Below are 64,837 nucleotides of genomic sequence, written 5' to 3' on the forward strand. Positions count from 1 at the left end.
CTTTCTACCTCCAGGGCTTTGTGGTACAAACAAGAAGTTAGTGTCAAGTGAGCCCGAAACTGAGAAACGCAAGAAACATGAGAAAAAGTTACAAGTGTTACTTTCATCCAATCACAGATTGTTTTATTTTAACCTAATAGCGTCCATGTTTACATTTGCCGGTACCTGACCCTATATTTCCCCACGCCCTCTACCGGGGAAAATGGGTCAGGGAACCAGATTAATTCTTTATGCTCTCATGTACCGGTATGTGGGCAAGAAGATAATGATGACAACAACAACTGCACCCTTCCCCATTGATGGAACAGCAAGACAAGTCATTATTGGCAGTATCGCCAGAAAGACTTAAAGGTATACAGTCACCTGCAATCTAATTATGCCCGTATATGGTCAAAGGGGCGTTCCTTTGTATTCAAAATGCCCATGTGAAGGCGCTGTTTTTAAAAAGCGGCCACCCGCTTAAAATCTGTGATTGGTTAGATTTTCTCTTTCCATGGTAACTGTGGCAAAATTGGAACAGGTGACAGTATACCTTTAAAGAAACAACGCAGTCAGATATTTTTTGACCAAACACTACATAGTAGTGTTTGTAGTAGAGTTCCCCTGCCCTGAAAAAAAATTCCTCTCAAAATTTTGTCATTCCATTTCCCCTGCAGACATGAAGCTACACTACAGTGTGATGAAAAAACCTGTCAATTTCCCACTGCCCAGTGAAAAAATTTCCCCTGAAAATTAACATTCCCATGCAGACAAATACTGCAGTGGCCTTCTATTTGGTTTCAATCCCGCGATACATACAGTGAGATGTGGGGTCGATCGCGATAGGCTAAGTAGTCTGGGTAACCTTTAAAAGGTATAAGTACTTGCCCTGTGTCCCCATCCCCTGAAACACCATGGCTCGACTTCCCCTGTCGCTGTTTTAAAAGTAGCTTCCCCTCTCCTCATTTTTTGCCAAGCCCCTGTCCCCACGACAATCAACCAATATCTGCCCTGCCCAACAAAAAAACTAAAATTTGCTCCCCTGCCACCTAAAATAAGTCATCGTTGATGACACAGTCCCCACTTGTTAATGGGTACTTTGATTACATGTCCTCAGAGAGGATAGAGTCCTCTTCATTAATTAGGTCTGTGATAAAATACTTTGATACAGATGGCACTCAATGGCCAAGAATGAGTTCTATGGTGATGAAAACATAAAACCAAAGTAGGCCACCATCCTAAAGTTCATAAAATGAGTCTACTAGAATTAATCAACAGGATGTTGCAAAACATTTTTGCATACAATCCTAACACTTAACAGATTATCACTTGTACCATATTTCATAAAGTTTGATGCAGTATTTACAACACTATGAGATCAACATCTGTATCAAGTTTCATCACATTTGACGTTGTATTAATTTGTGGCTATATCACCCTAATTAGGAAAGTTCATTACTTATGCAATTACAAATTAATTAAATGACACTGATAAATGTCTCTTTCAATGTTAAAGCAATGTGAGCTTAACATCTGTACAAAGTTTCATGAATTTGATGCAGTATTTCTTGACATATCAGCCTATTACGAAACTTCAATAATTGACATGTTTCTACATGACGTGAAAAAATTGAGGAGCATATGTATGAAATAGGTCAATGTCCTTGTACCAACTTTGAATGATACTGGTGGCAATATGTCTGAGTTATGGCTCTGTACATAAGAAAATTGTAACAAATTCACCGCCATGCAGCGATATTTGATCTTACTGTTTAAAAAATCAACAAGTATATGTACGACATAAGTCAATATACATGTACCAACTTTGAATAAGATCAGTTGAGACTTGCCAGAGTTATGGCTCTCGACATGAAACAACCATAACAAAATTGCTACCATGTGGCCATATTGGACCATCTCGTGAAACCAATTGACATACATATGTATAAATAAGTCAATGTCCTTGTACCAACTTTGAATAAATTTGCTTGATACATGTCTGAGTTATGGTTCCTGACATGAAAAAATCTGAAAAAATGCCCACACGGCGGCCATATTGGATTGTATCACAAAACAAATCAATGTGCATATGTATGACATAGGTCGATGTCCCTGTACTAAGTTTAAATAAAATCGGTGAATAAAATCAGTTGAGAAGTGCCCAAGTTTTGGCTAAGGACACGAAAAAGTGCCATGCAGCCATATTGGATCATATCATGAAACAAATTGACGTACATATGTATGACATAAGTCAATGTCCTTGTACCAACTTGAATAAAATCGGTTGAGATATGCCTGACTTATGGCTCTGTACATGAAAAAATCGTTAGAAAATGGCTGCCTGGCGGCCATATTGGATTGTATCACAAAACAAATTGACGTGCATATCTATGACATTGTTCAATGTCCTTGTACCAACTTTGAATAAAATCGGTTGAGATATGCCTGACTTATGGCTCTGTACATGAAAAAATCATTACAAAATGGCCGCCTGGCGGCCATATTGGATCGTATCACAAAACAAATTGACGTGCATATCTATGACATTGGTCAATGTCCTTGTACCAACTTTGAATAAAATCGGTTGAGATATGCCTGACTTATGGCTCTGTACATGAAAAATCGTTACAAAATGGCCGCCTGGCGGCCATATTGGATCGTATCACAAAACAAATTGACTTACATATCTATGACATTGGTCAATGTCCTTGTACTAACTTTGAATACAAATCGGTTGAAACGTGTCTGAGTTATGGCTCTGTACATGAAAAAATGTTACAAAATGGCCGCCTGGTGGCCATATTGGATTGTATCACAAAACAAATTGACGTGCATATCTATGACATTAGTCAATGTCCTTGTACAAACTTTGAATAAAATCGGTTGAAACATGTCTGAGTTATGGCTCTGTACATGAAAACATCGTAATAAAATGGCTGCCTGGCGGCCATATTGGATCGTATCACAAAACAATTGACGTGCATCTGTATGACATATGAAGTAATTCTTGTACCAAATTTGAATGAAATCGCTCCTTGCATCTCTGAGATATCTGCTGCGTGAACGGACGGACGCACGCACGGACACGACCAAACCTATAAGTCCCCCGGACGGTGTCCGTGGGGACTAATAAATCCCCTGCCCAAGCAAAATTAAAATTTCCCCTCCTCTCAAAAATTGCTCCCGGAATAGCTATTTTGATGAATAGCTCTGTTGGCTGCACTTGACTACAGGAAAACATATCATCTGTGTAAATTAAAGGGACAAAGTCGGCCATTTTTTCGTGAATTTTGTTTGATACGAGATACTACTGATATTGTTTGACATGTTGAAAGATACTGAATTAATGGGTGACCATTCATATATTCGACCTCCGTTTTAGACACAATACATGAAACCATCACAAAAATGAATTAATGGTCATGACGATTAACTCATTTTTGCCATGGTTTCATTTAAGGTAGAACGCACCTCAGGGACAGACATTCGGACTCTCAAACTTTTACAAATCTCTTCTGATACACCACATGTGGGGGTTCATTTTAAAGCTCTTGGTAAAAGAAAACTTTTCACCAGCTTAGTTTTTCAAAATTTGAAAATTTTTATTTTTCTCCCTAGAGTTAACACAGGGATGGCAACCATTTTGAATTTCTAATATCGGTAAATCTTGAGGAATTTGTTTCTCTAGTACCAAAATTTGCATGGTGACTCCCTATTTTTATTCCTGATTTTGAAAGAGAATGATTGAAAGATTCCTTGAGGAAAGTTAAAGCAAAAGTTTAAGCCTTTCACTTTCGAGGTGCATACTACCTTAATTTGTCTAAAATCGGGATTGAATATATGCATGGTCACCCATTCATTCACCATCTTTCAACATGTCAAACAATATAAGTAGTATTTCGTATCAAACAAAATTCATGAAAAATGGGCGACTCTCTCCCTTTAAGATTCCACAGAGCATTTCTTGACATTGGCAGACTTTTTACAGCCGCATTAGTGATGCATCAAATTATTTTAATTTCAATGCGTCAAGCGGGTTTGCCCTGCATCATGACGCATCATCAAATCAGCTTAGCAGCCACAGTGACCCTAAAGGTGGAGCTGCATGTTGCCAACAGATTTTTCAGAGCAATATTTCTCATCAAAGATGACAAGGAAACCCCTTTACACTATATATTTTCAAAAAACAGAGACTCTACAGTTTAGTATCGTAGCAGTAGATTTCTCAAAGGACGATGTGGATGTATATTTGGGGTAAAAAAACCTAAACTTTGGTATTAATGACACTCAATAAAAGTGATCAAAATCATGATTAGTAAATTTAAAAGGCCTCTTAGTCAAAATGTAAGAACTGTGTTGCCAAACAAAATACTCATTTTTTATCATAGCAGTTGAAGAACATAATGTGAAAATTTCAGAAAATTTGACCAACCAAAGTAGACTCAAATTCTTTGTAAATTTTGAAATAGGAAGAAAAAAGAAGTCAGAAACTCGAGTGATTTGCATACATTTGCATAAATTAACACTTCCTTATCACGCAACTTATGACTGCTTGACAAGCTAAAAGGTGAACCCAACCAATATTTTAATCTTGGGTCGACAAACTCATTAAAATTGAATGAATATTTGCAAAAAAGTAAATTTTGAGCAAAATAGGCTGTGTTGGTTGTAGCGCCTCTTTAAAACATTTTACAGCTTGTGCCTGATAGAAACTTTAGATCCTACAAAGATCCTACACAGAGCATTAATGACCTTAGATGTATGTTTCATATGGGGAACCAATAGAGATCCTTGAACTAGCATAGGGTTTATATTTTTGCATCCAACTATGGTTTTTATTTTGTACACGTCCTTAGGTGATCTTGGCATTTTAAACTAAGTTACCAGCAAACGTGCCTTGGCACATGCTTAGTTAATTGGCTTTCCATGTGTATGTGTCCTGATGTGATTTTTAAGAGTTTTGTTCTTTGCAAAATCCTTGCCACACACTTTGCAAAAAAATTGTTTTTCATTTGTATGAATCCTCATGTGAGCGTTAAGACTAGCTTTCGTTGTAACACTCTTTCCACACATCTTGCAGATAAATGGCTTTTCATTTGTATGTGTCCTAATGTGACGTTTACAGCTTGTTGTTGTTGTAAAACCCTTGCCACACACTTTGCAGACAAATGGCTTTTCTTTTGTGTGAATCCTGGTGTGAACTGTAAGATGTGATATCTGTGCAAAAGCCTTGCAACACACTTTGCAGACAAACGGCTTTTCCTTTGTATGTACTCTAATGTGAATTTTGAGAAGTCCACTCTTTTGAAAACACTTGCCACACACTTTGCAAACAAATGGCTTTTCATTTGTATGTGTCCCCATGTGTTGTCTGAGATATCTTCTACATGTAAACCCCTTACCACACACTTTGCAGACGAATGACCTTTCATTTGTATGTTTTGTCATATGACATTTGAGAGTTCTATTTTCTTTGAAACTCTTGCCACACACTTTGCAAACAAATGGCTTTTCATTTGTATGTGTCCCCATGTGTTGTCTGAGATATCCTCTACATTTAAACCCCTTACCACACACTTTGCAGACAAATGGCCTTTCATTTGCATGTATCGTCATATGATCTTTGAGCGTTCCATTATGTGCAAAACCCTTGCCACACACTTTGCAAACAAATGGTTTTTCATTTGTATGTGTCCTCATGTGATCTTTTAAAGTTCCACTACATGTAAAACCCTTGCCACACACTTTGCAAACAAATGGCTTTTCATTTGTGTGTGACCTGATGTGACGTTTCAAAGTTCCTTTGAATGCAAAAGTATTGCCACACACTTGGCAAACAATGGCTTTTCATTTGTATGTGTCTCATGTGATTTTTAAAGTTCCATTCCATGTAAAATCCTTGCCACACACTTTGCAGACAAATGGTTTTTCGTTTGTATGTGACCTGATGTGCTTTTTTAAAGTTTCATTCCTTGCAAAAGCACTGCCACACACTTTGCAAACAAATGGCTTTTCATTTGTACCGGTATGTGTCCCTACGTGAACTTTTAAAGTTGCATTCCATGTAAAACCTTTGCCACACACTTTGCAGACAAACGGTTTTTCACTTGTATGTGTCCTCATGTGACCTTTTAAAGTTCCATTCTGTGTAAAACCCTTGCCACACACTTTGCAGACAAACAGTTTTCATTTGTATGAATCCTGATGTGAGCTTTAAGATTTCCATTCTGTGTAAAACCCTTGCCACACACCTTGCAGACAAATCGCTGTTTATCTGTATGTGTCCTGATGTGATTTTTGAGATCTCCATTCTTTGAAAAACCCATACCACACACTTTGCAGAAAAACGACGTCTCTTCTGTATGTGCCATCATGTTTCTTGTTGAGCTTACTGAACTGCCTTGAGTGTTCTGGAATAAAATACACACACATGTTTAAGCAAAACACTGTAAGCAAAGTTTGTAGTTACAACAAGAAACACAGGCATTTGGTACTGAAAATAAGTGCTTCAAATTACCAGAACATGGAATAAAATACAGGCACATACATTAAATAACATATATGTGTGTGTGATACAACTCACTATCTAAACAGACTCAAAAACCTGGGGAAAGTTCCAAAAGGAAGTACCTTGGCATCATTTTATGTAACGTCTAGAGCTCTTCTCTAACATTCCTATTGATGAGGGAATCAAGGCACGTGAATTTCCCTAGAAAACCAGAAAAGAAAAGAACCTGCTAACGAAAACCATAATCAAATTGCTTACCCTCATTTTGCATAACAAAAATTTCAGTATCAATGGTCGACATTATGTACAAATATTTGTACAGCGATGGGTCAAAAGATGGCCCCAAGTTAAGCAGATATTTTCATGAACCAACTGGAATAAAAAATCTTAGCACAAACGCCTCACAAACCACTTGACTGGGCAGGATTTATTCATTAGGGGAAGACTGCATTAACTTGCATGGTACCTGAAACCCGAGTCCTTGCTGACCAACTCGGGTGACAAATAGGAGACTTTTAATCCCTCAGGTGTGAATGTTCCATTGTTATGTTTATCTAATCAAGCTGGTCCATTGTAGTGCCATTGTAGGAAAGGCAGGTCTGTGACATTGATCCTCATAGGGAAGTAGGGTATTCCTAAGTTAATGGAGCCTTCCTGTAATGTGATGATGTTGATTCCATACCGGTATCAACAACATTCATCCTACAGTCAAATTCACTGAACCATTTCTAACACTTCTTGTTGTTATACAGCATGTGGCCCAGATGGTTATATAGAAACAGACCTTTACAAAAAGCCGACTGACACCAATCAATATTTGTTCTTCACTTCTCCTCACCCAAGGCACACAAAAACTGGCATTCCATATTGCCTGGCGTTATGCATCTGCCACATCTGCTCCAAAAAGGGCTGGAGGGGTGTACGCTTTTTTGAGCTGAAGGTATCGGCAGCATACATAATGTCTTCGTTCCAAGTTTACTTTTTATTTCAAGATGTGAGTCAAACAGATGTATTTCACCAAATTGCCACTTCTGTATCTAGGGATTATGTAATCAGTTTGATTTGAAAATATTTCTTCAATTAAGAGCGGAAATCGTCACTGACTTATGCTGTCTTTTGGCTACTGTTGTATATCAATTTTTTCTTCTGTCCTTTACAATTTCTGTGGATGGCTTCACGCCTTGGTGGAGTTAACTGCCGCCGGTACCGTCAAGGGTGGGACGTGTGAAATTTTTCTGTTGTTAACACTTTTCATACAAATTAAAAGGAGTAATAACTACTGACATTGTAAAACAAAGAAGCTACAAATAATCTGTCTTCTGTTCGTGTCATCGTACAGAAGTTGACCAGTCGGTGCCATTGTGAACATTTTGTGGGTGAACCTCATAGCTTCGCGGGTAACAATGATAGCGTAGGGTGAGATCGAAAGTGTCGCGGGCTTGAACAATAGCGTCACGGGCCACGACGCTGTTTTGGGCTGAGGAGAACCCTGAGTTGCAACATTTGCAAGTACTCCACTAACGCCACACAATTTCAAAATCACGTAACAAACACTATTTACACCATCCAAACATAACATAACTTGCAAATCCAAAAACCTGGTTTATATAATCACATGCAACAGATGCAAAAAACAGTATGTTTGAGAAACTGAAATAGAATTTTCGCCAAAGATTCAATAACCATCTATCAACAATGAGACTCAAACTAAAACTACCATCGCAATTCATTTCAACGAAAATCAACACACCATTCACGACGTTTTAACCCCTTGACTACCAACGCCAATGTATTCCTTAATAAATATTGATAAAATCTGGGGTGTGGTCATTGCATCAACACTGCTTAGAGTAAAATTAAGTAAGTACCAATAAACCATATATTTTCTGAATCAGCATGAAATTTCCCACTTTCTCATATATAATATGACATCAAATCGATTCCAGCAATCATTATCATTCAAGGCAAATAAATTACAGGTCCAATAAACAGTAAAAACAAACACACAAAGAAACATAAGATCACTGACAAAAATCGGTAGTACAATCTGAACCACTATATAAGTGGTGGTACCAGGTCACGTGACTGGTCACATGACTCATGTGGCTAGAGTTGGTGAAGAATATGCTGGGGAAGAATATTTGAAGCATCAAGATGTGTTTTGAATCCATAAAATGAAGCAATTTGAATACCGGTACAGTTGCAATTTTCATGGCATTATCTCTCACGCTTTATTTATAGATGTACCTGTTTAAGATTTTGAAAACTGTTAACAATCAGCATGACGCTTCTGTGATCAGCCTGATCTTTCACGGTCAAGGTCATGGGTCACAACATTTGCTTCCAGATTTTGGCCGTACTCGACGTACGGGGCACAATCACATTCAGACCAGGTCGGAATACATCTATCTTAGTCGCGCTGCGTGCCAATGCCAAAATTAGGATTTTTAGGGAACAAAAACGAAGCAAATACGCCTATAACTGTGCCGGATATTTCCGGCACAAAGGTATATGGTAATTCAATATGGCACAGGATATATCCGGCGTTCAAGGTAGTCAAGGGTTAATAAGAGGGATTATGAAAATAAATATACAAGATCACACGCTTCGCAAGAAAAAGAGTCAATATGGAAAAATACCGTCAATGACGCTGTACCTTCTCTAATGTGTGGCCAGGTCAGGTAATTGGTTGTTGGCATGGAGTTGTTGGTAAATAGTTGATGATGTAGGGGCATGAGGTGGGATATGGACCCAAAGAACCCAAAAGATGATTAAATACATCAATCAAAGAAAATTCTAAGCTACTGTATAAACTGCCTAAAGATAGTTCAATGTGGAAAAAAGTTAAACAATTCAGAAATAAGAATTAACAGTCCAAAATAGTAATGACGCACTTCCTTACTGACCTGAGTGCATGTGAAATACACAACCTGGCATCTGTAAATTAAATGTATACCAAGTGATCATTTCCAGTCACTTTTAACTGTTTTTAATGGATTTTCCAAAGAGTCCTGTGGAAATGATGAAAAACGCTTATCTGGTCTTGTGTTTGTAAAACCTCATGGCTGATAATTGTCATAGTATTGAAAAAAAATTGAAAGTGAAGAAATTACTGTTTTAATAGGCATATTTTCCTTGAAATACATGACCGTGTAAAGAATATATGCTAAAAGTGTTTAAGAGTAAATTTCTTTTCAAAAAATAATTCAATTTGTGACCAAAGGATTTTTATTCTTTGAGTTTACAAATTCAAACATTGCAATTTGTTCAATCATCTTGTGCAGTGCAAATTTATAAAATGACTGAAAAACAAAAAAAATTGGCAGAATTAGTCTTTGTGATGTAAATTATGGTTGACATCACGATAACTGTTAATCTGTTTGAAGTACTAATATACTATAATTTAAAAAAAAAAATTCATGCAGAAACGGTAAATATATTGTCAGCAATGTAGTGTTAATTTTGACTTTACATCAAAATATGCCTTTGCTGGATACCAAATATATAGGGCGAAATATCAGCCATGTTCAGCAAAATCCACACAACAGCATTGATCCTTTTCTAATTTGATTTGATTTGCTTATGTTATCCTTGTATGACAGTCAGTACAATATGGAACTTGAACACAACACAGTGAATAAGTATGCTGTAAATGAAATGGTGTGGCTGCATCCACATGCAGCAATAGGAGTGCCTTTGTCTCTCACCCCTCATTTCCAACCTGTCCCATCCCTGAAAAAATAGTTTGGTCTTATATTTATAATGTTAATAATTTCTGTATTTGTTAAAATGTGCGCATCTCAAAAACTTTTGATCATAAACATTTTCATTGTTTTTTATAGCTGACCAATCAGTTAACCTGTTTATTTTGAATATTTGCGCATTTTTCCTCAGTATTTGACATTTTCTGAATACCTTCTTATTCAGTTTGTCATTTTCTAAAAGTTTAAATGCTCCATTGTGTGGTCAAGCTTTCCACAAGCATCAAATGTGGTACTTCATATAGGAGGGTCTGCCTCTAGAGGGCGGGCATCATGAACACTCCTGTGTTTGTTGGTTAATTCCTCCACTTAAACTTCTGATTGTACTGTAAACATTGAACATGGCCGACGTCCGATTTTCCTGTCTAAAACTTTCACTCATTTTCGTTCATATGACTCTGAAACTCCAGGAAACGATTGGGAAGAAAGGGTTATCTTGAAATATTGAGGTACTCGCCGATATTTTGCAAAATTAAATGAGAAAAAATGCAAGGAAAATGCCGACAGGCTTACACAATGACAGTTTTCAGACTCGGAGGCATATGATCATCTCTGCAGATTATGCAACAGGCCCAGATCACGTGACGCCATGAGGGGATATCCACGCAACTCAGTACCAAACACTAGCGCTCACAGAGTGAGCAAACACAAAGTGAGTACCCCTAACGTCAGCTCAGTAGTCTGTAATAGATTGTAGTCAACTAAGAACCTTGGAGAAAGCTTAACACTGTGGCTATGCCGCTAAGTCCCTTTTGATTTTGTCATAGCTCAAAATCGTTCTCCCACACCTCAACCTGAGCCATGAACACCCCCACCAGTTTATGATATGACCCATTACAATGGCATGCCGTCAACGGATCTTGACAGACGGAAGTCTGACAGACGGAAGTTCTTGACAGCAGCATATTGGTTTTCAACTCTAATACCTTCTCTGTCTATAAATAGACACGAGAAGGTAATAAAAAACTGGTTACATATTGTCACCAAATGGCCTCAACATTTCTAAGATAAATTAGCTCAACAATGATTTAAATAACAACTGCTCACAGTGCACACATTCGTGCAATGTCAACAATTTTTCTTCAGATTTTATTGTGCCAGTGTGAAACGCTATCTCGAACATGCTTCTGCAAGTTTTGGAGTGTGCACTACACACGTGCGTGAGTACAGAGCGCGCGCGAGACTTGTTCTGGCATACCGTACTCCAATGGGTCCCTTGAAACCATTCAACAGTGAACAGGCAGATACAGTCCAGGGGATGGGGCGCCTGGAACTGTTTGTGTTATGGAACGGGTGCTCCATACGGCGTTTTTAGCACACACAAAATTCTATTGTTTCTCAATGGTAAATATATATATATATAATATATATATATATATATATATATATATATATATATATATATATATATATATATATATATAATATATATATAGTACGTGTCACGCAAAAAGGTACCTAATGGTCAAAAATGGTATATTTTAAATATATATATATATATATATATATATATATATATATATATATATATTACATATGTACCACAGATTACTTGCATCGAAGCGCGCGGTACTAACGGTATTTGCACTGCAGTGCAATACTAAAAACATTATGCCATACCTTTATGTTAATGAGTATTTACCAACTTTGACCCGGAACTATTTTTGTTTGTAAACACAAAAAATGTCGTCTACAAGATTTCATTTCACTTTTGTTCGATGCTCGTCATAGTAAAATGCATGACATTACAGATTAAAAACTACGACAAAGAAAATTGCATGTACTTATTATAGTGTGAGGATGATTTTTAGTATCCGGAAGAGCAGTTTGTTTGTCAGCGAAGCAAAAACATTGACAACGGGCGACGTCCGTTTCTAGCTCCATGAATGCACGGTGGCCGCCGTACCCCGTACCACGGCGGCCATCATACATCGAAACACACGTAACTGCGGGCGCAGCGGAGCCAATTAAATAGTTAACATTTTCAGAGTCGTTTTGCCTGTAGTTTTCTCACCGGCGCGGATATTCCCTGTTTACAATAGAATGTCACTTTTGCATGCAGTTTATTCTGTGCTTGTGTGTCCTGCTACATGCTACTGATAACAGTGAGCGCTTGTAAACACTGAAATTTGATCGTTCGACAAGTTACATTTGCCGTATCTTACTCTTAAATTTCCCGTAAAATCTTCAAACTGTTATTTGTATCGATCATTTAGAAGAATTTCAAGCTCAAAATGTGAAAAAATCAAAAGCGTTCCATGTTCAAAGTTCTCTTCGTTTGGCTATCTATGGCATGTTGCTACGTATGTGTACGTGTGAGCGATCGCAAGCGGACTTCGAAGTTCGAGCCCTTCGACGTTCCTCTTACGTCATCCTTGATAAACAAGTAAACAATAGTTTAGCCAATCAAAATAGAGGGTGTGGCGGCGTTGACCAATGAAAAGTGAAAGCTGATTCAATGCCTCATTACAGAAATGTCAATCTTATATAACTCCGCAGGGTCGCCCCGAAGCTTTGACAGACAAGTAGTACGCTTGACTAATTGTCGATTCTCTCGTAAATGATGCAAATAAAAGACAGAACATATTTAATAATAACAGAACCCCATGCTCTGTGAGTGCACGCGCGCCGTACCTACTAGCGGTATTTGCACTCGTGCTGCGGAGTATTCGGCTGTCCTTTCACTCGCTTTGCTCGTGAAAGGACTGCCGCCGAATACACCGCAGCACTCGTGCAAATACCGCTAGTACGGCGCGCTTGCACTCACCGGCCATGGGGTTCTGTCATAATATATATATATATATATATATATATATATAATATTATATATATATATATATATATATATATATATATATATATATATATATATATATATATGAGACGTGTCACGCAAAAAGGTACCTAATGGTCAAAAATATCAATTCTGAGTTTTTTGTATATTATAAAATGCACTTTTTCAGCTTTCATAAGATATGTTTCTTCTGTAAGATTAGGGCTCCCTAACTTGGCAAAAATGTACTTTAAAATTTGGCTCCCTAGGTTAATCATTAAGAAATAATAATGGTTTCTTTACTCAAGGTGAAGCTTCATCAGATACCAAGTGGTTAGCTGAGTGAATAAAGCATTTATGAATAACAAATCCTTTGCCATAGATTTATTTCCTTTATTTATTCCAATGTAATGCAGTATAAAGTGATTATTTTCTTATCAGGATTATTCCATTATCATATACAGGGGCACAGGTCTACTTTTTTGAGGTTGCTTACAACTCTTGCTTTATAAAAACTTGCTATTTGATTTTTTTTATTCATATCAGCTATGAGAAGAGAGAAATCAATTTCAAAATAACTATAAACTACACCTAGTCATGTGAAGATAATGCTTATGTTTTTACTTTGAGGATGCCTTTTCATTCCCAATTAGATGTGATTAACACTGAAAGTGTGAATGGAAACTGAAAGTCAAGTGTGTTGTTCCCCCTTGATGTTTACAGGTACTTTTATAACTGATTTAGCACTTGATGTTTTATGTGCAAGACTTATGTGTATGAAATTGATGAATTGACCTCAAATGTACATTATTGTGTAAATGATTGATTCTGTGACAGTCTTCACAAACACTTTTTGATCTATAGAGGGCGCTGTGTAACTCCTCCTCCATCACATCAAGGTCAATGACAGCTGTTCACTGTTTGTGTTTGTGATAAACTGTAGTAGGCTGTCTGAATTCCACAAACAGTAAGTATTGAACACAGTAGTGAACTGGAAATATTAATGTTGAAAATATGTGTTTCAGTTGAATGTACTTTCTTGGTCAAACACAACATTTGCCCACATGAAAGTTTAGCAAAAATACAACTTTCAGCCTCATCAGAAAAAGTAAGGAAATTAAGGAAAAGTTTGATATGTGTGTCCATGAGAAATTGACAGAGACAAGTTATACATTTAAACTGGTCTGAGACCTATATTAAATATCACACAATGAACAAAACTCATACTTGAAACTATGAGTACATCAACTGTTCAAATTTTACAATACAGTTTATGATTAGTCAAGTCAATTCAACATTTTACTTTATGATCATACCTGTGACCCTGATGTTGGTTGCCATGGTTGGTGTGTACGTGTGTACGCTGACAAACAACCAATGCTGCTCTAAATGTATGAAGATTAAACTCATTCATCTGACAATACAAGTAAATACAAGGTGTGGCACATGTAAAGACATATTATGGTACATATAAAGACGTTGTGTAGTACATTTTCACTATGCATACATTATACCACTGTCTCAATAAACCTTGGACCAGTATATCACCATTCAAGTTCACTAGAATTGAATAAAATAAAACAGAAAAGTAATTTTCATTTACAAAATGACTGTCAATACCGTTCTATCTTAAACACACTAAGATACTCTGATAACAATTCATTTCAATTGTAATAAACACTGCTATATAAAACTAGATAAAGTTTCATGTGATGTCCAGGACACATCTGAAAATACTCTATGGCCTGGGACAGGTTGTATCCTTCAAATGATCTGGAATGTACTGTCTGATCTTACTGTACAAATACCGTTTCCTTTGAACACTCAAACCAGGTGGGATAAGCATATCTGGTAAATGTTGTGAATTCAAAGGCAATTGCACACCCCTCTTTCTGAGATCATACTTTACCTCATCACTGTTTAGTTGTTCTTTCACAAACACAACACCTGGCTCTGACTTGGTAAACTTAAAAACACTAATTTGTAAATACCCCGAAGTGGTAAAAAAAACTGACTGAAAAAATCCACCCAATCATACCACTGAAATCTTGGTGCATCATCTGTTGGTAATTGATACCCATCAGCAGTATTGCACTTTGCTGATTAATTTATAACATTAACCAATTCAGCTAAACTATAAATATCAGAACGTCTATACAATTTCTTTAATAAACCAAAACAAGCATCATTTATACACTTTGTGTGACCAACTTCCATAAAGGCTAATGTGGCATTGTCATGTAGACCTACAGCACATCTCCACAAAAGATAGTGTATCATTGTTTTATTTTTGTTTTGTCCAGCACGATTATCACAATGAAAAATAGCACCTTTCTCACCAACACTGTATGTACTCAAATAGTGGTGTAACATGGAAATTACAGTATTTGGTCCATGAGATTTTGTACCATCTATGCCAATTGTTTGACTCTCATCTAAGAGGTAATTCACCTGCTTTGATGTACCTTCATTGTCAATACCAAATAAATGAATTTTCCTGAGAGATAAGAAATAAAATGGACTGATTTGATTGGATAAATGAGGGATCAAAATACTCTGAGCAAAATCAAAAGTGTAATGGACTTTGTGTTAATTGACTGAACAAGGGTCACCATTTTCACTACCTGGTTATCTAGCTCTTCCTTTGCTTGTTTTGTGCAATTCAAGTAAACTTCACGCTTTTGTTTTGCTATCTTTAAATGTCTAGAGAATTCAGTCACTGCTTCTACTTTTTCAACCTCAGTTCTTGCATGTGATACCTTTTGTCTGAAATGCTCACATTTTGGGCCAATATCAGTTCCTGGAGTCAGTATTTTGATGTGCAGTACACTCTCTCTCTAAAGATTCTTGAATAGTGTGAGTCCAACATATTGATCACCTTCAGCTTCACAGGTTTGCTTGTAGCTCATGTGAATGTCTTCTTTCCTTGAATTTGCAGGTAAGTATACAGGTGGGTGTGAGTCATGGCCACTTGGCGCGGCTTCCATAGGAATACCGTTTGACTGAGCGAAGCTTTGAATAAATTGCACAGCCTTGCGAAGTGTCTACATGTGAATAATAAAAATACAAACTCTTACAGTTTACATATTGTATGTTGTTTGCATGAAAAATTAGTTCAATGTTCAGTTCATGTCAGATGCCTTATATTTCTTTGTTACTGAAACAAAATGTGGTATTATGAAGAAAAATTGATCAGCAAACACATCATGACCAGCCTGGTATTACAATTTATTTACATGGGGTTTCTGTCATAAAACATTTCTAAAGCTGAACCTAACTCAGTTAGTTATTGTACATACTATTGAATTGGAACATTTGAAGAGTTTGTATAGTATATCTGGAAATATCAAGCAGATCTTGATCTGTAATATATTGAAGGACAATTGTTTTGCATTTTGTTTGGCAATATGCTAAAACTGTGAGATGCATAAATACACATTTGTACTTTTGAAAAACAATATAGTCATAGCAACTTGGATAAACCTTAATACACCAAAACAGTATATATCAAAACACATTAGCACTTACAGCACTTTCAATTGTAGTTCCTTGTTATTCAAACATGACATACATGTAGAACAATAAAATATAATGGGAGATGAAAAAAATGTTTTTTCAATGAATTATGAAACATGAACGTGAAACTGTAACTCCAAACACCCTTCAAGTGTCCTTCTGCAAGATCACAATGTTGCATTAAAATAAGCTTTCTGAAAATATTTACCTCAAATGAAAATGCATTTGGAGGCCTTCTCCCTTTGTTTCCATGTCTTCTTGGCACAAACACCGTGTTCAACATAGTGCTTCTTCAGATTTCTAAATTGCTTATTGCCTGAGGGTGATGAAGTGATACAAAATACATCAATGGTACAAAAATGTAACTGTGAGACTTAACTTTAAGAATGTATGTGTTCACTGATATTTTGATTTCATATTACATTATCATTCAGGTTGGACATGAACCTAGGATAATCTAGATAATTTTCTTTGTATTAATCTGACAAAACATTTAGGTTGTAATTGTGATACTGACACAATCTTTTTTAAACCTAAAACCTACGCGTAGATCAGAATCCATCACAGACATTTGAAAGTTTTTCAAATGTCAATGCCCTGAATGTGAATATACCAATTAAATCAATGATTTACCGTTCTCGTAAAACCTGATCTTGACAAATTATTTTCATACGTGAAAAAATATTATCACTCGGCCTTGATGGCACAGACATTGAACAACTTCAACAAGGGCATGGGGTCAAGGGTTTGGCTAGACTCTATACGCTCTAGCCACTTGAAAAAATCATGGCTGCTGAACTCGGCCTTAAAATGTCACCTCAAGCTGAACAGTTCTGAAATACTAAAGCTAAAGGTGCCTGTCGTTGTCACACAAGTAAAATTAAAATTTTTGTTGAAGAGCCGATTTTACACTTTGTTATGAGCAATGACACTCAATCCAACACAGTTTATAAATTAATCCTATTGACTGCAATGACTGAGTTTACCTACCCACAACGTAAATAAACTGCCAGGCTGTTCGACACACTTCAAGGCCTTCAAAGTCGTACCGAAATCGCGATTTTTGCCTCTTCCCTCGTCTTGTGGAGTCTGCAGTATATTCCATACTATGTACCTTGGAGTTTTGAAAGAACCAGAATTTCTTTTTCGTTTTTGTCAAACTCGAGCATTTGAAGGCGATGTTCGTAGACACGGTCGACGTTCAGTAGACGATAGCACTTGTTATTACATCCACAAGCTCGTTCAAAGGTATTTAATACAATGTCCTTGCTTGAAACGTCGACTTCCCCACCTTGTGAAGCATGATCCTGGCCATCTAAGGTATTCAGATAATCCTCAACAAGTTCTTGTGAATTTGCTTCTGCTTCGTCCACTTCGTTTTCACTATCAGTGTCATTGATGTTGATCGACGGTTGAACTTCCGGGTCGACCCTGACCTCGCCCTCAGAAACATCACTCAGGCTATCATAGTTGTCATCTTGTGAACCTTCTAAAATTTCCTGAGAATACTGGTTTACTGTATCTTGTAATACAGTATCGACTACAAAAAAGCTATCGCCATCACTAGTGCCTGCCATGTTGAACTATCAACGAAAGAGCTTGCAGCAGATGACACTGGACGTTCCATCTAATTAATAATCCCGCCAACATTCTACCGCGCCGCGAACATGCCTACGTTACGTGTGACGTTCTAAAGTGCTGCTGGCTCATTTGCATGACAATGTCGTTTGGTACCTTTTTGCGTGACGCGCCTCATATATGTAACAACCCCTGCAACATACCTGTACCAGCAAGCGAGATTCACAGCCTCCATATGGCAAGAGCATGAGCAATATCTGAACATTAGGGATGGCAGCTAGTACGCGGTACATATTAAGTTTAACCCTTTACCTCTCAAACACTATCACTTCCTATCTGCCAAGTCAGTTATAAGTGGTATTGAGCCAAAACCATGTGAATTTTTTCACCCACTTGTTATAGCAGCTTTGTAAATTTCATGTCTACAGTACATGTAGCTCTGTCTTCAGGGACCTTCAAATCTTCATATCTTTGTTCAAATGCACCATATGGGACATGTTTTGCTTTACTAGTTTTAATCAACTTGACCTGATGGTGAAATATGAACTTGGCAGGAAAAGAATTAATGGCTGTCACACTGCGTTGTCTATGACTTGCTAGAATGCTTGTAGTTGATCAGGATTTTATATTACATACTAGCTTTGATCCTAACATATTTTCTTCACATATCACTTACGATCATCAAAACATCATTCTTGAGATATTACTCCTCCTTGTGTCTGGTGAATTGTCACCTGCTCTCAGGCACACAAACCCATGTATTCATGCAATAATATATATTATTTTTAACCTGTCAGGGTGTTGAAAGTGTTTATAGGTCATATCTTTTACAATTTCAACCAAAAGGCAAAGTCAACACGTGTGACAGAATACTGGAGCTAATGCAATTACATGTGCAATGCATATCACAAAACAAAATTATTTACAGAGCTTTGAGTTGCATGTGAAGGTTTTGTTTTCTTCATTAAATATATTTTATCAAATGACCTACAACAATGTCAGTGGCATTACCAGTACTTTCTTTTGCAGTAAACACCGGTTCAGGATAAAATATTCAACTTTAACATACCAGCGCATAACATACACATTTAATTGATATTTGACAAACATTGACATTATCTGATAACTAGCAGTAATGTACCGGTATTTGTAAATAACTTGCAAATAACATTATACAAGTACACATCCAAGCATTCTCAGGTTTCTCCTTGTAACTTTCAACTAACCCATTCATACCATATATCCCAAGCATCAGATTAATTATCAACCCATTTATGAAAGCTAGGTAGTACTCTATGAAAGCTGGGTACGGTAGGAGTTACCACCATACATGTACAGCTGACACAATCTGCTGTCTTAAGGTACCGGTACATGGCACAATTTTTTTACAGCCTTCCTTGAAACATTTTTTCTGGGTGGACATTTTTTCCCTATAAATGACCAGCAACAATTTTTTTAAATCCTCCAGCTCTCCCAATCCCGTGTTCATCCCCTCTGTAAGTGTAATGGTGAAAACTGATAAAATAATGTAGATAATTTGCATGTACTGGTGTATCATGGCTGCCAACAATGACATTACTAACTTGCAATATCACCTTTATGAATTCCTATCCTGATGTTTGATTAGAATGTCATTCACCAGTAAAATTTTCTCTCTTTAACAACTTACATGTATGATAATGTAGCCAAATGTCAAGTTTTGTAGAATTTTGTGGCAAACGCTTGAAAATACCGTACTCGTCCGAGTATAAGCCCCCGGTTGGGCAACACTAAACAGCTGTAAAACTAGGGGAGGGGCTTATACTCGAGCAACCCCATGTTATCTGCCATGGACGCTTAATTTATGCTAATTTTATGCACGATTTTTTTCAACACCACTCAATCATTCTATCGCTTTCAAAATCGACTTACACATCAAAAGAAATTGATTGTACAATCTCTGAACACAGACGTGACATTTTGGTGAAATTTTAGCGTCAAAAAAAAATCCAAACTTGAAACAAAGACGTCATACATGCTGCTGATCAACAGTACATGTAATGTGAACAGGCATGCACTGCCTACACGGAAAGGCAACTCAATATTCCAGTATCAAACTGTCTACATCGTGTGGAAACAACAACATAGCAGTGAAAATTGTAATAGTCACCAGCAAAAGTCTTCACAAATGAAAGGATAATTGCTTCAAACAAAAGAAACGGCATGTTTAGAGAATGAAAAACATCGTGGCCGTGAATGAAAATAAACAATGGCTGCCGTGAGTGAGACTATTCTATTTAGGCGACGGGGGTGAGCAGGGTCAAAGAATCAAGATAATAGTGGGAAAACGTGTCATTTTCCTTACGATGCTGTCAAGGAAACTCCAGTTTCCCATTGTTTTAACATCTTTTAATAGTTTCTTTATTATCTAAAAGTAATTTTACCAAGTTAAATGACCAAATATACTCTCCTAACCTTTCTGTATTTGAGTTACACTAGGGTAGGGGCTTATACACGGATGTAATGCATTTTCTAAAATCCTCTGAAATCAGTAGGGGGGCTTATACACGAGCAGGGGCTTATACTCGGACGAGTACGGTAAGTTACAGCTCTGTGATATGATTGCTGAAATTTGAAAGCACATTAAAGGTATACCGGTACAGTCACCTGTAATCTAACTATGTCCATATATGGGCGTTCCTTGCTATTCAAAATGCCCATGCGAGGGCGCTGCTTTTAAAAAGCGGGCACCCGCTTAAAATCTGTGATTGGTTAGATTTTCTCTTTCCATGGTAACTGTGGCAAAATTGGACAGGTGACAGTATACCTTTAAGGATCTGTGTAACATTATTGCAAGGTCATGCAAGGTCGGAAGCACAAAACATGTCGCTTTCAGGCAAACATAAAAAATTAGCCACATTAATGTAGTTGGAAGAATTATGTATGATCAAGGGTATGATCCTATGATAGAGTACAAAAATGTGTATATACCGGTACTGAGGGTAATGTTTTTTTTTCCTGTCAAAGAGCATGTCATTTTTTTGGGTAGTGGATGGAGGGGTCTAGCTTTTTTTACAAGCAAGACCTTGCCACCCAAGCTGTACAAACTGAAATGTCCAACAGCACACTCTTCTTGATTTCATGTTAAGCATTCAGTAAATTGCAGCTTTCAGTTCCCTATCACTTAAAACACTGTCAGCCTTTCATGTGACATACATGGTACAGTATAACCACTGAAGATAACCATTCTACAGGAAATTTGATATCACTTTGAAATCACTGATTTCCTGTTTCCTGCATATCAATCATTTTCAACTCATCTCAGAGTAATTATCCAAAACGTAGAGCAGTTTCAATTCCATTTACATTTTGTGCGGTTTTCTTTGAACGTACAGTCTCACCTCAACCAATGCAAATGTGGCCTTTGAATTAATATTTTTGATGAATTCTTGAACAATTGTCATTCATTTTTTCTCTCAAGGCCTTTACTTTACATGTCCTCTCTGTGCCTTTTCCCAAATGCTTCGCTTTGGTATTTGTAACAGAGGATGAGATAAGCACAGATTTCCTTATTTTGAAACGCACATCACTACCTTTGTGGAGTAATGTCAGATCTGAATGTCGAGAAGAAATGCAACTTTCAGACCTGAACTGTTGAGTTGATTATTGCAGCAACAACTGGATGATGTCATCAGCAACACCACTCATGTGAATGCTGGGAAAATTGACAAGGATCTGAATAATAAACTATTGGGTTTTCAATCTTTCAATAAATGTGATTTGTTTCATTTAGATTTATTCATACACAAGTCACATTGAGTAAAATATCAACTTTAAAGCTCCACTGGCCAAATGCAAGTGAAATGTGTTGTCTATAACTTAAATTTGTATTTACAGGGATGTAGAAACTTTTGGTTACAGTTGGCAAAACTAAAAGTTCAGGCGGTTACAAGTAGTGTACATGTATGTGCACATTAAGTTTTCGCAAAATGTCCTAATTTTTTACTAAAACTACTTTTTCACAGTCGGCAAATTGAGCTGACAGCTGGTTGTTTTTGCCTGCTGCCTCCTATTTTCTATAGCCCTGATTTGTAAAATAAAGTTTCTTATTCTACCGGTATGCATGGTAGCTCCAGTGGACTACCAGGGAAAAAAGTTAATTTTGAGCCCTGACAAGTCATGCTGAAATGCCTGGTATGAAACTACTGTCAGCACAGTCTATGTGCATCTGATATGTCTAATTTGATGGATTAACTTCAGTCATGGACCAAAATTCAGTTGTCAATCAAAACTAAGTCATCTGAAGATGACACAGACCCTGCATATCCCAAGGTTCCTTGATGGGATTTTAAGGTGGCAATAAAGAACAACTGCTAAGTAGATTATGAAGGTACAGTAGGTTGTTTTCTATGAAAATAGCTTGTGCAGATGTCGAACTGATCTCAGGTGCATTTTCTAACTTGTACACTGTCAATAGCTGAGACACTGCTATCAAGGTAACCAAATAGAGATTCATGTGGACTGCACAGAAAATAAGTCTGCAGTGTATAACAGTTTACAGTGTATGATATATTGAAATTTTCAGATCAGTTACTTGAACAAAATTGTGGACAAGAATCTTCACTATTGCCTATTTATGGTAGATACTCAAATCAAGAATATGAGACATGTCAAGCAAAAGAGAATCAACATCAGCTGACCCTACATGTACATGTATATGTACCGGTATAAGGGTTGCCTGCATGTATGTATTTGCACCAAATTGTGTTTGCAGTAATTTTGCTGACTCTTGATGAACATTAATTATCAACAACTACCGGTAACTTTGCCACTGTATCTCGCTGGCTGAAGGTTTAGGTCCTGAGTTTGTATTTGATTGTCATCGTGGCATTATTTTCATGCAATAAATCAGAACAATTAGCAATAGCAGTAGAATTAAGAGTGAAATGCTGCCGAAGTAAAGATTTGCAAATTACAACTCAATATATTTTTAACTCAACAATACATGTACATGTGGAGCACAAATGAAGTACATGTTTGGCTGAATGCCTAATGTCTAATCTTGTTAAATGTCTCAAGTCATAGGTCATTTAGCTCTCACTGAATGTCTAAAGGTCAAAGGTTATCAGGAATGTAGGGGAAAGTACCACTTGTATGATAAGGTGGGTAGTTTTGGTGTTTCACATTCGTAGTAGGTGGAATCATTAAATTTCAAATATGGATTGGAAAGTACATATTTTAGGAGGGATGATGTAATTTTTGGTATCTCTCCTTTTAAAGTACAACTTACAAGCTGTTATTGGATTACCTATAACTATTATACAAGGTAAAAAGATTTAGGTTGCATCAAAAGAAAAACACACACATACAGTGCATGAGAGTGATACCTAGTATTTTGTTGTATTTTTTCAAACTGTACATGTAGTACAGTACCGGTATGTACCATTTGAACCATATTAATTATTAGTCAAGGTGTGCATGTTAGTCACAGCTCTAATCATACTATTCATCACAATAAAATGACCATCAATTGACTGAAATTTTTCTCACACCAAATATGAGCCTCTACAAGTGGTAGATAATAAAAGGATCATAAAAGTTTGAGTCCAAATATTTTCCCAAGGTGTATTCTGCCTTAATCCGGTGAATGACGCATATTGTACAGGATGCATTGTGTTGACAAAGCTAATACATTGGCTTGGGAAAAGAATGAGGAATTATCTTCATAAATCTAAAACAAGCATGATAAAAATATATATTTAACTTGCATGTTACTGGTATAATCCCTTACTTACACACTGACAAATGTTTACTGTAGTACAAAAGTTCATATGGATGCCATTTAGGATTCTAAACTTTCTACTGCAGACAGTATGTTACTAGTATGTCACCTATAATTCTCCTTGATCTGTACACACAGTGACACTGAGATCAACCACAGAACTGAAGCAAAATTCTTCTGCACACAGAACAGCTTGGTCCATATTTTACAGCACTGTTTTGATGATCATTTCTTTCTGACTTCCCAATTTGAATAATTCAATATATACTTGAATTTGAAACACAATCAACAATTTTACAGCATACTTTTAACAAACAATTTTCAAATTAAATTTGAATACTATGAAATGAATAGAATTGAATAAGCCATTAGCAAGTAATGTGTGAGTGCACAAATCAAGCAGCATTGTGGGTATATAACCCCACGTACTGTGAGCTGTAGATGTGGACAGATACTGAAAAAATCTGTGTTCCTTCACGATTCTTTAGACTCAATCTAGCAGATACCACACAGCATAGCATAAGGTTCCTTGTCAAATATTTTATGAATTTCATTTCATTTATTAAAGGGACATTATTTGTATCTTTTGACTTTTTTTTCATTTTTTCGATGACTGAAATCCCCGGTCAAATCAATGGGAGACCTAAATTGTGACTATGGACGGCTTCAAGGATATGTAAAACCACCTTCTTGCTCTTTACGGCAAGGTTCAATGTTGGTAAGGGCGTCCGCGCGATTTGAACCAACCGCCATGATTGAACCCCAGCACATGACCAATATTACTACGCATACGTCAACCATCAAAGTACAGCTGGAACGTGAAAGGCCTGTGACCTACACACTAACTTCAGCACAACGGATATCGAGGAGCACACGTTGCATAAACAAATGCACGTATCACAAACTACTGTCAAATAGTGAAAGTAAGCAGGGCATTTGCTTGTAAGTTTGATTTTAGTATCGATGACACGGACTGTGAAACAAATAAAACCATAGACGCAAATACGTCAATGGTAAAACTAAAACGATGTCAGATGGCTGCGGTGATAGTGAAACAGGTACAGAGTAATACATTTCCTGTGCATTTGATCGTTAGCAAATCTTCGTCAACTTTTAAGATTTTAGGGCATTTTCTTGCCATTACGTTGGTTCATTTTACAAACACGACATGATCACTTGTTGAACCTGGAAACATCAAACTCGGACTGAACACTGCACGGTGTGTAGCTTCGGTGACATTGTGACACCGTGCCGGGGAGTATTGTCATTGATACTGCTCACGATTGGAGTCACCTCTCGACACACAAGATCTGTTTGAATGTTGTTATTCTCTGTGCATCGTGTAATTATTTGTATCAGTTGAATCGCATTTCGAACCAAAAGTGAGTACATCGCAATGACAGTTGCCTAGACCCGTTCGCTTACGGCCTCTGTGCCTCCGACCCACTCCCAAAAGTGGGCTTTACGTAAGAAGCGCAGCTGAGCACATCGTGTACCTAAAGCCCTGCGTACGGCCTCCACGCCGTATAACGCCGGGAACACACAGACCTGTACGCAGGGCTAATCGTGTACCCAGGCGAGGTGGGTGTGCTTGAAAACGAAACTCAATGCAAGTTTGGGATTAAAAATGGGTTGTTTTTGGTGGAGAAACTGCACGCCGCAACCGAGGTGCTGTCAGCCTGCCACGCAGAGTTAGTTTTCACCCAACAACATACATGCATAATGTACGTGTCAGTCGCCTAAGTACATTGCTCAATTTCGCGATCACCTCGACAATAACGTGACTGTCTGCTGAAGTAAATATCCCTTCATTCTACTCAGTTTTCACATTTCTATGCCCAAAGGCTTTGGGCAAGTCTACATATGCATATGGAGGAACAAACGAGATGAAAAAGATCCGCAATGATAGGCCTTGTCGTCGTCAGCTGGTACTGGTAGGCATTTGAAATGCCCAATTCTAAAATGTGCTCTGTAGTAGCAAAGAATGGTGTATCTAAGAGCAGGATTGGCCGTCAAGATTTCCATGAAAAACTGACCGTCAAAATGTAACTGAGCAAACGGGATCGGTAATAGGGAATCCCGAAACTGCAATACTGCGCTTTTGACTGTCACTTCGTGTGGTTTATTTTTTTTACACGCGGATGCTTACAGCAGCCTAGATAGCAGTTAGCAGTGTGGTCTGATCGCAGGTCAACCTGCCAACTCTGAGGTTAACAGTAGTACCCTCCATTAACCTCAGACCCAAGGTTTTTCTATACGGTGTACGCAAACGGAATGGAAGTTGTCTATGGTCGACCGTTTTTTAGACATCTTTCAGTAAGTCGAATAACATTATCGACTGTTTGTTTGCAACAATATGAGGTCAAAAGATACAAATAATGTCCCTTTAAAAGATTTTATTCTCTTTTCCCTTTAGGGTGCATTTTTAACCTGTCATTCAAATTTCTCTTGGTAAAATGATCCAGATGAAATGTTGGCCCCATGGATGGCATTTTTTCATCTTGATATTAATTATAATTTTCTAATGATTCTGATTGAAATGATGCTCAGGGAATCTTACCTCATTTATCTAATGATAGTTATGCAGTGAATTCTTCATTATGATAATCCAAAACTTTCAATAAATACCAACAAAGTAATCAACAAAGGACACCATGATACTAGAATATTCACATTGAACAGAAAGATATCCAAGCGTATCACTCTCCTATCTACCGAGTCAGTGAAAAGTGGTATAGAGTGATATATTTTTCACCAACTTCGCACGATATGTTAGAGCAATAAACCACACCAAGCAATGGTATACCAAGAGATTTTGACCAGTTCATTACATATGTGCATGAATGGTCAAAATTGAGTGATGTACGCATTGCTGAGGTGGTTTATTGCTATTGTAATATTTAACTGAAATTGATCTGGCTTGAAATCTCAAAAAGGAATTTTTCTCTAGCTGAGAGTTCATGCCAACAGTGCTATAGTACCGGTACATGTATATAGTGCAAATGTAGCACAAATAATTTCACATCTCAACCAATCAGGTCACAGTACCGGTATTTGTGCCATCAATATACATGTACTGGTATGATATAATATAGCACTTAAGTCAGTAAATTACAGTACTTACCATATTATGTCTTCAGGGGTCTTCAGACATTCAGCATACAGTATGGAATATGTAATGCCTCACTGGTTTTAACCGATTTGACCTGATGGTGAATATATTGGCAGAAAAAAAAAACGCTTAATTTGCGGTATAGCCTTGTTGTAACCTGAAATCTGTGACAAAATACTGCGCATGACTTCATGTCAGTCTAGACTAATGGGGGTGCTTGAAATCAATACAGAGAACTTAGTGAGATCAACTTGAATATTCGCCAAAATGACAATGTGGCCTTATAGTCTGTATGTATGCATGCAGAATGTTTGAAACAAATCAACCTACATGCAATTGTATAGTAACCAAGTACATGATTAGTCACTACATCATAGAACTGATCTCGCATGCATTCTCACTGCATTACCATGATTAGGAAAATGTTACCATAAATTCTCTTCAATTTTGTTCAACCTCTCAATGGCAGGCTATGAAATGTAATTACATGATACAATATTACACGGTTATTCACAAAGTCCTGTGTGGAGAATTTAAGACTGGCTGAGGCTAAAATACTAATGTTTGTCACGCACTGACCCCTCCATCCTCACAGGGACATATTTAATGTATAGACCCAATCATTATACACAGTAACACCTTCCTCTATTAAATGTCCATTTTAGAGTTATATTTAGGTGTCTGAAGATATTTGAGTGCAGCACCCATTTATTATTTAACCTGTCAAAACATGAAGGCATGGTCCACATCAGTGAGCAGTGACACTTCTGGAAACATATATCCTTCATTTAGCACATTTACACGAACCAATACTGGTTTGAAAATAAAATCAAGAAAATAATGCATAAAATTCACAGCTTTTGCGGCTTTAATCAAACGAGCTACAGTACATTTAAATGATTTGTGATGAATTCATTCTCAGAACGCTAGTCTCCACTAGAGTAATTAGCTCATTCTACTTTCCATGCACTGACGTCAGAAAAATAAGCAGGTCTGGGGTTAAATATAATTTACTGACAAGTCACAAATATTGAAATTTGATTCATATAACTTAAACAATACTGAAATTACTTGACGCTAAGAATCCTACAAGTTACTTGTACAGCAACAGGTGCATAATAATGACTTGACTGCCAGAGTAACTTTTATCTCTAAAATATAAACACATACATTCAGACACAGTCCCTCCACAAAATCAGCAAGGGATAAATATACTTCTTGACACATTTTGCAAATTCAACCTGAGAATTGTGAACTGCCATTCCTGGAGGGGAAGATATTCTGAGAATTTAAGGAACCAGGTAATATGGCATTACAATGTCATGGTTACATAACCAAAATCATTCAATTATTTCCTTTAGCTTGGACCTAGTTTGAACTTTTTATGTTGCCAAGTCACAAGTCGTGCCACATATAGTAAACCTACAGTGAAGTTGCCACACTGTTTTATTGCAGTCATTGCTGAACAGAAACTACATTTAATCCTTAGTCTGGTGCTGTGTGGGACCTAGTATTTGGCACTGGCCAATTCGCCTGTGTGAACCAGGTTTGTTATATGGTGGATATAATTGTGCAGTACAGACCTATAGATAATCATTGGAAACAATCTGATCACATTGTGTCATTAAATTCTTTCCTGAACACAACGTACAGATGATTAATTCTACATGTAGGTACCTTTCCATTATGGTTGCCAGAAATGCCACTAACATAAAAATACATTTTATAGCAAAATGCAGATACAGCATGTCACCTCCTTGCAACTGATACATTCAAACATTTGCTCAAATTTGCCACAAGGATACGTCACTTTTAAAAATAATTTTCACTGTCAAGAATAAACATCAAGGGTCTCAGTGCAAAGTTTGGTACACATCAACAACCTATTTAAAGTTCAAAATGATCCACTGCTATTGACTCCACAGGGAAAATCATTTTTTTTCAATTTAAAATAATACCGGGGTAGTGAGAAAACCTGTTTACAGCATGAGCATCAAAATAAGACCATAGAACAGCACACCTGCAAATTATTCTGAATATTTTGCGAGATTGAAATATCTACCATAATCAAGGCTGGTTCTGCAATAGATCTGAACAACACGACGTAATGTACGGTACATTTCAAATTAAACTGCTAATCTTAAGTAGATGACTGATATACTGTATTTCAATTGAATAAATGGTAATGTTTTTATCTCCAATGGCTGCTCATACAGCAGGTGGTTATGATTAATGACAAATTGAAAACAACTTTAGATTGCTAAATGACAGTGTTGTTAGGTGTGCCCTTGACATGGCAAGGTCACTGCAAAGTAAAAGTCATTGTGACAAAAGGCAGTGTTTACACATGTAACCACTAGTAGTGCATTTTCTGTTCTTTTAAAATTTTAGTCACCATGACTGCAAGATAAGCATGACTGATTTGCGATGAAAGTGACAAGGGGAATAAAGCCAATGTACATAATGACCTTCATCACGTTATGTGTCTGACATTACAGAACTGGTGTCTCTGTTTGTGCATGCAGCTCCTTGACTTTCCATGGCTGTCACAGCTTTTTTCGTGTTAAGAGGGTGAGCATTTTTGATCCTGAGGAGGAACAAATTCAAGCAGGACTTGTGGTGCCGTTTCTGTATTCTATTTTCTTGATATATCAGTTTCTGTAGTCAGGCCTAGCAGCATATTGAGTGAATTATGTGTACCGATGGCTCTTGTCAGTTGCTCAGGCATACTTGTACCATAGAGCTAGCCTGCATACCGGTATAGTAAACTATGTCTTCAAAGTATTAATATGTACATTTTGTTGTTCCTAGTTTGGGATTTCACATAGGAACATATATCAGAACGTAGTGAAGTACACTGTATACAACTTCCATTGATGAAAGTACAGCAATGTAGAGAACGCATAATATTGATTTGCATATCTTTCCATTCACTGCATTAACATACCGGTATTGCTACTCGTCTGGCCAGTAGTATCTTTCCAGTAATTTCAATGTAATATTGAAGAACAATTCATGGATTTTATATTTGTAATTTACTTGTCAGCTAGGCTACACAGTAAAACTAGTCAAAATCCTGTGTCTAGCTATCAATAGGATGGCGCACATCAAAAATAAATAATAAATCAAAAAATGGAGAGTTTTGGATAATCTATTTGATATTTCATATTTTCGTTTGTGTATCCAAAAGATACAAATTTTGATAATACTTTCTCCGCTGTTTAACATACATAGCACGGTGAGTAGAAAGGCAGTTTTGTATTGCGATAGTTTGGAAACACAGTTGATTGACACCATGTTTTCCCAGAGGGCATTTTCATGTGGATGCATTTAATTTAATGTGCCTCTTTTCTCTGCAAAAGAATTTGTTAGGTACTGGATTACGTAAAATGCAGGCATTCGCAATTTTTTTTTAATTTTTGGCACTATTTAAAGAATTTTCATATTGTGCACATATATTTTATTTATGTTTTATTTATTTCCAGTTTATTCATGTTGATCACAATTATAGTTTTTGCTGTATTCAATTTATTTAATGCATGAAAACACATTTATGAATGCACTGATTTAGAATAATAAAACAAAGGGCCGCAGGACAATGGAGACATTCACAGAGATGGCTGTGCTTTAGACTTTACTGCTATAATTTCATTGTATATAGGTTCAAACGCCCAACTTATTGTTCTGTAACACATCAGGGACACGGTTGCAATTTTGGGGCACAAAAATTGATGGTGGTCCCTTGTTCCAGGACAATCAAACCTCACCTAAGGACAACTTATTTCTAGTATTGATTGTCCCATTGGACTACCATTTATTTACATATGTAACACAATGAAACAGTAGTGCACATATTGTAACTGAATGGTGTGCATTGGCTTCAAGCTGTTATGCAGACTTTTCAAGCAATGGTCAGTGATCATGTCTAAAACTAGTAAAATTTGAACAATAATGGAAGTGATCATATGAGCTGTAAAATCTTCCTTAGTCATTAAGGATAGTAAATACACCACCAATGATACGGTGTTGCACACATTTGATCGGAATTGGTACATACTAGTAGTATTGGTACCAAAGGTCAACGATGAATGTTATTTTTATCTGTTCAGTGCAGCAAAATTCTACATTCAATGTAGAATTTTGCTGCATATTATGACAATGATTTCTACACAGTACAACCAGAAAAACAAGAATAACAAACGCAAATAAGGTCTGCAACATAGGTACTGGAGGTAAACTTTAGAAACATGCATACCAACTTCTGAAGCAATGGGACAAGCAGATCCTACATACAATAGCAAATAAAATGTCAATAAAAAAAATTAGCCAGTGAAGGCTTGACAAAGAGAAAAGGCGGGAGAGTGGGGAAATGTAAAGTTGGCAATTTATTTACAACCTTGGGGATTTTTAAAATGCTATCAGTGCTGTCATTCAAATGTAGACAGCACTTGAGTTAGTTACAGATGGTGAAATGCCTTGCACTGTGGGGGTGATTATGACATCTGGAATTATCCTGGATTGAAATTTCTTATCAGTGACAGTTCATGTGTGTCTTGCATGGAAAAGTTGTAAACATTGGTCCAAAATGGAAAAATAGGTTAGAGATTACAGAATCTTCAACTCAGATGTGTGGGCTGTTTCAGTTAATGCCACCACTCCTGCACATTTGCAGGATTCCCCCCTTTTCTTACCTCATTTGCATATTTTTGACACTGACACATTCATTTGACCAACGTCACATCTCAACCCCTGTGTCTACCTATACACCAAATACTGTGATGGTAGGTACAGCGGTTTGGAAGCTTTTGCATATGACGGACATACATCCGAACATACATACCGGTACATACATACAGACATACAGATGCCATCAACTCACCATATAAGCTCTTTTGGTATTTATATACATACCAATATGAGCTAAAAAGAAGGATATGGGAATGGTGTACCTTATGGCTTGTGTTTATTTGTTTTACCTGTTTGATTAGCTTTACAAAGAATTCCACACCGGCAATTCCAGGCACCTCCTGTGGGTGTTCCTGGCATTATACGGCCTCCCACCACAACTGTGTAGAAATCATTACCAACTTCCAGTAATGGCGGCTGCCAGAAACACGGATGCCCCCATCTCAATGTTTATGGAACTTGATCGACGTATTTGAACAAATTCCAAACCCCATAACGACTAAGTGTAGGCGACCCAAGTATTACTGAGTTTTTCACACTGTTTTCTCTATCATTTTCTCTTCTTTCTTCATGCTCTGAATGATTGGAGTAAATAAAATAAATGGTTATATAACCTAACCTAGCCTCTGTGACTCTTTATTTATTTTACACTCCATTACAAGGACGTATATCTCTCATACACACATGTTGTGATTAATTAGTCACACAACTAATTATGCTAATCCGTGGACTTATCAGGGATTTTACGGGTTAGTCAACATCGCGAAAGATAGGAATGGTTACTAAAATGGGTATCTTTCTGATGTTGACTAACCTCTGATAAGTCCACGGATTAGCATAATTAGTTGTGTTGACTAATTAATCACAACATGTGTGTATGAGAGATATACGTCCTTGTAATGGAGTGTAAAATAAATAAAGAGTCACAGAGGCTAGGTAGGTTATATAACCATTTATTTTATTTACTCGATCATTCAGAGCATGAAGAAAGAAGAGAAAATGATAGAGAAAACAGTGTGAAAAACTCAGTAATACTTGGGTCGCCTGTGGTTAGCCCTGCGTACAGGCTCCGGGTGTTATGAGGCTGTATAACACCGGAACACACAGACCTGTACGCAGGGCTAAGTGTTTCGTCTTCAGTAGTGAAAATCGGTAAGACTAAATGCGGTAAATATGTAGCAATTCACATCAACACGCCTCGCCCAGTGCAATGCGCGTATTTGGAACTCTACAGGGCCATCAGCATTGTACTCGTAGCGCTACTGGTGAGCGAGGTCGCAAATCCAAAACTCACCGACCACCTCACCGTAGCCTGGTCCCGGTTCCCAGACACTTCGCACCAAAACCACTTCGCACCATACCATCTCGTCCCATACCATTTCGCACCAAAACCACTTCGCACCAAAACAACCTCGTACCAAAACCACTTCGCCCCAAAAGTCATGTCCCCAAACCATTTTGCCCGAAACTTATCGCTAACTGGTAAAGCTGAAAATAACCACCTTTCTGTCATCCTGGGACAGAAATCTTGAAAGTGTACGCATTTCGCGAAATTGACATCGTGCAATTCCGCGCAAGGCACATGAGTTGTAGCATTTGCGTGTTTCTATTTTCTTATTTCTATAGTTTATGGTTTCATGCAACAATAAATGGTTCGTGGTAGCCAAAATGTCCTAACACATTAATGCTTCCAAGTTGTAGGTAAAAACAACCTTATGATACGTCGTAACATCGTTGTTTCAGGACGAGTTGACGGTACTATACTTTGGGCGAAGTGGTTTTAGTACGATGTGGTACTTGGGGCGAAGTGGGGTTGGGCGAAGTAGTACTTGGGACGAGGTGGTTTTGGTACGAAATGGTTTTGGGACGAAGTTGTGTGGGGCGAACTGGTTTTGGTGCGAAGTGTCTGGACCCCACTCAGAGTGAACAGGCGTGCTGTTTACTGGGTAGTTTGTATAAGTGTAGTTTATGCTACGTTTTGTACGTTCCGACGTCCTCTTCCGTAGCCTTATGATAAGGCTACGGAAGAGAACGTCGGAACGTAGCATAAACTACACTTATACATACTACCCAGTAAACAGCTCGCCTGTGCCGTAGCCGTATAATTTTGCAGCTAGGCTATATCATATGGTTAGGTCATGGATGTAACACAACCACTGTAACAACCCAGACCCCTGTAACTTCGCCGTGTAACCGTCCTAACTACTGGCGCTTGGGTCGTCGCTTCTTGTGAAGCCCCTGACATGCAACATGACAAGGTCTTGCATGACAGGGACTTGGCGAAATTTCGCGAAACGACGACTTACGAGCCCTTGCAGTTGTTGTCCACACAAACGAATGTGGATGGAGCGGATCGGGGTACGGTATGTCTGATCCTAACATTTAGACCTTGCCGAAAATTGTTACCTACACACTGGAATGTGTTTCCTTGATTCTGTTCAGCTCTCGATCTTGTTTGAACGAATAGGAAATGATCGTTCTCCGAGTCCTACTTTACTCGATGATAAACCGATGAAAATGTCTTCGGGTCATCGGTCATGCGCAAGTGCTCTGCAATCGAGTTCTCGTCATTCTCGTTTGTTCTCGCGTATGTCTCAGTGTATACTTTCGAAGATATATATATTTACACACACTATCAGCTGTCAGCTATATCAGATCACTTCCTCTTCTACATTTAGCATGTGTTCGTTTACCTGTGGCTGTGGCTCTCCGGACAAACATTTTTAGATGATAGAATAAATTGGTTGGCGGTCTATGAAACAAGGTAAGAATAATCATTATAACTCATGTCACTGAAACCCTTAGGCCCTACATGTAGGGCCTAACGAGGATGGTATTGGCCTTCTGAGGTGCTTATTTACAATACATCCGGGAAATTTTCATTCATTCATTGGAAATTAACTATAACGAATGAGTAAGGCATATTGAAATCACCAGATACACAGTGTCAACTCTTTTTCCGTTTATTTCAACATTACACACTCTTCGCTTGCCAGTCTGTAAGCTTATTGTCAAAATGTTGCGAAGCGTTTTACGCGGAAAACCAAGAAAGAAGATTTTTCTCAACCATTCAGGTAGACTTATGATAATGCAAAGGCTATGTCAACGGCATAACTAGTTATTCACTAACCGTGAGTGACCGAGGTTATCACGTGGACTGGCCTTGATGGCTCAAATAAGCCTAAAAGCCTCACAACACAATGGTGGCATACACAGGTACAATTTGCGAGTCAGTTAGCCGTAATTTAATGGAGGTGGAGTGCACTGCCATAGCAAGGATACCGCGGTATTTAGCCGTCCCCTCTTTCGCCGGCCTCGTGCGGACTGGTCGCTTGTACCCCATGATACAACGTAAGTCATTTGATTCTATTTTGCTTCACGCACGATTTTAACCGTCAGTTTCTGGAAAATGTAGGCCTAGTGTTTTACCTTCATAAATCGTTTGATAGAAAATGTAGAGTTGTGATGCCTGTATTTTGGGCTAAAATGTAGCTTTTGTCCATGTCATTAAATGTGTAGGGTTTCATTCTTTGAGTTCGAACGTTTCAGCGTACATCCGTTCCCAAATCCGGGTTAGCGCCCCTCCCTCCCCCCCCCCCCCCCCCGCCTACGCCCAGTCACAGTCTTACCAGAATGTCAATCAGGAATTGCCTGTTAAGCTAAGTAAGGTAGTGTAATGTTATCCTCAGTGAGATCTCATTAGCCTGATCTGGATTGAAATTATAAAGGTGAGATAAACTTTAAAAACTCTTTAAATAGACACTACCCAAAAAATTAATAAATTATATTGACATCAAGACAAACATACATAAAAATGCATAAATGAATGAATATTTAATATATATGTAATAAATAGTAGTTATAATATTGTAGCACAGTTTCACATCTTGGTAAAGGGCGCATATATGTAGGTTCTGAGATCGCTTGATGTTTTTTTATTACTTTACAGCTGGTTCTCATACTCAAGCAGGTGTGTGTGAGTGTTTTCCTAATTTGTTTGATACATATAATATGTTCACTAAAATTTGATTTTCTGTGTATTAGACATGTTGTAAATGTAACGCATTGAAGAAAATCGTGTAAATCCACAGAGGTGAAAATGTTAACAACATACCATGTAATATAAAGGCTTTCGGTGCAAAATTCATACGCTCATAATCTCGCGTCACCAATTTAGTTAGCCGACCATAGGCGGACGGTCGGGTCTTCACATGATCATTAGCAGCAGTACTGTACACCATAGGAAATCGATCATTTTTTTATTGTCATGTGTTGCGTTGTGTTATGTTGTATATAGTGTGTTGTTTTGTGCTGTATGGCGTTTTTGATTAGGTGTTGTATTATGTTGTGTAACAACTAAACAGCAGAGGCGAAGGTGACAACTGCCCTTCCCCTACGAGAAGGCCTGTGGTTCCAGTTACCAGAGCCACCGAATGTTTTTGTGCGCCATTTTATAACCCTAACTTTTTAAACAGCCTTTCGTAAACACGGAAATGGAAAATTATAAAAACTCGCGTGAAATCGCGCGAAAAATTCAAATTCGCGAGACTTTATTCATTCTGCAAGCTTCAAACGAGCAACATTTGACTGCCAGAGACGTCCATAAGATGTACTCATTCATGGATACGAAAAAAACCTTGTAGGCGGACTTTCGAACAAAGTTTAGAGGTACGACATGTTTTCTTATAGTTAAGTGCAACCCACTTAGTTGTTGGCCGTGAGTTGAAGCGAATCGGACAAATAGTACCAATGTTTTCATGTTCGTGAGGCTGCAAATAATTGTACACAATTAGTTGATGGCAAATTACAGGAGCGTGAACGAAACTACAACGAAAATCATAGTAAATGCAATTTCTTGGACGATCTGATGCTCTATCTTTTTAATAGTTTGCTACCTTCAGACATAACACCAATCAATAAAATTCATCAGACCAAATTATTGTCAAAGTTCTTGCTATGAAAACGTTCGTAAATTTGTGAAAAGTTGTTGTGCATTTTCAATTGTGTATCAGGACAAGTGATCCAAATATAAAACACAATGAGTAAAATAATGATTTTCATTGCCTGCTCCAGTTCAGTGCACATGCTGACAACACTGTCCCTGTAGGTAATAAACTTTGAAAATACATGTATATTACAGCCCATCGTCGCCCTTCGGGGAATAGCTAGCGACAGGATACAGAAACAGTGTAGAGGCTCAAAATTTTCCAAAGTTTCTCAATTCAAAGATGTTACATCCTTCCAGGTCACAATACGTATCGTCATTGATATCAAAGTGAACCTCCGCTGAATGAAATAGTTCTCGATTATGTAGCAGCGCGCAGTGTTTGTGTAAGAGATAACTGAAAATGCATGATATGATACTTGTACAGTCGGCCACTAGTCAGATCTGACCGTCAGTGAAGCTATGACACCGCAGCGTCTCACACTCAAATTCAATACAAGCCCTTTGAAGCTGAATGGAGAATAAGCTTTAATAAGGGACCGTCTCAGATTGTCGCAGAAGTTCAAAAAGCGAAATTCATTCGTTTAGGGGGAGGGGGTTTGATCTCCATTCACTTAGTGAACTTCACTTTCGCACTTTTATTTTGTGATCACAAGTTTTCGTGTGTTTATTTATATTAAAGAAAAACTGCACACTCGTGCCAACAAATTTGTAACTGTTTGTGCCACAAACACAATTTACCGATAGTAACATTGTATCCTAAACCTTTCATTCATCAAATTATACAAAGACAAAAGTATCATTTTTTTAAATGTGCTATTTATAAGCGTCTGCTCTAACCACTAGATTTCTTTATTCTCACTTGTAATGCACCTGACCATAGTCGTTTTAATATGATTGAACATGCCTGGGCCCCCTTGTCAAAGTTTCTCGCTTATTTACCGCCCCTACCAAGTACAAATTGCGTGTTCACAAAGACAAAGAACAGCACAAGAGATTCAAAAAGGGAAAATAAAATAAAATGAAACTTTTATGCGGTAAAATGCCCTGTTAGTACTCAAATCTGATCGATTAATGGTAAGATGTGGCAAGGGGAATACGTCTGTAGTAGCTATAGCTAAATGCAACATTGTAGTCTCAGGCAGACATGAACATTTCGCACTTTGAAGTTTCGTTTATGGGGAGGGGGAGGGGGTTTTGATCTAAACGAAGAAATTTCGTTTCTTGAACTTCTGCGACAATCCGAGACGGTCCCTAAGGATGACGCCAATTTTACACTCTCAAATGGTTACCTCGCCTTAAATATATAACAAGTTGACTACAAAGTTGCAGATCCCAAAAAACAATTAGCGTAAACTGTTTTACAAATTGGTTTGGAGACCCTGACATGATTAAGCTCTCCGGGATTTTTACAGTTATTTTGTTTTTAACATACAGAAAGAGTTGGTGATTTTTTATTTTATTTTATTTTTTTTTAATCCCTACCACGGTGATATCTTCAATTATTTGTCTGAAAGAAGGAAGGTTTGGGAAAAATGATCAAATAAAATCAATGTCGGTTTACCCGGCACCTTGTGTCTATTGTGTCTCTTCGGTAATTGGTGGAGCTCTGATAACTCGTGGCTAGACAGGTTAAATTTCTGTGGGTGAGATTCTTGAATCTCCAGGTGAATACATGATGTTGTAGCTAAGGGACAGCGTTTAAAAAAAATATAGATCTAAGACTTGCTGATTTTCACCTTGGTTATCTTATTTCAAACTGTAGTCTGTAACCACAACGTGCTATTCACTGCTACACGAAATCATACTAAAATGTCACCTTGACTTTCTTCATTCATTATGCATTGGTTTTGTGAAAAGCATACCAAGCAATGAATAATGTATATGTATTTTGGGCACCCTGAACTTGATGCCAAACTTATTTCTCACTATATTTGTACGCTAAGTAGTTCTCGGGATACACTGGTATATTTCTTGTATCAATGATATAGCATTGAACAAAACTTCATCTGCTGATTTTTGCCTGCATAATCATGAATGTAGCATTTGAAGCAAACAACACTCTTTGCCACACTGTTTTTAATGTGTTTCGAGAGAGTGAGGTACCATGGCTAAAGAAAAGTGACTTGTGTGTTGAAGAATTCGAAGGAATTATGCAGAGGATAATATTTGTAAGTCATTGCTAAAATATTGAGTCAAGTGTTGAATTTATGATATAAAATGACACAGAAGTGTTTAAAATTGCAACTGTTGATGTGTTGATGTGTCCTGTCATAAAAACTTATAATGGTAACAAAATCTACATGTATACTCGGTAATCCGACCTACCCATTTCTTATCCTGAAAAGTTTACTCATTTTACAGGTTTTGCCCTACATAAAAATCACTATATTTTGTGAGATATAAGCTTATTTATGCATTAAAAATCAAAACTGTATATCTTATTTTTCTGAGATATCCTGATATACATTCAGACTCTACAATGTTTCTCTATCCTCTTGCTAGAAGGATGAAAATTCCAGTATACTGGAAACACAGAACAGGGTCTCCACTATAATCGTGCAGTGAACATTAACGGTCGATATTCTTTTATCGGGAATTGATACAATTTTGTGTTGTATGCTCGCCGGTCGTTCCCAGCTCACAATGGCGCCAAACTAGAAAAATTGCGCCAAAATACTAGTACCATAAAATGCGGAGAGGGCCGGAATTTCTAGTTGGCATTGGGCTGACGGGAAAGCTTGTGGGAGGGGATGAGGAGGGCAGATATTCAACCAGATGAAAAAAGATTGTGCTGTGCCGATTACATGATTTTCAAAATGGGGGTAGGTTGGTTGGTCGAGATTTCGTTTACTTTGCCATTTTTTATTTCTAGGTCTTGCTGTTACTCAGAACTATAGCCGTGAATAATTCCCTGGCATAGAGCGTCACGGCGAACGTTTCCACATCTTATAATGTAGCAACAATATCTTGATTATGACGGTGGGAAATTGGCAGCTGCCATTTTTACATGCACAAACAGCATTGCAGTGGTGAAATGCTACCATTAGGCCTATACTATTATACTGAGCTCTCAAGAACTTTTGTTTGTAGTGTTGTTTCTTCAAAGTCAATTTCTTCCCCCACTCCCGGTATGTTGGAATTCTATGTTATTTACAGTTTGATGTGACAAATGGAAGACAGATTTGAAAACGTGAATCAGGCCCCTTCCTAAACTAGGATACTCCCGACACTTGTGTCATCCATGAAAGTTATCCATTTTGGATCAATCGAACAGTCAGGCTATCAATCAATGATGAATATACCTTGATTGTCACGTAATAGCGCCCGCTATATTGGCTACTGCTGAGAAATATTTGGACAAATGATGTCAGTTTTGTCTGTTGTCTTTCCATTATTCAGTGTTCCCCGGATGTAATGTACAGAACTACTTTAATATGTGAGGATGGCTCAAGTGCTTTGTACAGCAAAGTAAAAAGTCGGACAAATTTGTCGCTTGTGCCAAGCCTGAATTTAATGAAAACAGCTTGTGCTATGCTTCCTTTACATGTGCTTTTGAGTAGTCTCAGTCATAATATATTCGGCAACAACGAACACATTTCCCAATTCCTATCATGGAACTTAATGAAAGCATACATTCTGGGATTCCACCTGAGTTTTGACATTTGCATGTGACTGTCAGAAAAGAATAGTGACCATCCGTGACAGTTAACGTGTCCATGAGAAACCCCACGGTTCATGGTGTTCACCTGGTTTGCTGCGATGTACAGCTGTAGAAATTAAAACCCTGTACTCCATTGACTCATTGATTGATGATTTAGTCCTTTCATGAACACAATTAGTTTCGATTGCCTTGTACTACTTCACGAGTTCACTGCAAACACTTGCCGATCAAACGGCGGGATCGAGGAAATTTTATCTGGAAGCCTACATCATCGACTACTTATATAGGTCGCCTATTGATTTGACCATGGGGATTTTTGTCATTGAAAATTTATAGAAAATGACAGACTTTGTTGACGGTGTGTTGTCATTTGGATTGAAATGATAGGATTAGTGGGATAAACCATTTGATAATGAAGGGTGAAGTAATCAGTAATTGTGATCTCCGATAATGCCCAATTTTCCGTGTTATCTTATGAAAATAAAAATAGAACAAAGGGAGCAGGAAGTAGTTGCCTGGAATGATTCATGAAACGTTTATGTTTGACCTGCATCGCACACAGTATAATGGAACGTCCTTAGGCTAAGGTCAACTGAGGTCAACAAATGACAGTGTGCAGACTGTAGTGCATACAACAACCGTACAGGTGAACGTGAAAGAATACATAGCACCTTCGGAACCCCAAGTTTGCAATGGACCACCGGGTGTTTAGGAGAAGTAGAAGGTAGAAAGTTCCTACAAGTGGTTTTTGATAGATGAAATAATCCATATTGTTTGATAACCGCAGGCGTTTCTAGTGAAGTGTGGAGACAATTAGATATTTGACAATGATCACGTGGCGTAATTGTGTACAGTAACTATACGGTTACGGTACGGTTCTATTACATGTGCATGCTATATTTAGGCCAATAGAACAAAAATGTCGAATCTAGCACTACAGTGATCGCACACTATGGCTTGGCCAGCGTTTAATTCAGTTGAAAGTTCACGGAAGCACTAGTTTTCTTTCAGCTTCGCAACTAACCGTTTGGCTTACACAGACGCACTCGGAATCTTCAAAGTATTGAATACACGATACATTCAGAGTTCGTTGGTATAACATAGAATACAAGCTTACAGACGCCGCCCTTGATTTCTCCATGTCCTTGTGTGTCTTAGTATTGAATTAAGGCTAGGATCGTCTTTCGTCTGTCGTGTCGTCTGTCAGTGTCGTTATGTCGAAGCTGTAAGGCGTGGTTTCAATAACTGGTAGATAAATACAACATCTCTCTTCAACAAATGATCACTGATGGCATCGGTGACATGGGGCCTTAGTTAGTGACCACTACCTATCTGACTTACAGATTGATATATGGCGGGTGCCACATGTGGGGCAGGATGCGCTTACTATTTTCGAAACACCTGACATCACTTCTTGGTCTTTTGGCAAGAGGTCCATATATCTTTCTTTCATGATTGACTTTGTTTATATACCGTCTATTTACTGTCTGTTCTGTGCTGTTTTGTGTCTATGTTTACAACTATTGTCTTACAAATTCTGACCTAGTGTTATGGGAGTATGGATTGGTATGATTGCGATTATTTTTCAATGATACAATATATCTTAATGAATTATAAAAGATTTGAGTCCAATCATATATGTTAATGACGCAAAGCTCGATCATCTCCTAATTTGTCCCTGCAGGGTAATGAAGTGTTTATGGTCAAAGTTCCACTCAATGACCGACCAACACCGTGTACATTAGAACAATTAATTTACTTGTTTTCGCATCAAACTGTGTCTCGGACAAGTTGCACATAATTCCCAACCTGTTCATAGACCTTTACACATAATTATGGATAACAGAATGGCATTAAGATAGAAGAGAACTCAGACTGTATCACAAGCTAAGTATAAGGGTCGTTTTCGTAATACGAGACAACAGTCAAACAAATCTTCAAATTATCTGGTATGTTGGTGTGAACCGGTGTCCATGCATAGCAATGCCGCTTCGATCCAGGTTGCTTGTCTTCATGAAAGAAAATGGTTCACTGGGATCTAAGGTCTCGCCATAGAAATATGGATACGCTCGACATTCAATAGATACATCTACATCTCAATCGTAAGCCACCCAGCCTACAGCAATGGCCGACCCAGTCTTTCACAGGAACGTTCATGACTATAGGTGATCATGCGGCTGAATGTTAATCCATCCAAATGTCTAAAATCTTATACTGCGAAATAACGTCAGAAAGTGTTCCGAGTGGTGTCACGGAAACTATCAAATTTGTATTTGTTCTTGGGTTTGGCGTAGTACAGTGAGTGTGTCGTCAGTGAACCTTGAAAGTCCCTACCAGGTTTCATTGAAGGCGGCAACGTTCGCCATAGTAACCTGAAAAACTTAAGATGTGTTTGTATATCAATCGAAAGCAATTTGAATATGTAAACGCCATACATATGTCTCGGTGTCACTCAGTGAAATTGTCTGCTTGAATATATCATTTTAAACATGCAGTGAAATCGGAGCCTTAAAGATCCATTAGCTGTAACTTTGGTCATTTTTTTATTTTGTTTGTTCTGTGTATCATCTGCAGTTTCTGGTTTGAATCCCGGAACCACATGGAGAAATTCCTAACATTTAGCTCAAAAATATACCCTATATGAGTATAATCTGCATTGTTATTGTTTAAAGTTTGTATTCAGGTCCGGACCAGAATACATTTATCAACAATAACAATGGTCATTTCACATATACAGGCTGTGTTGGCAAGAAAGACACCGGGCATTGGTCATGATGATCGGATTATAGTAAAATTCTGTAGTCGATACATTGAAACAGAGCCGGAAAGATTAGTCAAAAGTTACAGCTAATGTCCCTTTAAGTGTCCAAGTGTTCACAACTTTAGGTAGTAGACATTTTAAGGCTATCCCACAATGCACTGCTGCGGTCGTTTAGAACTTCCATACACACATGTGAAAAAACATGATGTTTCCTTGCGTACATATTATATCACATTATCAAGTAATCAATTTCATGTAATGCCACAAACAGTTTGGTTCGTTGGCACAATTGGCGAAGAATGTATCGTCTAGGGTAACATCAACTACAGTGCGATAATGCATGATGAGTTACTCTCCCTGGCACGAAAAGCATCGTGGAACAAGCCAGTAAGATGACTGTACACAGGAAACCAATTATATTAAAGGTATGAGAATCGCCAGCTGCAGTGTGTTACATTGACACTGTCAAATGAACTGACGACTCGGAGGCTTGGGGCCACCAACGAAATAATTGCAAGCAACAAAACGTTTAGCACTACTAATTGTTGATTTGGTCATTTTTCAAAAGGATCAAACAGAATAGAAGAGGAGAGAGGATTATGATGGTATGTTTGCGTGTGGTTGGCGGAAGAAAGAAAACCGTGGTATCGGTTTGTCTGTTGCTTCTCCTGTGTGGTTATGCTTACATTATGTTTTCATCGAACGTGGTCAGCGTCAAGTACCCCGGGCTAACTCATAGGATCAAACTAGCATCACGGTAAGTTCACTGATATCGTTTACATCACGCACAAGTATATTAGGTAGATTGTAGTAATGTTATAATTGTGAAATATGTATCTTGTTAATGAAACCATTTAGATCTATCTGTCGTGATATAGGGTTTTACATCGAAGTTCCTTAGTCTGACTGAACACAGAATCAACATCACAAACACTTGCAACGAATTAGCCAGCCAGGTTTACACAGTATAAACACTGAAAATGCAGCGGACGAAACGCACCTTGATAAAGGCCTGCCATGAACGCTATCATAGAAAACTGAAAGAAAAACAGGTTTGGGGAGATTCTAGTCCGAATGATTGATAGTAAGTAACGAAGAGTTTGGTTTAATAAATGGATCGCAGATACGATCGTCATGGTCAAAAAGTTAAATACATGTAAACTCAGTCTGTTATTTGTCTGCGACAATGTCATCGGGGTCGAGTTTTTCGTCGACTCTGCAGTTGCAATAATGAGAAAAGTATGAACGCTCTGTTGTAACACACCTGCTAGTCGTCTACGCAGCGTTCGGTATTGTATGAGCACCTTGAATTGTATAGTTTAGTATCAAATGTGATTGGCGTATTAGTGTTGTTTTACACACAGGAAACAAACTGCTAAGACGACAGCTTCTTACGGTCCAGCTCAAAATCTGCCAATAATTATGAACCAGGGAGAACCGAATCTTTCTAGATCGTCCACAGACAACAGCACCAGGCAAGTTAATAACCAGACAACATTTGGAAAGAGAGACAATAATACAGCTAGTAATGACACACAATTGGTGAAAGACTTGCTACAAATACTTTCGTCACCTTGGAGACAGAACGATTCAAATAAAGACAGGATAAGGTAAGCTATCCAACCAGTATGAGTTTGTTTACATTTTCAGCAAAAACTCTGCTGGGAATCAAATGAAAACTGCTTTTAAATAAGCTTTCTGAATTCCAATGTGCTGATTTTCAAAATAAGGTCAATGAGTTACTATCTTTTGGTAGAATTGCTGTGTACTTTGTGAGGCAGGAACATCGGGAATGTAGATGTGTATATCGACTCTGAGAGGCAAATGGAAAATACAACATGAAAATATCACAAATGACATTTTTTTCTATTAAGGCGCAAAATTTCTGTTTAAGAGTAAAATGGTTTTGTTTCAAAAATTATCAAAGAGAAGAGTTTATGATGATTAATTTGCTGTTATTGGACTCATGCATTACTTCCTATCACATTCTTCTCATATTGTTCCTGTAGGAAGAAACTAGCGAAATTCGTCGACGTGCGAAACATGTTCATACTCACGAAGAAAAATGTCAAAGTCTCACAGGTTATTCACGGAACGTTAGGAGATCTGCCGTTTAAAATATCACGAGATCTTCATCAACTCTTACCAGAGGTAATAAAATACACCTGCATTTTTCACTACCTTGATGGAACATCTCTTGCAAGAAATGCAAATTCATGACGTATTGGTGTGACTTAGGGGATCGTGCCGATATACATCGCTAGCAGTTGTCGGTTTTGTTTGCGCCTGGTCAGCTCGGACGGTCAGCAAACCTGACAAGGTCAATCATAGTTGACCCTAATGGTCAATGGTTGTGTTTTCGTAGACCTCTAACTATGTAGAACTGCGCTGTCTTTTTTAACTATTTCAATCATCTAGAGTGACGTTGCTAAACATTATTATTATTATTATTATTATTATTATTATTATTATTATTTTCCTTTATTCAGCACATGACCAGATAATCCGGAAAATCAAACTGGAATAAAAACTATTCGCATTAAAATCCTTTTGACTTCAAAAGTATTTAGGAACTGAGTTTAACTCGGCTAAATATTTTCCCGTAGAGTTAGTTAGGAACAAAAAGGTGTCAAGACCTGTTTCATGATTGTTGTTTGAAACATCCAACAGAGGCAGCTGTTCGTAGATCGGACTTACAACACGTGTAGCGTTGTTGGCAGCGGTGGAATACTGTTGAATAGTAGCTGTGGACATCAGATTGACTCAGCCGACGCTGTCATAAGGTAAACGTGTAATAATCGCAAATACGACATTTTGATAATTGATGCGGGGACATAATTGCGTGTACGCATATCTACCTCACACTTCATGCCTTTCTGAAACGATACATATTTTTTATGGTATACCTTTCAATGGCACTCCTCTTCATATATCGAATTCCATCTGAAGTTGTATATCCTATTTGCATAGTTTTCCAGTCTGTTGAAGTGCAGCCCTGCGGATATAAGCAAACATATGCAAATGTTCAAATAGCATGAATTTTAGTCGCATGGTATATTAATACACACATACATGTATGAACGCATATCCACACATACATGTTATATGGAGTTAAAGCGTGAGTCTTCCATGTATTTCTTTATATCTCTCCGCGTGTTTCTAAAAACTCGAGAACCGCAATATGTTTGGCAATGGTATAGTTCATGACAAAATTAATCGTATTCGCTTTTCGCAAATAATTTTCTTCAAAACTGATCTGTCGCCTGAAAGTTTCGAAAATAGTTTTGCGAGTACCTAGGTTTTGTCCTAGTTAAGTCTGTTCAAATTACGAGATGAAAGTGAATTCAATTAATAATATTTGTGCTAAGACTCCTCAGTAGTTTTCCTGGTTACAATACGTCATTTGAAATGGCTAGCCGCCGTTAAATAAATGGACGTAGTGTGCAGACATAATTATGCATATTATAAGCGAAGAATATTATGGTAAATTGATATTTTATTTTCAGGTTAAATGTACCGACACTAGGGCCATTTTCAAAAGACGTCGGGAACAAGACTACCTTTTCGACATTCAACAAATCCCAATTAAAAAAGTGAGTTTATAAGTTTAGTATTATTTCTCAAGGACTGTAATCGTATTGTGTTTCAAATCATCGTACAAAAATGAAGCCTTTCTGCTATTCTTTGAGTCAAATTTGTTTCTATGAAACTGGTCGACAAAAAATTCAAAATTTACTGCAAGTTTTGAAGATGAATTTATCGTCGCTACTCTTGCTTGTAATCAATTGTGCAATTCACGGTACAGCTTGTCACTACGACAAGATGGCAGACTTTCAGTTGCATCTTCATCCATGTCAACAGCTAAAAATACAAGCATAATCCACAATTCTGATGTTATGAATTGAGTAAAAGGGTAAAAACATAAGTATGTAAATATGAAATAGAAACACTACATGATAATAAATTATCATAATAATAATTAATTACCACTATAATCACTATCACATGTCGTTGTCACCATCATCATCATCATCGTCGTCGTTGTCGTGGTTTCCAGTTCCATATATGGTCTTGTCAATAGAAATATCCCCCAACCATTGTTGTTTAATGATCTGTGTTGTGTTACAGGTATCGGTATCTGGTGACTCCTAAGGATCGGCAGAGATTTCTTTCTGACGTCAAAGGCTATAACGATCTGGCGATTTTGCTCCATTCCACCAAATATTTATTTCCACCGAGTGTTCGAGCGGCGAAGGCAGCGAAGGGGCATGTCTACTTCATGCACCCTCATCCCTTCAGTGATGTTTGGAAGTTTTGGAAAAGTGAAAATCATAATGAACGTCTTAGCTCAGGTATCATAGTTCACTTGACAATTTTTTTAGCGTTCAGTATTTTGCTAGAACGATCTCTAGTAATTTTACCCTGCAATATGAACATTTTTCTAAGCAGTAAATTTGAAAGAAAGTAGCAGCTATTTACGAATACTTCTGTTGCCTTGTTGCGATAATCGTATTCAGTACGCCAGTTCATCAACTCAAAAGCAACAATCTGCAAAATACGAATGCTTCCAAGTTTTCGTGCCTTTCTCTTCCATTCCTTCTCACTAACACACAGATTGTCGCTCGTATCTTTAATTAGTATATTTTCTATAGACGGCGAGTGGGTTTTCTAAACACAGTACATCTGTAGACCTACAATGTAAGCCCACGTTTATCCTATAAATACCGGTAAAATGCAATTTTGATTGTCTTGGCTCATTGCCTAATTTCTTCTCTCCTTGATATTTGGTTACTTACTGTAAAATATGAAAGAGTAAAAAGGTACCGGAGAGAAATAACAGCTTGACAAGATTCGGAGATACATTTTGTAAGTTGTGGTGTTCTTCGAAACTTTATTCCGCTGAGAGGATGCCTAATCGTAACCATTTCTTCTTACATTGCTCGATACCAGATTTCATCATTTAGTAACTTCAGAAGAGGGAGCAACACGTGTATCTTGCAGTTTATTGACCAGGGAGAATCAAATTTTAATTAAAATATTGAATTTGACAGCTTTATTTAGTCGTTATTTCCCGACGCAAATTATTTACACAAAGTATTTTTTCCTTTCGTGCATTGCAGGGTTTTATCTTGCTACCATAGCGCTGTCAAACTGTAATCAACTAAACCTGTATGGGTTCTGGCCGTTGACTTGGGACCAAAAGGACATAAAAGGAGCTACCATTACTACAACGCCATGCAAGTGAGCAAAGCTCACGATTTCGCGGACGAATTCAAAGCATTGACAATTTGCATAAGCAAGGCGTACTCAAGGTTCACGTCCATCCTTGCAAAGATGATGTCAATCTTTGATTTGATTGGTTGGCTGGCAGAGAGAAGACAGAGTATACTTGCGTCAATATGACTACTTGACCAGAAAATATCTTCCTCGTCTCACGGTGGCTTGTCCCATTACATGGCGGAGGTTTGTCTCATTATAGGAAGAAAGAAGAGGTGCACAGATTGCAAAAATTAAGATCTCAGCAGTGATATGAAGTTTGAGTTTATTTAGCGTCTTTTACGTGACTCTGAATGTTGTGTCGAACTGACTTCAATTCATTGAAGATTAACGCAGCTGTCTTAAATTGACCCATTTAAGGAAACAGCTCCATTGAGAACACTGTTTAGATGTCACAGAATGTGCAATTCTCACAAAGTGAGGAATAAATTACTGGTATTCAAGGGATATCAAAATTAACACGATTGGAACTAATTTGGGATAATTGGATCTTCATATTTTTCATATTTCTCAAAAGTGTTTGGTGCCATATAGCTGAATGTTGCAATATTACAAATTACTCATAAAAAGTAAGTGTAACATGAAAAGACACACAGATGAGCTTACATTTGCAGGTTAAAACGACATTACTTCACCATCCAATTATCCCAAATTAGTTCCAATCGTGTTAATCAAAGTCATGGGCCAATATTGAGTTATTGCTTGACAAAGAAGGAATGGTCACAATTATGTGGAGATTTCACTGCACATGATGAGTGTTAACGTCGAGAGACTGGCTGCAAAGCCGCGGGGTCAAAGCTTAGTTTGAAATGCAACTCGGTCAATGCCGAGTCACATGTTAAAGTAGACGTCACTGTTACACTCAGCCCTTGTACAATTACGTGTGTTTCATTAAATCATGGCATACGGCAACCGTAGCTATACTCTTTCAACAAGACACATTCAGTGAACGACGCTATGTCCACGGCTCAAAATTACGACAATCGTAATAATCGATCAAAAACGTGGCAGTCATGAACTAAAAAGGTCATACTCTTACTGTTTCAGGTGGCGTTTCTACCGTTATTCATACGCGTTACCATGGTAAATTATTGCCACCCAATCATGTCCCATAGAAATGGTCATGGTAACGTTGTTTGTTGCATGAAAGAGTCCTTCAGGACTAACTAAGGGTCAGTGTATCTCAGGGACATATTTTCAGACGTTGAAAAGTTAACCGTCACCTGTAAGAAATAATGGAATTAACCATTTTTTTACGAAGATGAAATCATGATTAACCATTTTGAATTTTGAATACTGGTGAATCTAAAAGAATCAGGTACTCTGACAAGACTAAAATATTTGCTTTGTTACACTCAATAGGTCAGATTGATTCCTGTCTGGAAAGAGAATAGCTGAACGTTTCCACACGCACAGGATTGTAACATATAAGTCGGTTGCTGTGACCAATTCTTTTGGGTTGGAAACGGTAGCCGACTGGTTTTGTTTGAGGCCTAGCTGCTAGGCGATGTTGCCGTGAGTGTGTGGGGGTTCGAATCCCGTTTTGGTTATAGTAAAAAATGTATTTCCAAGAGCAAATACCAGTGGATATTTACAACACCATTTTGGAGACGCGAATCATGTCAACATAAACAACGGGCTCTTGTCGCTCATTTCATATTCGATACAAATCAAACCAATATCAACTCGCATTTAAGCTGTATTAAACAATGTTTGGAGAACCGCTGTGCTGATCTCAACAGAGATCACGGTAAAATGCAAAATGAAAATAAACGGGCTATTTTACCCTGACATGATAGATTGCTATGTCTTCACTTTTTTATTTATCAGTTTTAATATTTACAGATATCTTTCAACAGTTTTGCTGTCGACAGTTGAACTTTCAAAGGAAAGATGACTTCTGTATTATTGTTCTAGTTGTGCCATGTCTTACATGTAAAGTTGTTCAGTTTGTGTACATCATGAACAAATGCTCTGGAATACAAGTATGCGCATCCTTTGAGTATTTTCATCATCCAAATTTTCCCTCACTTTTCTGAAAATTGCAAATATTTATAGTATACTTGATGCCAATTCTTCTGCCTTTTCAAACGATCAGTTCAGTAAATTTGACAAAATTTAATTCAATTATAAATGACATGGTCATTTTCAAAACTTTAAGTATCGTCAACACTACCACCACCGTGGGGTTTTCCAGAACAACGTCTTCCAATTAAAATTTCATTCAGGGTTTAGTAATTGAATACAGAGAGGTCGGTTTATCATATTGCGTTTGTGTTAAGCTCATAAAGATATTTTCATAGAGTTTGTATTTGTGCCCATATTTTGGTGTTGTTAGCCAGTTACACTGCTCAGTGAGTACGATAATGTGACGTCATTTAGCTTGAAAGTAGAATCTTCAAGTGAAAGAGAATTTGACACCGTGACAATTTCTTTTTACTGTGACAGTTTATTTCACGTTGTTGTATGAACATTAAAAGGAGGCGGTCGTCGGAACTGCGCATGTACGACTTTCTTGTTTCCAAACAATGTATTTCCAGCATGATATCTACATGCATAACTCAACATAGCTGCAACATTTAAATTTTACGATATTCATTGTTAACAAACATGTTTCAACTTTCATCAATCGCCATCATACCCCAGTTACAGTCTTTACATCTTTCGTAGGGGTCCCTGGCAACCTTTGAGCAGAGTTCCGACGACATCCTTCCTTTAAAAGATGCTGAAGATAATAACTAATAAATGGCCGATCTAGTACAAACCTTGTGACCTTATTCACGAAACAAAACAACAATCCCAACAAAAAACAACAACAAAACAATACCAAAATTAACAGGCCATTCCCTACCCCGCCAATCCATAGCGTTAATACCAACATCACAGAAACCTTTATTGTATTTTCTCTTACCACACTTACCACTTTTTCTCTTCATCATTTGCACCCCATGGCTATGGAGGGCAGGCCGTTCCACAAAATGTGATTCAACTGTACCATACTGAATCTTTTGAGTCGAGTGTCAGCTGACTGTACGTCTGTGTGCAAAGTGGTGAGAAAAAATTAAATCACAAAGTAAGCAGGTCTCGAAATCATACAGCAACAAATCTTAGATTTTTGTGTCATAACAGTGTATTTGGTGAAATGATTTTTAAACAGAAAATATTGAAACAACGCAGAAGATTACGAATGTCTGTACAATAACTTGAAGTTATTGTACTGCTTGACCTACCTGGCAGTGTACATTTATTTAGAATTGGAAGGCGATAATGTTGTGCTGTACGTGTACGCGTTTCGAAGTCTCCGTTGTAGTGTAGTTTACTGATCGTAATAGATAAATTCTGTATTTTAATTCAACCATTACGATTCAGCAATGCTGGTTTAATTACTATGAGTCAAACGATGTTTTGTCGATAACAGCAGAATAAAATGAAATGCAAATATTCTGTACCACGTGAACATACGTTTTACCTTTCCATTGAAATTCGCTGAGCCATGAACTCTGCTTATCGTGTCGTGTTCAGCTAATTAGAATTGTTGAAATTATCAAAACCCAATTCATTTATTCTCCGATACGTTTTGCCTGTACGATCTCGACTTGATGTGTTGTGTAGCTACCGCACGAAATCTACATCTACATTTGAAACGACCAGATGGATGTTCTTAGACTAAGTGGAAATTTGTTAATAAGTGCAGTAAGGAGGAATAAGGCCGTGTTTTTTGTCTGCCTGTTGCTTCTCTCGACTTTCATTTATTCCAAAGTAAACACACTGGACTCGATTATTGCTATATCAAAAGATGGAACTGTCATCTGGCATATTCCATTGGTTAGAAGGTAAGTTCTATCACCAAGAAGACAACTTTCGATGTTGAAATCGAGACTGGGGTATATGGCACGGTTTTTCTTGACATAGGTGATTTCTAACAACGTCATAGTACCTGTTTGCTACCTTGAACTTAAACTCGACATACTGAGTGGCGGGTTCCATATGTTGTTCAAGGATAGAACCCCGTTTAACTGAAGTACATAAATGCATTTGGTTTCCAATGGAAATAATGACCAGAGCATGTTGTTTAGGACAATATACCACAGCTGAATATTTATTTGTCGTCATGTGGTTCAAGTAAATTCACAAAAGCTTGTAGTTTAGTTTATATGTCGTGTTCTTTAAGTTGAGCAAACGTTTGACAAGAAATCAAAATTCTACATTTGGCGATGTCCTGACAACTGTATTTGTATGTATTTGCATCACTCATAACCTGCACTCCCTAACTGCCCGGTTTACTGTATCTTTTATGCATTCCACTCACCGCTAAAGTTACCATCTAATCTCCATAGAGATTCTTCGTTTGATTGCTGTTATTAGGCCTCATGATGGTATTGAAAATGTCAGGCATTTCAATCCTTGGTGCTGGATTTGGCCGATTAAATTCATGCGCTGGTACATATACAGATTCGGCGGCAGCAGTTGAGGTGCAACTCGAATATCATTTCGTTGTTAAAATCTAAGTTGTGCTTTCGTCGCCAATATATAATGTTTGAAAAAACGTTATGCGGTCAAACACTTGGAGAAGCATCTTCAGAGAAGTTGCAAATCATTTTAAACCGTACTACCGGATAAATGCATAAAGATGTAGCTACTGAGGCTATAGGATATAATGTTTTTGCCTTTGAGATGCGTCAATATGAAAATTAACATCATACTAATTGCTGTACAGAAGTTTTCTGATAATTATTAACCTAGAAATAATTTTGTAAAGGTGCTTAATTTTCAAGTTGGCTATTGGTCTTTTATGATAACAAGTTGCCTTTCAAGGCTATGATACGGTACTTGCAAACACCATGGATTACATCAGATTTTGTTAGATTTTTCGAGGTTTACTTTCTTTCTTCCCTTTTCTGCAGTAAACCACCAAGGGGAACGGCAATATTTCCTGTTAATCTGACACTGCGAACTATAAACGGAGCAAAGCAACGGACGGATGAACATAGCACAGCTGGGATAAAATCGCTTCTTCAGTTTAACTACAGCGAAACGACGTCAGTAAAAGATATTACAAGAGAATTATCATTACCATGGACACATGATGTAGGAAATAGGGACAAAATAAGGTAGACTCGTTAATGTTACACTCTAGTAACGCTACACTAATGATTGTATTGAGAGCGTGTCACGCCCCAAAGATAAAATGTCTTATAATGGTCTGCGCATGCTCAAAAAGCACTTAATTTGATTAATTTGTAATTGTTCTTGTTATTCATTAAGAGTAAGTACACTCCCATCTCCCATACTGTGGATATAGCTGAGAATTGGCTGGTTTTTTTTTTCAATTCTGTCAATTCAGGCATCAGCTGAGAAGTGTGGAAGCGAAGCGACTGAAATATGGAGAAATTATGCAACTCTGGAAATGAAATGAAAATTCATGGTTACAATTGTCATTAGAATGTTCGATATTTAAGTGAGAACTGTTCTGTAACTATACAATCAAATTTGAAACGGACGCTCATTTCCTTCTATAGTCTTCATTGTATCTGGAAGTAGGCAACTGTATTGATTCTGTTGCAGGAAAGAGATGGAGAACTATGTGGATACCAGAGAACGTTTGTACTTACCAAAGGCAATGTGAAAATATGGGAAACATTACAAGCAACAATTGCGAACTCTTCCTTCAGAGTTGGACCTGATCTACATCGTCTTCTAAAAAAGGTGAATTGCATGTATCTCTGTCACCAAGGGCTGTCTACATGCAAACAAAAACATTTGTCGAAGAGACATTATTTTTGTTTACGCTGCTATATACACGTGACCACATTAATATATTGTATTAATTCTTACCATTTAGTCTTACTTTGTTAGAAATACATAAAATGCTGAGAGATATTTATTCCTGAATAGGACACTGTCTTAAGAGGGTCATTTCTTTACACTTGTTAGAAGACAATGAGTGAAGCTCGTGATAATATTGACATTACTCTCAAGTTGTTCGAATCCAATTTCTCTTTTAAAGAACATGAAATATTAAACATAAGCAAACTCTCTGCAAGTAGAATGAACAGTGTCAATAAAAATACAACGCCATCGTTTTCAAATGAATTCTGCATCATACATATACAAGCTTCACATTTACAAAACAATATCTTGACGTCACATTTGTTTTTTGGTTTTTTTTGTGCTTTTTTCAAATCGCAGACGCCAATATTTGTCAATAGAACCTACAACACGTGTAGCATTGTTGGCAGTGGCGGTATACTAGTCAACAGTAAATGTGGAAGTCATATTGACTCTGCTGAGGCTATTATCAGGTAAAATGCTTTCTAATTGTTTGCATCTAAATCGCACAGACGGGTTTGGTTTTGTGTTCGGTATACGAAATTTTCCCTGACTCGTGCATGGCCTCCTGGCAAGAAATTGCTTTTTTGTACCTGTCTTATGATATAATTTGGTTCACAACCTGGAACTGAGACCGACCATATCAAAAACAAATTGTGTCCATGTATGATTGAGCCTAAAACCAACCAGGTTCAATTTTATCGTCTGAATCCAATTTAGGCCGATGAGTTGCTGCGCTCACTTACACTCATATCATTTTGTGTGTGGCTTCCGTGTTGCTTGCTCATTACACTGCTCGGTCCCGACAATATTTATCAGCAGTCACTGACCCTAGGTCCCTGTATCGGTCTTACCTCATCTAATCATTCAATTCAACGATTAAGGAGTCAAGGATAATGAATGGCAAACAAACTCAGTCTACTGTTTTAGTCGACAGCATAACAGACTGAACGAGTCGCGAATTAGAATTTTGGCCCCAAATGTTTCAGGCCCGGTTGCTTTGGACAGAGTTAGAAATTTGAAAAAAAAAACCCAGAACTACAACATCAATTAATAATTTGCAGCGACATTCAGTAATGCTTTTGTGGTTTTGCGTTGTGTACATCAGTGGATTTGTGTTTTCGCACATAATCACATAGATATGTAACGATAAGTTTTTATTTTTGTATTCGGTTTAAATTTTGGATTTGATTTCGGTACAAACGTTTCCATATTACACAGCAGCAACGAGTGTTTTTTTTCTGATTGTTATACCTTCGGTGTTGTTTTTTCAGATTAAACGTGGCTACTTTGGGACCGTTTGTGAAGGATGTTGGCAGAAAGACCACGCTTAGCACGCTAAATAAGTCGCAGCTTAAAAGGTGGGCATATTCAGAGCTTTAGTAATAAGCCGACGTATAGTTACATGAACCCGGCTGATATCGCCATGACCATCCGAGATAAATAGGCGTTCTTTCTATTTCTATAATGCCTCGATGAACGATAAGGAAAAGCGAACGCCAGTATCGGGTTTATTGAATTGTATACTAATGTTGACAAGTTGCCTTCTCCGACAAATCGATGTAAGAGTCACTCAATACAACACCATCAAAAGATTTTCCTTTTAGGCTGTTTTGACGCGACGTTGCTACAAACTTCTAGTATATCTTAACGTTGCAAAGTAAATGTGCAAATTATCCAGTTACACTGAACATCACTGTTATGCACAGTTACGGTTATTTCTCCCGATCTCAGCAAAAACGTGGCTTTGGCACGGCACACAATCGTATGGGGCACTTACGCGGAGTTGAGCAAATATTACTCATGCATTCTGAAATTTTCTTCCAATTTTATTGTTTTAATTATTTGGGTCACATGTTGCCTTTCTATTGCTCTTACTGGTTAAACAAAGTTTCACTGACAAATTAACTGGCACGGCGAACTAATAGGCTATTGCATTACGCCTCGATTGCATATCTCATCTTGGCGATTAAGAGAATATAGCAATTCCTAATTTTGTTGTTAGGAAAATGCATAGCTTTTAGGCTGTGTTCACAAATAACGGTGAAGGGGGCTTGGGGAGTCGCGATTGAAATCTCTTTTTTTTCAGACCCCCATACCCTTAAAATATTTCAAGTTCCCGTCAATATGATCAAAATTTTTCAAGTCCCTCATCCAATTATCACCTAGCCGCATATTTTTAGGGACGCACGCAAAGTAAAAATACACATTTATTTGGCAGTTCTGCTCGCAGATGTTCAACAATACCTGTTATTTGTGATTGTAGAGACATATTCCTACAGCAAGTTCTAATATTGATTCGTTTTAAAAAGCATCAGAGGACGTTTTTGATTTATCAGTCCAAGTCGAGCACACAAAATGACAATCATGAGAGAGTATGAAATACTGGCTACATTTTTCCAAATTGTGAAAAACTGATCACAGTGACCAACCAAAAAAATATTTTTCAAAAGTACAAGACATATATGACTGAAACGCTACTCAAAATTGACAATACTGGAAGGTTAAAATATTCTATGAAATAAAAGTTTTAATCTTTGAAATTATGGGTATAATAATGGCAAATTTGATAAAAAAACCCAAATATTCCATTTATTCGCACATTTGTCATTTAAATTAGAGTCTTTACTGTTCAAAGTTTTACTTTTGTGTTATTTTACGATGAGAATGTGAAAATTTAGAAAATCAAGCATGGTGGACCATCATTTTTCTTTAATATATGACTATTCTCATATGCCAGAATTCAAAACTCCTGATACTTAAAAGTCTCCCGGTCTTCAATATCATGTGCTGCTCCCTGACATGATCTTGTGGACAATTATATTTCAGTGTCGTGAGCGTCGTTTGACCAAAACTTGTCTTCAACTACGTCAGAGTCAGAGTTATCTCTGTCACTGCCGGTATGACAGTGACACTACAGTAGCAGGGCAGCTGTAGTAACTTTGATAATTTAGACAATTTTTTTTTATTATTGCCTGAATACATGGGTTTGTGTGCCCGAGAGTACCCATAGAGGGCACATAAACTCATGTATTCAGGCAATAATATTTTTTATTACATGCCTCTTCACAGTTAATGCTATATAACACTTTGTGACATGCAGGGCATTTTCAAACAATTTTACCATTATCGACCTGCATCAAATAGATATTAACGAAAATCAAAAGAGCAGTGCGCGCACGGATATTTTACATCTAGCGTTTAGCGTCTACTTTGACGTCGAAAACGTCGAAGGGTTTCACTAGACCGGGTAACCATGGAAACCGGTCAATACATCGTTCACTTCCCGGATGTTCCTATTCAAATCAATGCACTGATTTGCACTCACACCGAGGCATGTAATAAACACAACTGCGTTCTTATCTACTCCCTACAGCATGTAACACGATTGGAACTAATTTGGGATAATTGAATTTTCATATTTTGCAAATTTCTCAAAATTGTTAGGTGCCGTACAGCTGAATGTTGCAATATCGCAAATTACTCATAAAAACAAGTGTGCAATATAAAAAGGAAAGCAGATGAGATAACATTTGTAGATTAAATCGACATTACTTCACCATCCACTTATCCCACATTAGTTCCAATCGTCCTAATGTTTAACTGTCCAGTATTCAGCTTGCAAAACGCAGCCTTTGTATGTGTACCTTGCATTTGTATCATTGACAATTAATGACTTTCAGTCGTGACTCTCTTAAATTATCACCAATACATATTTGTATATGCAGGCTTTGTCGACAAACTCAGTATTGTGTGTTTCAGCATGCATAGGGAGACAGCAATTGAAACTGTATTTGATATATTGCATAGAAATATTGAAAGAATTAACACGATTGGAACTAATTTGGGATAATTGGATTTTCATATTTTGTAAATTTCTCAAATTTTTTAGGTGCCACATAGCTGAATGTTGCAATATCGCAAATTACTCATAAAAACAAGTGTGTAATATAAAAAGAAAAGCAGATGAGATTGCATTTGTAGAGTAAATGGACATTACTTCACCGTCAAATTATCCCAAGTTAGTTCCAATCGTGTTAATTATCAACAATTTCAGCTTTGACCCGATACTAGGCCAACATGTTTGGTTTTTACGAAAAATCATACATGTTTAGATTTTTTTGAGATGGAAGTCATGAAATGTGATGTCACAAAATTGTTCTAGATTTTGTTTCATTAACACCAACATTAATACAATTGGATGACATTAAAATTTATTCATTTTCCATTGACCTACCTATCAAACTTTGGAATCGGAAAATGTATAAAGGTAAAAGGGAACAAAACATTTTCAGGTCCCCCTATAAGTAGAGCAAAACTTTCAAGCCCCCTTAACTACCTCCAAAATTTCCGAATCCTAAATTCCTCTACCCCCCTCCCCTCCCTCCGTCCCACAGTTTTTTGTGAACGCACCCTTAATTAAAAAAGCGACACTATACTGAAATGCAGCACGGCAATGAGTGGACCCCTGCTGTACGTGACCTTTTATGTCTGACCTTCTGACCTACTTGACCTTTCAGTTTCCGTGGCCTAATGACACGTAAAGATCGCCGTAATCTGGTTAACAAAGTGAAAGTCTATGAAAACATTGCAATTTTAATGCATTCAACATCGGTGGACTTTGACTTGACGTTGAGGGCGGCAAGGATTTTGCAACAGCACATTAACATTTACTTCATTCATCCAAATCACTTCAGAGGGTTGTGGGACTACTGGAAAACCAAGAGTCTTCCTAAAAGACCTAGCTCAGGTAAAGATTTCGTTTACGTCGTTTTAAAATGTGTTTCTCAATCTCGTCTATAATGCTTTTAAGAATTGTCATATTTTCACCATTGACTATAATTTCATCGTTAGGAAGCATTCAGCCGACTTTGTTTGACATTCACGTATTCTCATTGCATCCGACGACCAGATGTTCATTCCCTCTGTCGATGCTGAGAATATTAAATATTTTAATATTAATGATTACCCTACAGTTTATGCAGTGCATGTTTTGGTTGACTAGGTGAAGGAAACTGCTGTCAAATGAGCGAATCTGATAAATAGGTAATTCCACTGTTCATATGTATTAAAAAAACAAAGCGGTGCATCGAGTCACAATACTTACACACACACTATTTTCTGTTTTTAGGTTTCTACATGGTGTCGGTGGCGATAGCAAACTGTGAAAAAGTAAACGTGTACGGTTTTTGGCCTTATAAATATGACGTCAACGGAAAAATCATGCGTTATCATTATTACGATAAGATGCATATGTCATCCTCACACAGTTTTATCGACGAATTTAGAGCTCTTCGTAAACTTCATCAACAAGGTGTTATCAAGCTTCATGTTGCCTCATGCAATGGTACCTCATGAAACGATTGGCTAGGTTCCATCACGTGTTTGTGAACACTATTTGATGACGCCAGAGTTTCTTATTGAGCGATGAACATTGTTTTGACCATCGGCTGTGTTTTCTTTAGTTTTGAGAAATATACTCCGTTCAAAATAAGCTAGTAAACAGGTTCTAAATTGGTGATAGTTACTTGACCGTAGTATCTGGCATTTCATTACCTTTCACAGTACGAGCAAATGGAAATCAAAACGATGCAACTTGTGAAAAAGTGACATAAACAGTTATTGGAGTATCGTTGTGAGGTCTTGTACTATAGGACGAAAACTTAAGTCCGTGATATATTTTATTGCACAGCTACAGTGGTTCATCGATGTTCCGTGCAATGATTCTGCAGGATAAAGTGGAGATTGTGCGTTGTTACTAGGTTACAGGGATGATTTTTATTCAATCATCATCAATGACACGCCACAAAACTAATGACGTACCTTTGACAAGCGATTTCCAGTTTACTAGAGGTTCTGAAAGGTATTTATGAGTCGACCATATGACGTGGCGTCCTGTGTTATGCATTGCTTTCGGACAAAGGTTTCCAGAGAATTTCCCTTATCTAAGGGTTTTTCCAGGACGGCATGCATAGGTGACACTGTATTTCATTTCATTTGCGTCTGCACCCTTGTATAATTTGTACTGTATGTTTTCCTCTACTTGTCTGTCATAAAGCTGCCATTTTCAGCTGATCCATCATTAGTGAATGGAGTGAAACGTAGTTGATTATTAGAATTAGAGTATAGAGAAGACTAATTGTCATGACCTACTCATAAAGACCAATACATCGTTGTTTTTGAAATTGAGGGCGCACTGTTTTCAGCACAGAATGGCTGCATGACTGTAAATGAACGCGGTAGCACTTTATTGTAGGAAATCAACAGCATATATCCGGGAGGGAACTACAAAATTTGTTGTTGACACTTAACGCTGGTAAATGATAAAAAAGTTACAGTAAACATAAGAATATTACATTTAACTCCTCTTTATATGTACACAATCCTAGCAATTGGTACTTTCTTGTTACCATTTTCAGAACAAATAAAGTCTGGTCGGTGTGTTGACATATACACGCGTCTCTCCGCCTTAAGAAATGTTGATGATAATGATACAATTTAGATACAATCGTGAGAAGCTTAGTCGACGGGCTTGAAAACAGTCTGATTGAAGTACCAAATCGGGAAATAAGTGTTTCAGTAGTGAGACAAACACAGAGATGTCGATGGAACGTACAGGTGCGGCATCATTAAGACTATTACAGAGAATATTGCCATGGCTGGCAATATCGTTCTTTTTGTCTCCCTCATTCGAGCAACCAAACTCTGCTGCTTATATTGAGTAACCGCTAGATACTAAACTACCATAAGGCGAAGATGTCAGCGGTATTCTCAAACTATAAATTATTAAAATTAAACCAGTATATGGAAAACGAGTCGAATCCGGTTAACCACTTGTTTCAGTAGTTTGAAAACAATACTTGACTAAAACGAAGATGAAACCCACAATCAATTTTTGCTCATCCTTTAGTAACGTGTTTAAATTTGTGATCTACACTTCAACAAATAGATAGTTCCTTACGCAGTACAAAATTTGAGATACAGTGGAGTTAAAACATCATGACTTGTTATTCATACATAAATATACTTTGAAATTATGAATATACACCCAATAAAGCAAGTGTTTAAAACATTACATGTAACACTCTTATTTTTATCATTAAATAATTGTTCACAATATTAAGTTGAAACAAGCCTTTTAGAAGTAAAAATAGTGACGGACAGATACTGATATTCTTTGCAGTAATTTTCATACCAACCTATCTCTCTTGTATTACAACTGCATACATCATAGTGACATAAAATTATCGATAGTTTTAATATAACGTGAAAGTTTTTTTCCCTCTTTATTTCATGTTTGCAAACATGCCAACTGTTATTAGAAAAAGGCAATGTTATTGGCATTGGTAAAATTATGTATACAAATGATTAAGACGACTCTCAATTTCGTCAGATATGGAATTGATGACGTAAAGCAATAAATACGTTCGAAGAATCGCCGAACACAATTATGAGCTTATACTACGTAATATAACTTTACCTCTGGAAAATATTAGGCTTGTTTTACAAAATCGGTACATGATTATTGGAAAAGTACATTGTTTTCCAAAATGAGATACAACATGGAAATGTTCAGTTACACCTGCAGATAACTATTTAAAAAAATGGCAGATTTATTTTTAACAGGATTATATATAGACCATATTTTGGACATTGCCGGCCAAAGACACGATGACCAATTCACGCACCCTAGTGATGAACCTATACCTATCAAGGTTCTGAAGAAAACTTGCTTCATAATTAAAATTTGTGAATTTTATTTGTGAAGACTGACTGACTTGTAATACTGCGAGGAAAAGTGCGAAGAGGTTGACAGAAGGGCAGATTTGAGGACAGGATTCGAGTGTGGACAGGCTCGAAGCTAGCTCTAGGACACCCTGTGAAAGACAGAGAGCCACGGTAACGAATGGAGACTACTGCATTTGCTGCCATCTGTGGCGCTCTTTTCGGTAAAGAAGATATGATTATGGGGTAGATAGATTGATATCTTATGGCGGTAGAGCGTCTACATGTAGTTTCGTGACAGTTATTGATGTGCTAGCGTTCACTATCCAGTATTGGCACAGTTCTGTTACACTTGTGGTCTTTATCCATTATCACCTCTTCATATTTGTGTATAGTGTTGTTGAATTGTTGCCAAACCACAATGTCCTGGATACATACAACACCGCCACCGCGTTTTGCCTGACTAAGCTGTGGATGAAGATGAAATATCCAACTTAATGTAAACGAATGACACCAGTCGAATGTAAGGCAACATTTACATACGGTACAGAATGAAGAAGAATAGTTACTACAAAACTTTTTGCAGTGGTCATATTATTGCGCTCTTTGTGGTTCTCCTTGAGTAGTACATCTTCTAGCTAGAATGCTATACGATGCGAGCTTGGAAAACATTTGTAATTAGGATAATAAAGTGTTGAAGAAATGTTTATGCAACAAATGTCAAAGAAATGTTTATACACTAAATCTTTGTACCCAGTAATGGAGAGGAATCATTACGTCACAACAAAGTTAGTGTATCGACATAAAAAACTATGAAGAGCGCAACGAATGTATAAGAATATAAAAGACTTACAAATCTGTTGAGATCTCCGATACAAACCCATGGTTTGCTCCGATCCTGGGATACAGCCCATTTTGAGTGGTCTTGTGTCGTGCGAAACTTGTATTCACCAGTGTTGGTATCAGTAAATGTTATGTTCATTATATTTTCTACTTTGTACGTTTTACCTGCAGTACGACTTGTATTACCATAGCAAGATGGCAATCTTCCGCCGCGGCCGTTTCTCCATGCTTCGACGTATAGCCCGTTGAGATTCAGTCTATCTGCGACATATGCGTAAATCTCTAAGTTAAGAAAGAAACAGACACTTAGGCTTAGAGAAGGATATTTTATTCTGATCCCTGATACTTTAAATAAATTGATGCCGTTATTTAATTGTTCGTTAATTTATTATAATCTCTCCCCCCCCGTACCACTTAGTGTGAGATGTTTAAAGCAGCCAATTTTTTCACTTAATACTGCAAAACGCATTCTCTTCTTCGATACAATTTTATGGGTGTAGAGAAAAGGGACCAGCAGAGCTAATCAGTTTTACCAGTACCATATTGTGAATAATGTGTGTTATGACTGTGTTTTGGGATGCCGAAGTGAGAATTTTGTTGACCGTAGCAAAGAAGGTGAAACGACATGACCTATGGATCTCGAGATGATATTCGAAAATATCAGAAACAAAACAGACGGTTATCGTCCATATAAGAGAGTTGAATCATTATGGTTTCTAATACGACTGTGATACAGCGATAATAAAACAACATAAACTTAACCATGGCATATTTGTGTTCGAGACAAGCCTATTTTAAAATCGAAGGTTTAACGGTATTCTGTGGAAGTAATTACGTACGCGAAATTAATCTGTAATATTCGCACGATCGTGAATCTTCTTTCTTCTGTAAAGAGTATAAGTCTTTCCACGGTTTTGCAATAGTTTGCAAACGGCACAGTAATAATACCAAACACAATCCACGATTGGCAGTAATTTGCGACAAGTTGCTTACCTTCTTTACTTTTGCCTGTTTTTGCAATGTTGATAATCTGATTACTCTCAATATCGTTATGCTTTATCGTACAATTCGAGCACGGAATGATCGGCTTGATAGAAATGCTTGCCCACTCTTTTTTTTCGTTCAAGTTTGTTCTTCACCTTTTCGCTGTAAATCTGCGGCTTGTAGAAGTCTATTTGGTATCCTACAGAGATCAAAACTGGTGTGTAAATATTGGTCAGCGAAAATAAAAGCGATGATTAAAATCCCAGTCTGAGAAGACATACAGGAGCAAGTCAACTTGTACATAATACTCAGAGGTAAGAGTTATATGTACTCCTCCTTTAACTGAAATCTAAAGTTGATAAAAATGCTTGGGTAAAAGAAAAAGCTAGAATCCTACATATCTGACATAATAAATCACACAATAATACATAGATACACATACAAACATAAATACATACATACATACATACATACATACATTCATACATACATACACATACATACAGGTATAAATCCATATATATATATATATATATATATATATATATATATATATATATATATATATATATATATATATATATATATTAATACAAATTACTTCAAGTACAAAGTAATAACATCTGTTATTTAAGTTTCATGCATCCTTAATCATAAGACAGATGAAGTGAAAGGACCCTAGCCAACACTCTCTTTAAATCTTTGCGACATACCATTCTATTTGTAGGTGGTGTTAAAATTTGATTAATAATATTCGTTTTGGTGGCGACATTTTGAAACCAACTCAGAGCATTTGTTTAACAGCGTAGATTTGTCAGCATTTATAATTTGCAGCTTTTCTGATACACAGAGATTGCATCACTTGCTTATTTTAGAGTAACTCGATGGTTTGTCAATAATTGACCATGAAATATCAAAAAATTTGGTTCTTACTTTGAAGTTCCGTACAAATTTGGATAGTTCTGTATTATTTTTATAGTTCTCGTTGCAGAACGATTGCATATTGCAATTGCAAGCTATTTTATTACTGTTTAATCTCACCACACATCAATTACTGTTCTAATGTTTGGAGCTTTACTTCCAAAATAGCAATATCTATGCATTGGAGCGTCTCCAGAGACGTGCAATGAGACTT

The 64,837-nt window shown here is 37.4% G+C and overlaps 1 protein-coding gene and 3 long non-coding RNA genes across 6 annotated transcripts; 3 read left to right on the plus strand and 1 right to left on the minus strand.

The window, feature by feature from the left end:
- Positions 1-14,209: 14,209 nt before the first annotated feature.
- LOC139144700 (uncharacterized) lies at positions 14,210-19,688 on the minus strand. Its single transcript, XR_011554836.1, has 3 exons — positions 17,528-19,688; positions 16,746-16,853; positions 14,210-16,065 (listed from the first exon to the last, which is right to left on the minus strand). It is a non-coding gene; the product is annotated as an uncharacterized lncRNA (long non-coding RNA).
- A 13,967-nt stretch (positions 19,689-33,655) lies between these two features.
- On the plus strand, positions 33,656-50,112 carry LOC139144705 (alpha-2,8-sialyltransferase 8F-like). 3 transcript variants are annotated; one of them, XM_070715429.1, is made up of 9 exons: positions 33,656-34,037; positions 34,353-34,438; positions 43,613-43,801; positions 44,409-44,654; positions 45,054-45,195; positions 45,715-45,827; positions 46,551-46,637; positions 47,173-47,396; positions 48,165-50,112. In XM_070715429.1, exons 1-9 carry the CDS (start codon positions 33,918-33,920, stop codon positions 48,287-48,289), a joined length of 1,332 nt encoding a protein of 443 aa, XP_070571530.1. In that variant the 5' UTR covers positions 33,656-33,917; the 3' UTR covers positions 48,290-50,112. The 3 variants fall into 3 exon arrangements, with proteins under 3 accessions (XP_070571530.1, XP_070571531.1, XP_070571532.1); XM_070715430.1 differs by having other exon boundaries at positions 34,003-34,032; XM_070715431.1 differs by lacking the exons at positions 33,656-34,037; positions 34,353-34,438 and adding an exon at positions 40,923-41,007.
- Positions 50,113-53,069: 2,957 nt separating this feature from the next.
- Positions 53,070-54,629, plus strand: LOC139144707 (uncharacterized). Its single transcript, XR_011554838.1, has 3 exons — positions 53,070-53,432; positions 53,887-54,027; positions 54,511-54,629. It is a non-coding gene; the product is annotated as an uncharacterized lncRNA (long non-coding RNA).
- Positions 54,630-55,417: 788 nt separating this feature from the next.
- Positions 55,418-60,037, plus strand: LOC139144706 (uncharacterized). Its single transcript, XR_011554837.1, has 3 exons — positions 55,418-55,511; positions 58,671-58,900; positions 59,282-60,037. It is a non-coding gene; the product is annotated as an uncharacterized lncRNA (long non-coding RNA).
- The last annotated feature ends 4,800 nt before the right edge of the window (positions 60,038-64,837 follow it).

This window comes from Ptychodera flava, chromosome 12, assembly GCF_041260155.1.
Source record: "Ptychodera flava strain L36383 chromosome 12, AS_Pfla_20210202, whole genome shotgun sequence".
Lineage (NCBI taxonomy): Eukaryota > Metazoa > Hemichordata > Enteropneusta > Ptychoderidae > Ptychodera > Ptychodera flava.

Bases quoted from the DNA above. Each gene is read 5' to 3' on its own strand.
- LOC139144705 (XM_070715429.1), top strand. From the start codon at position 33,918: ATGCAACATGACAAGGTCTTGCATGACAGGGACTTGGCGAAATTTCGC. The intron at 34,439-43,612 runs GTAAGAATAATC...ATTTTTCAAAAG, and splicing joins TTGGCGGTCTATGAAACAAG to GATCAAACAGAATAGAAGAG. The intron at 45,196-45,714 runs GTAATAAAATAC...AACATCCAACAG, and splicing joins TTCATCAACTCTTACCAGAG to AGGCAGCTGTTCGTAGATCG.